This window comes from Zootoca vivipara, chromosome 6, assembly GCF_965207765.1.
Source record: "Zootoca vivipara chromosome 6, rZooViv2.hap1.1, whole genome shotgun sequence".
Classification (NCBI taxonomy): Eukaryota; Metazoa; Chordata; class Lepidosauria; order Squamata; family Lacertidae; genus Zootoca; species Zootoca vivipara.
This window is the reverse complement of record NC_142589.1, coordinates 88283789-88341696: the sequence shown is the minus strand read 5'-3', so window position 1 is coordinate 88341696 and position 57908 is coordinate 88283789. Positions and strand designations below refer to the sequence as shown.

Below are 57908 nucleotides of genomic sequence, written 5' to 3'. Positions count from 1 at the left end.
AAATTCATCTTGTTTGCTTTGGGCCCAGTTGTCTAATCTGTTAAGGTCATTGTGAAGTGTGATCCTGTCCTCTGGGGTATTAGCCACCCCTCCCAATTTGGTGTCATCTGCAAACTTGCTCAGGATGCCCTCAAGCCAATCCAAGTCACTGATAAAGATGTTGAATAAGACTGGGCCCAAGACTGAACCCTGTGGCACCCCACTAGTCACTTCTCTCCAGGATGAGGAGGAGCCATTGATGAACACCCTTTGGGTTCGGTCAGCCAGCCAGTTACAAATCCACTGAATGGTAGCATTGTCTAGCCCTGTGTTTTCCAACCTTGGGTCTCCAGCTGTTTTCGGACTACAATTCCCACCATCCCTGACCACTGGTCTAGCTAGCAAGGGATGATGGGAGTTGTAGTCCGGAAATAGCTGAAGACCCAACATTGGGAAACATTGGTCTAGCCCGCATTTTACCAGCCTCTTTACTGTACCACACCCTACTGAATGCTGGTCTACTACCGTAATAAAGATTTGATTGATTGAAATGAAATATCCTATAGTAATGCAGTGATTGGACACCAATATAATATAATACAGGGCGATTCATAATGAAATATACAGTTTCCAGGCAAACTAAGGCCCAGGGGCTGAATCAGCCCAATCGCCTTCTAAATCCGGCCCGCGGACGGTCCGGGAGTCAGCGTTTTTACATGAGTAGAATGTGTCCTTTTATTTAAAATGCATCTCTGGGTTATTTGTGGGGCATAGGAATTCGTTCACCCCCCCCCCCATATAGTCTGCCCCCCCCAAGGTCTGAGGGACAGTGGACCGGCCCCCCTGCTGAAAAAGTTTGCTGACCCCTGCTTTAATCTATTTTAAGATGGAGCCTCAGACATAGGTGGTGTTCTACATTGCTGGAATGAGGGCAAAGAGCAAGCGACCAGCAAGGCGAGATTGTCTCTGGCTACACCCTGCCCGTCACAGCGCAAAGGAAGTGGCTCCGAGTTCCCTCTAGCAAATGAGCTTCAGCTCCTATTTCTGCCTATCAAGCAAACATGCACTGTTGGTTCGAGCACATTGCAAATATCCTGCAGACCCTTCCACTGTCCAATAGCTCTTACCTCCAGCAGGGTTCCTCCTAAGATTTTGTTACAATCTCCGTTCTTGCGATTTGAAACCTTTGGATTCGGTTTAACCCCTTGCCCACCCCAGAACAGCAGCAGCAAACCAGTTTGCGCCATCTTCCATGCGATAACCTTCAGATATTTGAAGGTGGCTCTCATGTCACTATTTGGTCTCTTCTCCAAGGCCCACAACTGTTCCTTGCAAGGCTTGGTTCTCACAACTCTGAAAGGAGCACCCAGACCCCATAATCAGAGGTTGGGAGAGGGATTTCAACATGCTGTGTTCTTGCCACCCCCATACGGAGGATATGTGGATAGGTACATCATGGTGAGACTCTGGTGGAGATGCTGGTGTAGGCAGGACCCAGAAACACCCCACTAAACCCGCCAGCCGTCCGACTCTGGGTCTAGCTAAGCCTAATATTATTGATTTCAATGTTGTGCATTTCCACCCTGTTGCCTTTGGGTGAATGATGGGCTAGAAATGTGGTAAGCCAATGCATGTGGCAAAACTCATTCCCTTCGAAGAAAAATACTGACAGTACTGGTGGCTAAAGATTGTTACAAGGACAGAAATCCAAGTTTTGAAGGCCAGCAACCATGCAGGGACCATTTAGGGGCTTGTTGGTTAGACTCAGCCTGACCCCTGTGTTTTCCTCCCTCATGGCTTGGATTTATGGACTACAGTCGTACCTCGGTTTACGCCCCGCTCAGGTTGCGAACAGTTTCGGTTACGAACTCCGCAACCCCGGAAGTGTTTTCGGCACGCGCGCGCTTTGCGCATGCGCAGAAATGACACTCGGTTTGTGACCTTTTCGGGTTACGAACCGCGATCGTGTTCGTAACCCGAGGTACTACTGTACTTGAAATGAGGCTGCACTTTAAATTTTAATACTGTATTTTAATTGTTTTTATGTTTTATTGTAATTCTGTTGGTGTGAGCCGCCCTGAGCCCGGTTTTTGACTGGGGAGGGCGGGGTATAAATAAATAATTAATTAAATTATTAATAATCTTTCATTGCTGCCAATTTTTCCTATATTTCTTGCTATTTGTAAAACGTGTTTTACAGATCTGTGTTTTGGTTTCCATTAAAAAAAAACCTCATGCTATTTTGTCTGCTACCGGTACTAGTTTATATGAATATATTTTTATTGCAATTATTATTATTACTAATAATAATAATACCCCACCCATCTGGCTGGGTTGCCCCAACCACTTTAGGCAGCTTCCAACACATATAAAAACAAGTTTGTACTTGAAATGGGAATGAAGAACGTTAACAAGGCTTGCCAATTACTTAAATTAGGATAACAACTGTGGTGCTTTTAGAAATCCTAGATATTGTCACTGCTTCCATCCTTTGGTGATGAAGGAAATGCTTTGTAATGTGTGGGGTTCTTCTTTTCTTTTCTTTTTTAAAGGAAAAGGTAAGGGAGCAAAAGATGTTTGGGTAAGGGACAGAGCTCAGGGACAGAGCATCTGCCGTGCAAGGAGAAGGTCCCACGTTCAAATCCTGACAGCATTTCCAGGTAGGTTTGGGAATGTCTCCTGCCTGAACTGTCGTAGAGCTGCTGCCAGTCAGTGCAGACACCACTGAGCTAGATGGACCAATGGTCTGGCTTCGCATAGGGCGGCTTGCAAAGTTCCTATGCCCCAGAGAAAGGCATGCAGTGTTCAAAAGCCAGAAATGGTACTGGCAAGCTGGCATGCCCTTCTAAACGTACGCCCCTTTGCCTGCAGCCAACAGGGGGGAAAACAAAACCACACCAGGCCAGGAGAGAAGCGCTGTGCCAATTTCCAATATTTTAATGAGTCACTACATGTTACACCTCATAATTATAAAAGAATAAGAATCCATAAAAATATTTTCTTTTCATAATACGCACTTAAAGATACTTGGGGAGCAAGTCGTTTGTGGTTCGTGGGTTTTCGTTTCGTTTTAGGCAAGTTTCTCCTCCCTTGAAATTCTGCCCCACCCCTGAGAGGCAAGAATGCGTGTTTGGGGGGGGGCGGGAGAGAGCCCAGAGGGTGTGAGCAAGCAGGCGAGGGGGGGGGGTTCTCCCATGAGGCGTAAGTTGCGGCGAACCCTGGCACACGGGTGCCCCCGCCTTTCTTTATAAACCACCCCAAATTGCGGTTCAATTTGTGTTGCGGGGATGCCCTAAGACCAGCGGAGGTGGGTTATGGGGCGGGGGGAGAAGTGGAACCAATGGGCAAGAGGTTTTGCTAGAAGAGGGGATGATGGGTGGAGGGATCCAGTCGCTGACCCGCAGAGAACTGAGCACGCCTGTGGGGTTGGAGGCTGGAAGCTCAGGGCTTAGGATGCGGAGAAGATGGGTTGGCGAGACAGGGGAGCAGTGCCTAAGCCGGAGGGAATGGACACAGAGGGAGCCGTATTTGCATAAATAAATCTGGCAATGCAAAAACAAAACAAAACACCCCTAACCCACCCACCCACCCCACCTTTTCCACCCAGAAGTGACTGCAGTTTCTGGACACGGTTGCCTTAGGGGAAAGAAGAGTTTTGTTTGAGATGGGGAAATGATGCGGGGGTTACGTAGAGAAGTCAAAACAGCAAAGCCTTCTAAGTGGGGAGCCCAAACACACACCTGCCCAATCCTTCCGAGAGCCTGAATTTGCCACAAAACACAGCCAGGAAGCCACAGCACCAAGGATAGAGGCATCGTCAGAACCAGTCTCTCCCCCTGGTCCATTAGTTCTCTTCCTCACCCCCCCCCAGCCTCACCCTCACCCCGCTTGGCAGCACAGCACCAAGCGCTCGTCTGTTTCCGAGCCCCAGAAAATCTCTGCTGCGGGAGTCAGTGGAGAGAGGAAAGGAGAGAAGAGGGGGGAGTTTAAGAGGAACACAGACAGTACTGGAGATGTCGGAGGGGGGCACGAGGACAGGGGAGTGCTTGACTTTTCTGCCCGGCCCAAAAAGTAGCAGCAAAACAGAGAAGGGGTCCTGGGGAGGGGAGAGAGAGAGAGGGAGAGAGAGGGAAGGAAAACGTTAAAAGAGAATCTGGAGGAACAAGGCAGAGCAGTGCCAATCCAGTTGGGCAGGGGGTGAGGGGTCTCAGCTCCCCTCGTGAGTTCAGGGCCCAGGGAGGGAAACACGGATGGGTGCTCTGGGTCTCGGGAGGCTGCTGGGGGCGGGGAGAGGTTGGGGCAAAAAGGAGGCCAGAGGAGGAGCGAGTCTTCAGCATCTACGTCGATTTGCGGGTGGGCAGGGAGGCAGCAGCCCCTGTCCACGCCCCACACCGTGCCGTTCCCCACCCCCCAGCCCTGTCCTCAGAGGTATTCTTGAAGAAAGTGCAGCAACGTGATTTCGTAGTGCTCCCCAGACTCAGGGCAGCGAATACTGTGTCGCTCGTTGGGGTAGATCTGCACACAAGAAAGGGGGGGGAGGAGAGACAGGAAGAGATGAGAAGCTTCTGGACCTCCTTAGGGAAAATGTAGGTTGAGTGGTCACTTTGAGCTGTACACATTCACTGGGCCTCACGGAAAAAGCACATATAATCACAGCATTGTAGGGGTGCAAGCGTTCACACGACGAGCCCACAATTTCCACCGATTCCCATGGGAACGTTTCTAACCTGCAATTTGTCCGGTTGCTCCTGCCCTCTGATCTGTCCAATCACTGCTCCCCCCTCCCTCTATGGATTCTGCCTGAAAATGGCTGCCGCCAACCAGCAAAGCAGAAAGAAGCAAGGAAGTAAGGAAGTGGGCAAACTCTAGCTGTTCCCGATATCTAAATCCATATTCCCATGTGAACAGACCTGGACGCTGCGTTCATCATCTGAGGCCCTTCTCCATGTGCCTCATTCACAACAGGGCCTTTTCTGCAGTGGCTCCGTTTGTGGAATGCTCTCTCCAGGGAGGCTCGCCTGGCGCCTTTGTTACATATATTTATCCGCCAAGCAAAAACAAACAATCTATGGCCTTTGAAACTAAGGGGGCATTGTTTTTGTTTATTATGGTATGAATTTTGTGTTTTTTAAGTTGTAATCCACCTTGTGGATGAAGGTGTTATATATATATATATATATATATATATATATATATATATATATATATATATATATATATATATATATATATCTTAAAAATAATAATATGGCAAGGTATGGGCATAATTTTTTATGTTTGGATAACCGAATGAGTGGGTAGCTGGATTCATGCTGTTGTAATTTTGGCTTGTTTATCTTGAGACAGAATCATTCGGTTTCTTGGTCCAGTTAATATGATTTTGGGTATTAATTTCCCCCTTATTTATTTTTATCAGTCTGTCCCCCACTCTGGGGTTGAAAATGGACTGCACATCATAAACTGATTTCCCCATGAATACGCATAAACTCTGACAGGCCTCAGGGGAATATGCATGTATCAGCTGAAATCTGCACATTCCATGTAATAATAATAATAATAATAATAATAATAATAATAATAATAATAAATTATTTATACCCCGCCCATGTATCCAATACTGTAAATAAATTTCCCAGAGCAGAATCAGAAAAACAGTGGAACCTCGGTTTTTGAATGTAATCCGTTCCAGAAGACAGTTCGACTTCTGAAACGTTCGAAAGCTGAACTGAAAGCGGAAGCCTCAATACAATAGGGAAACTCAAAACGGAAGCCGCGTAGCATGTTCGGCTTCCGAAAATCGTTCCAAAACCAGAGCAGTTACTTCCGGGTTTTCAGCGTTCAGCTTCTGAATCGTTCAGCAGTTCGAAAACTAAGGTTCCACTGTACCATTTAGTGAATTTAGACCCCGCCTTTCCTCTAAGGAGCTCAAGGGGGCAAAGAGTGCCCTGCCCTGCCCACGTCTCCACCCTCCTCCCACATTTTATTCAAAACAACCCTGCAAGGTAGGCCAGGCCAGGAGAGAATGACCCCACCTCAAGCCCAGCCCAAGAGGAAAGGGATGGGCTGGATGGTTTGTCAGCTCGACCCACCTGTAGTTGATAAGGTTTCCCAGCTCGGATCAGCTGGGAGATCAGGAAATTGGTGTGGAAAAAGTGCACGTTTTCATCCAGAAATCCATGGAGGATCAGCAGGCGATTGGGCCTAGAAGGAAGGCAAGGAAAATACTGGACGTGAGAGCCATCCTGGGCATGAGTGTTTGCGGCTGTTCAAGGCAGAGAGGAGTTTGGACCACTTGAGCGTTCTATGACCAGGCTGATGGACACAAAGTGACCAGCAAGCAAAAATCATGCCGTGATTTTTTGAACCTTTGCCCCACTTTAGACAATCCACCCCACCCCACCCACCACTATTTGTTTTTTAAAAACAACCCCCCAAACTCTCCAGCTTTCCCAAAAATTTCCAAACAAGCAGTTGACATGGCAGCCCAGAAGAAGAAAGTCTGGAATTCTGTTCCATACAGTCCAATATTCCTCAGATGAAAATAAGGACACTCTATTACAGGGGGGTCCAACTGTGATCTACTCACAGCAGGGGTCCCCAAACTAAAGTCCGGGGGCCGGATGTGGCCCAATCGCCTTCTAAATCCGGCCCGCAGACAGTCCGGGAATCAGCATGTTTTTACATGAGCTCTTTTATTTAAAATGCATCTCTGGGTTATTTGTGGGGCATAGAAGAGAAGAAGAGAAGCGTTTGGATTTGATATCCCGCTTCATCACTACCCGAAGGAGTCTCAAAGCGGCTAACAATCTCCTTTCCCTTCCTCCCCCACAACAAACACTCTGTGAGGTGAGTGGGGCTGAGAGACTTCAAAGAAGTGTGATGAGCCCAAGGTCACCCAGCAGCTGCATGTGGAAGAGCGGAGACATGAACCCGGTTCCCCAGATTACAAATCTACCGCTCTTAGCCACTACACCACACTGGCTCTCCCTGGCCATAGGAGAGGGGGAATGTCAAAATGGAGTAAAGGGAAAGTGGAAAAGTCGCTCACCAAAAGATCACTAGAAAAACAATCTGCCTCACAGCGAAAACTCGCGTCTTCTGTTCCAGCGATTATGCTAAAATGGAGGGCGGGGCAAGGGGCCGGATGCTCTTATGCCACCACAAAGGAAACGGAGCCCGCCTCCCAATCGACCTGCTGGACACCCCTGCTCTATTCTATTGCTTATGTAGAATATAATGTCCCTATTTTCACCTGAGGAATGTCAAGAGAGCATGCATTTGAGGCCCCCTAAGTTGCCTCGCTGACCTTAGTGACCCCCCCCCCCGGATCCCTCCAGAACATACGAAAATGCATGGCCGACTGCTGCTGCCCCTCTCAGCCCGGGAGGGTCTGTGCTAGCTGGGACCAGGCTGATGGACAACACACTCTCTGCTCTGCCCCCGCCGCCCACCAGCACCGCTGCCCCACAACCCTTACTCATTGGGGAGCTTCTCTACATGCAGCGCCACAGAGCCTGCTTCGTAGCCTTGCTGGTTGTTCTCTGGGACATCCATGTACCGTTCGGTGTATCCAGTATCGTACGCCATCCAGACCGTGACGGGGGCCCCTGCGATAGCAACCTGGAGGGATATTGAAGGCTGCCGTTACGCTCAGGGCTGACAGGCAATCCAACGCTTCTCTCTCCCCCCCTCCTGCCATTAAGCTGCCTGAGGAAGCCAGATTCTGCAATCTGCAAAATTCATTCCGCAACTTGCAAAATTCATTCCGCGACTTGCAAAATTTATTGATTTTATATAAAGATCCAATAATCTTAGGGTGGTTTATATTATGAAATCATAGAATATGTAACGTAGTAACAAAACGAAACAATACCACCACCAGCAGCAGCCCGGATTAAAAGGCCACAGATCCCTGAATCAGCCAAAGGCCTGGGAGAAATGTTTTCAGCTGGTGCCTAAAGATTTGTTCGCTTTTATAATTTTTTATTTGCATTTTCAAAAACAGGTAGAAAATTTAACCCTCCTCTCCTTCCGCTCTTACAACTTCATACCAAATGAGTTCCCTTCCACCCTTTTCCTGGTTCCTTTGCTTTTCTACTACTCCACGTAATCCACATCTTTTTAATCATCCAATTTGCTATCTATTAAAAACTCTACTTCAACTCTGCTGGATTTGCAAGAGACATGCTAAGTTATGTACCTGTCTATACCGGTTCCTGAAATAGTCCATAGACACTATCCATTCCCCCTTATATTCCTTATCTTCGTTTTCTCTTATCCTGTTCGTCAGACCAGTCAGTTCAGCATATTCAAACATGTTAATCTTCCTTAGTAGGTACTAGACTTGATCTCCACCTTTGTGCCAATAAGGTTCTAGCTGCGGCAGTGGCATGTAGTAGTCAACTCTTTTGTTTTTTTTGGGGGGGACCTCTGTTGTTACCAACCCCAAGAGGAAAATCTCAGGTGATTTGCGAAAAGCTTTCTTAAGCATCTTCTTCGATTCATTATATATAGTTCCCCAATATTCCTTAATTACACCAAGTGCCTAAAGATTTGTAATGAAGGCGCCAGGCGAGTCTCCTTGGGGAGAGCAAATCTCTGCATACATACAGCTGCATTTCACAAGAAGACAAGTCCTGTGTAGACTCCTGGGTTTGTTTTTTTTTTTTTGTTGGCAGGCTTTCTGTGATCTCGTGGAATCACACAAGGTTGGCTTCTTTATTTTTAAAAGCTTAGGGCAAAAGGAGTTGATCGTACAGTGAGATCTACTCCCCTGCAGAACTGGGAGCAGATCATTTGGGTCTGAGTCTTCACTCTACCTTCAGCACAGAGAGGGAACCAGTGGCTCTCCGGATGTTGATAGGACTACACACTTTCATGCTCCCTGATGGCAGCAGGGATTCCAAAGGACACAGGCTTCCCCGCACGCCACCTAGGACTGGCACGGAGCGCAACGTATTGGCTGCCCACCCTAACCACCCTGGCACAGGCGGCAGCAAACTCCAAACTTGCCTTGAAGATGTGAGGTTTGCAGATGAGCCCCATGAGGGAGAGGAAGCCCCCGTAAGACCAGCCATGGATGGCGACGCGGCTGAGGTCGATGAACCCGTATTTCTCTGCTACGTAATGCAAGCCTTCCACCTGGTCCTCGATCTCCACCTGGCCCTAGAAGCGGGTGGCAAAGGAGGGAAGTGAGAGCTACCTGCTCATTTGGGGATAGCTGGCTCATTTACACGCTCTGTAAATTCATTCATTCATTCAGTTTGCTGACTTACACTTAGGTACATTGTAAGGTAACATCAATAACATAAAGCAGGGATGTTCAACAGGTCTATTGCGATCTACCGGTAGATGCCCGTGAGGTTTTGGTGGATCGCAGTCAATCTCTGGCTCCCTTTCCTTAGCACCGCTAAAACTGACTCCTACCCCACCCTCCATTGTTGTATGATCTGGAAGGGAAGACGGAGCTTTCTGTGCTGCTGTTTTGATCCATAGTGATCTTTTCATGAGTAAGTTTACCCCTCCTCTGTCCCTTGCCTTTAACCCCCCCAAAAACTGAACTCCCCCCTAAAAAAGGCTCAATAACTTTGAGCTGACCCCCCCCCCCAAATGGGGCTTTCCTTCCCAAGAAAAGGAGGTAGATCACTGCCATTTTTAAATTCTGAAAGTAGATCGCAGTCTCTTGAGAGCTGGCCACCCCTGACATAAAGCAGTGGTTCCAAAAGTGGGGGGCAATGGGATTACTTGGGGGGGGGCAAAGAGGCACAGAAGGTGATAATGACCTTCAGACTGTGAAAATCTGTTATCACTGAATCAGGTTCTTCAGTTTTGCTGAATTAAACTAAAGGCTTCTAATTGGATTCTGAATAAACGTGCAATAAATCGTTACTGTTTTGAGTGTTATTGTGTTATTACCTTCCTTAGTGGGTTCTACAAACCACAGTTCTGAATAATGCTTTTTTATAGGGTGGGGAGCATATGAGTTTATATGAATTTATGGATCTAAGGGGGCAAAGGACTGAAAAAGTTTGGGAAGCACTGACAGAAGAACCAGGAAGGGAAAAAAATCTGATTAAACCTCTAAGTTGCCAAAACAATTCGCAGCAGTATTTTCCCTAACTCTCCCTTCACTAATCTTTTTCACGGCAAGTGCAAAGAGGGCCACTTTATGTGCCACAAAGGCCATCAGTGTCGCTCAGAAGAAACACAACCATTTCTACCAGGGCATTCCTGTTTCCATATGTCAGCAAGCCTTGTTAGAAATGTCTCTCTTCCCTCAGATCACTGTATAAAGGGCAGATTGACAGGAAGTGAATCGTGTCTTTCACATATCGGCCACAAGCACAGAATTTTGCCTTCACATGCGAAATTAATATATGAAATGAATGATTTGTAGCGTGCGGTCTTTCCTATGCAGAAACACAACAGTGGACTTTCATAGCTTAAGCAGCAATTATTTTTTTTCCTGTTTCCTAGCTTCTGCACATACCTCCACTATACATATAGACAACCCCCCCAAAACCCCCTCCCATCTCCTTTTGGCACATCCAACAGCTTTTTGAGTAATCCCTATTAATTTTTAGGTATCTGAAGCGGTGTGTCACCCCCCCCCCCAAAAAAAGCTGTTTATTGCTTCGTAATGGTTTTCTTACATATAGGTGAAACTCAGAAAATTAGAATATCGTCGAAAAGTGCATTTATTTCAGTAATGCAACTTAAAAGGTGAAACCAATATATGAGATAGATGCAGGACACGCAAAGCAAGATATTTGTTGTAATTGTAATTATTTGTTAGGCGGGTCAATTATAAATGGAATGGAATTAATGAAATGTAATAGCGATGTTTATTTTTGTATTAATTGTAACTATTTGTTTTATTACTGTGGAATTTCCGAAAGAAAGCATTTGTAAAAATTAAAAGAAAAATAACAAACAATAAGTTGCATTACTGAAATGAATGCACTTTTCGACGATATTCCAATTTCCCGAGTTTCACCTGTACAAGGCAAACTGAGGACTTACCATCTGGTTCTTCAGAGCCCCCTCAAATTTAAGGCCTCTCTGGCAGGACCCCCGGCCGTCTATCACCACCACGGCATAGCCAAGAGAAGCGAGCGTGTTGAGCCTCAGGTACTTGATGCCTTTGAAGGAGTTATTCACTAGCTGGACCTGGGAGGTGGGGAAAGTTAGGAAAGGGGTGGGGAAAATGCCTCTGCACACGACTCGCGCTCATCATTCCGCGGCTGCATTTGTGAGTGCCAGCGAGTGCCGCCCTGCTTTTCGTTCCACCCAAGAAAACCTGCCGTGTCCCACAATGCATCACTGAGAGCCTCGTTGCTTGATCTGGCTAAAGGCCTGCCTCGTCTGGGCATTCTGGTTGACGCAGTAGCCACAACTCGATGGCCCCAAGCAGGTCACGTAAAGAAAGCCACAGCGCACTTCCTGACAGTAAGAGCTGTTCGGCAGTGGAATTTGCTGCCAAGGAGTGTGGTGGAGTCTCCTTCTTTGGAGGTCTTTAAGCAGAGGCTTGACAACCATATGTCAAAAATACTTTGATGGTGTTTCCTGCTTGGCAGGGGGTTGGACTGGATGGCCCTTGTGGTCTCTTCCAACTCTATGATTCTATGACATCCCCACTTAAGCGTTCCCAGCTACTGGTCCCAAGGGGTAGCTGGATAGCTCAGTTGGTTAGAGCGTGGTTCTGACAATGCCATGGTTGCAGGTTCGATCCCTGAATGAAACAACTGCACTGCAGGAGGTTAAGAGTAGACCAGGCATGTCCAAAGTCCGTTTCGGGGGCCTAATCCGGTCCTCCAGTCGGTTTAATCCGGCCCCTGTGGCAGCTTATTTCCTGGGGAAAATCCTAAAAAAAACAACCTAAACAACCTCAACCCTAAAAAAAGCTCAAGAACTCCATTTAGCTCCTCCTCTTGGAAATGTCTGCATTCGAGCGATAACTTTGTCACTCCAAGGTACCGCTGTTGCTTGCTTTCCTCCTCCCCCTCCCCTTAAGACTGTAAGCCTGCCATCAGAGACTGCTATGTTTTAATCTGTACACAGCGCTTGGGAAACTTTAGGCACTTTATAAAAAATGGCCATTCTGCTTTTAAATGGGTTGTACGTAGAGATGAGAAGACCTGGAAAAAAACTGGAAAATTTTATTCCAAAGCCATTTTTTTTCCTGGGGAAATTGAAAAAAAAAGGTGTGTGGAAGATTCAAACTATATCAAACGGGTTTTTCTTCTTCTTAAATTTTTTTTTTTAAAAAAAGGCTTTGGAAAAAACCTGTTGTTTTTCAATTTTTCCAGGTTTTTTTCCCCAGGCCTTCCCATCTCTAGTTGTATGCCACTCTGGGCACCTTGGTCTGGAAAAAAAGCATATTATGGGAGCCAGAATTGGCCAGCGTCTCCAGGGACCCAGGTGGCGCTGTGGGTTAAACCACAGAGTCTAGGGCTTGCTGATCAGAAGGTCGGCGGTTCGAATCCCTGCAATGGGGTGAGCTCCCGTTGCTCGGTCCCAGCTCCTGCCAACCTAGCAGTTCGAAAGCATGTCAAAGTGCAAGTAGATAAATAGGAACCGCTCCGGCGGGAAGGTAAACGGCGTTTCCGTGCGCTGCTCTGGTTCGCCAGAAGCAGCTTTGTCATGCTGGCCACATGACCCGGAAGCTGTCTGTGGACAAACGCCGGCTCCCTCGGCCTATAGAGCGAGATGAGTGCCGCAACCCCAGAGTCGGACACGACTGTTCCTGATGGTCAGGGGGCCCTTTACCTTTACCTCTGAAGTGTGAGTACAATCAGCGGCAAAGCTCTGTGTGCAAACAGTGCTCAACCCCCAAGCCCCTCTAAGCCTTACTTTGCTCTATGTCACAACATGCCACCTTGCAACTCAAAACAGGCTGACTCTGGGGAAGCTGTAGCTCAGTGAATATAGAGCATCTATCTGCTGCTATGCAAGCAGGCGGTCCCAGATTCAATCCCTGGTAACCCTAGATGGGCTGGGAGAGAAAAGCCAGTTTGAAACCCTGGAGCCGGTGTGGACAACACTCCGCTCGACGGCTCAGAGGCGGCTTCTGATGACGCCCCCACCCGTGCTCCTTGGCTCCAGCTCAGCAGCCAGCCTACCTGAGGCCCTCCGTAGACAAAAAGCACAGTGGGATGCTTCTTCCCAGGCTGGAGGTCGTGAGGTTTGTACACCATCCCATACAACTCGACGTCCGACTGTGTGCGGAAGTGGAAGATCTCCGGGGGGATGTAATCAGTGGGGCAGCCTGCATAAAAGCCAAGGGCAGGTAAGAGTCACCCAATATATGGGTGGTGCACTGTCATGGAATCTTGCCAAACACCCATTTGACTGCATAAAGGCATATACAGTGGTGCCTCGCAAGACGAAAGTAATTCGTTCCGCGAGTCGCTTCATCTTGCGGTAATTGCGAAGCGCGGTTTGCCGTAGCAAAACAAAACAAAAACCGCCGAAAAACATCCGTCTTGCGAAGCGCCGAAAACATCGCAAAACGCTTTCGTCTTGCGAGTTTTTTGTTGCGTGAGGCATTCGTCTTGCAAGGTACCACTGTACTGTATATATATTCTGTATATATATTTTTTAAAAGTAATGACAATACTAATAACTGAAAAATCAGATTTTGTGTTCTGCAGTGGAGAAAAAACAAACCACCCAGGGTACCCCATGAGAGTGATTTTACTGGGTCTCCAAGTCAAAGGGGGGGCAATTGTTCTCTGTTATTACACACAAACGGCCACTCAAAAGTGAAATGGGAAGGGTAGGCTTGGGAGGGGTCCAGCTTTGGGCCAAGCTCCAACTCCATGCTGTGTCCCAAAGAGCTTAACACAGCTTCACTGTGAGACAATGGAGTGCACCTCCAGGGGTGAAGTCAAACCGCCGTGTGAGCAGCACTGAAGTGACCTCCCCACAAGTCTGGGCAGTGTGTCTGGAGGTCCTGGGCTGCCCAGGCGACAAGAACCATCACCACACCCTTGCTGAAGTGGCCCAAAGGGAAGCAGAGCAAAACGTTTCGGCACCAGCTTGGCTGCAGGAGTTGCCGGAAGGAGGAGGACAAGGCGCCGCCCAGATTTGTGCAGTTTCCTCTTTGGCCTTTTCTTCTCCCAAAGAAATCCCGCGAGGCAGTGGGTAGGTTTTTCCTCCAAATTTACTCCCAAAGCCTTTCTCACAAATGATTACAGAGGCAAGTGCAGCGGAGGTTTAGGACCAGAGTTTTCCTTCTCCTTGATGGGCTCCCTTCCCAGGTTCACAAGCCCTACCTGCCGCTCGCTTCCTTCTACGGCACAAGCAGAAACTGCCTTCTTGACCGCTGGACTCACTCCTGGTCTCGTCCGCTCCATCCGCTGGAGCCTATCTTCACACACAGAAGTCTCTAACTCAGCGAGGGTTTGAGACCCATCAGCTCTCCTTGCCTGGTTCAGTTAGCCAGTCAAAGCCATTCCAGGATTGTGGCCGCTGTCGCCTGCTTATAGCTTCCAGGAGCCACAAGTGAGAGCTGAGTGCAGGGTGGGGATCAAAGTTGAGCAAACTGCCCCAGAAGTAACAGGACAGGTCCCCCATACTCCATGTATACCAGGGGTTGGCAAAGTTTTTGTGGCTTGGGTTGGTTCACAGTCCCGCAGACGCCATGGTGGGCTGGAGTGTGTGTTTGTGTGTGTGTGTGCGTGCATGCGTAAACGCTATTTCCGGCGCTCCTTCCGGCACAGAGGCGTGCGCAGCTTCCCACTGGCTGCGGCGCTCGGGAGCCGACCGAGCGGGTGGCAGGGGTCCATGGGCTGGTTAAATGACCCCCATGGACCACTTGTGGCCCAAGGGCCTTAGATTGCCGACCCCTGATGTATAAACACACTTATACATACATACTTTTCAATAAAAGGCTATACAGTGGAACCTTGGTTTTTGAGCATCTCGGAAGCCGAACAATTCAGAACCCAAATGCTGAAAACCCGGAAGTGAATGCTTCCATTTCCGAACGCGCCTCGGAAGTCAAATGGCTTCCGGGGCGCGTTCCTCCACTGAGATTGCTGACCGGCAATTGCGCCTCGGTTGTCAAACGTTTCGGAAGTTGAACACTCTTCCGGAACAGATTACGTTCAACAACCGAGGCTCCGCTGTACAAGATTCTGCAAAATGTGGTATCTTGAATACCCTGGGCTTTTCGACAGGTTTGCTGGTTGTTGTTTTTTCCCACTTTTAAGATTTATCGTTCCAACAACGAACCCCAACGTAAAATGTGGAACGACGCAGAAAAAGCCCTTAGTGCAACTGCAATAGATAAAATCGAAACCAGGCTTGAACTACACCTTGAACGAGACAGGAAGCCAAGAGAAATCTACTCACTGGCCGCTTCCATCATGCTGGCCCAGAATTTCGGCTGCTTGTGGAGGGGGTCTTCCTCTTGGCCACTGAGCTTGTAAACGTGGACACAGGGAGGGGTGCTGACACTGCTGTAGTGACTAATGAACATGTCGAAATTCTGCAGGGAGGCAAGGAAGAGTGGCAAGGTGGGTCGGGAGACACTCCAACCAGCCCTACAGTTTACCCAACATATTATTATTCTTGTTGTTGTTGTCGTCGTCATCTCGGCGAGGAGAATTACGGACCCCACTGCCCTCACAGCTGCCTCCTCCTAATAAGAGATTTGCTACAGCTAACCACAAAGGAACAACCAGATCCTAGGCCAACCCCAGCATCTCTCACCAACAAAGGAAAACAAGCGAACAGAGAACCTATGCAAACGTTGCTGACAAGAAAAAGCCCACCCCACAAAACCCACCCTCCCTCCACCTACTATCCTTCCCCTCCCCTCACCAATGTCTCAACAAACGAAACTGAGTTGTAAAAATCTTAAGAGAGACATTGCTCTTATCTTTGTAAACAAAGAAAATCCTTAATAAAAATGATTTTTTTAAAAAAAATAGAGATTTGCTTCCCTTTTTCAAAAAAAGGAAACCAACCAGGCACACAGGAATTCTGCGACCTAGAGAGACAGACCTGGCTCATGGAACAGCTGTGGGAGAAGCCCAGGGTGGTGAGCCGCACGACCTCCCCGGGCGACTCGTAACTGACCACGTAGAGGTGATGCTCTAGAGGGGTATCCTTCGTGCCCTGGAAGTAGACGAGTTTGGTTTCTTCATTCACCCAAATCTGTAGGGGGAGAGAGGGGGAGACTACAATGGAAAATTGCTTTAAGATCTGGATACAACTGGCCAGTTTGTTTGTTTTAAATTTATATTCCCGCTTCCTCTAAGGCGGTCAAGGTGGCGCTCACAACAGTTCTCCCGGGTTATCCGCACAACAAACCTGTGAGGTGGTTTGGGCTGAAAGTGAGCAGCTTGCCCAAGGTCACCCAGTGAGTTTCACACCCAAATGGGGACTTGGATCTAGGTCTCCCAGGACTTAGTCCAACCCTCTACCCACTACACCGCACTACTTCCTGTTATGCATAGGATCACTCACTCATTCAACCAGCCTTTATTGGCATAATTTAAACAATAAAATCACAGAGAGAGAGAGAGAGAGAAATCCACAAAACATTGGCAATCCAGACATATTAAGCACATGAAACATATAAAAGACTCAGTAAGCATCTTAAGTAGTTTTTTTTTAATTGACTTTTAAAATTTCAGCTAAATCTCCTGAAACAATCTCAGTAGTTTTCAGGTATATCATCCCTCAAAGGATATTGGATTAAAAATTCTTCGCAAGTAGATACTTTAAGCTTCAAAGGAGCCACCAGTAGGGGTCTCTCCAAACAATGTCGAAGACAGGGAAGTCCAAAATAATATTGTATATCATATCTGGTGTATTCATACCAGAAGACAAATACTCTAGAAGGGTATTTGTACTTCCAGACAGTACAAATGAGGGGAATTCATTCAAGTGGGCTAACATAAAAACTCTACGACACAAAAAGCTATCTAAATTATGAAAATAGTTGTGTGTCATTTCATGATGAGGCTGCAAACCTAAGTAAGCAGATGAGCATACAGGATAAATGTTTTGAAATTTATGATGAGCTTCTGCTTAATGAGAGAGAAAATATGCAACTCATCCAGGAAGAGGAGAGAATCTATTGCAATTCCTATTCGTCTGAGTTTGCTTTGCAGAAAACCATGTAAAATTACGCAAATCTCTCAGTAAACAAGTTAGTAGGCTTTCCGAGTCTGTACTAAAATGAATTTTTAACCAGTACAGTCGTACCCTGGATCCCAAATGCCTTGTGAGTCGAATGTTTTGGTTCCTGAACGCCACAAACTTGAAAGTGAGTGTTCCTGTTTGCGAACGTTCTTTCGGAAGCCGAACGCCCGACGGGTCCTGCAGCCAATCGGAAGCCGCGCCTTGGCTTCTGAACGTTTTGGAAGTCGAATGGACTTTCGGAACGGATTCTGTTCGACTTCTGAGGTACCACTGTGTTTAAAAGTCATGATCCAACCCCTAGATTCTAAGAGGTGCTGACCTAGCTCGGCATATATCGCCGAATAAGAGAACACTTTTAGGAACTCCTAAGACCAGTCGAAAAAAAGGACATCTGAATGCCCTTGGGTCCTAGAATCTTCTAACCTTCTTCCCAAAGGCCAATTCCCAGCTTTGGGGACGGGGTGGGAAGGCACTTGGACCCCACCAGAGCCTCACGCCTCCTTCTCAAAGCTTGACGCCTCACTAAGCTGGCTTTGCAAAGGCATCTTCAAATTTTGGCCTCGCTCCACCCCCACGCGACAAGCCAGTGCAGCAGCCTGGGGGTTCCATGTTGCGACACACTTGGTATGAAAAGTTGGCCTGTCCTGCCCTAGACAAAGGCGTGGGGGGAACACTTTCCCAGTGCTCTGTTGTTCTGCTTTGGGGAGCGGGGCAGGAAAACCCACTTCTAAAGATGTGCTGTCCTATAAAATGAACTCCTGGCCTAGGACCGCTCTGACTGGGCCGTTCCAAAATTTCCAAAGTTTGTTCAATTATCCTTCATAAAAGTTATTGCATTACATTCTTCATTAAATTATCTTTCCATTGATATACAGTGGTACCTCGGGTTACGTTACCGGGTTTTGCCATGCACGCATGCGCCTCCAGATATGCACTTTTCAGGGTAAGTACGGACCCCCGGAATGAATTAAGTTTGTATCCGGAGTGTCCACTGTAGAATTTTATGGTATTACTCCAAAAAAAGTGTTGTTGAGCCATCATTGCCAAAACAAAATGACACCTGATTGGCTCTCTAAACACTCCTTTTTCTGGTTATTTGGCTATAACTTTCGATAGAATACAGATAACCGAATAAACCTGTTGCATTACATTCTTCATTAAATTATCTTTCCACTGACATATAATTTTTTAGGGTATTACTCCAAAAAAAGGTGGTGTTATGAGCCACCAAACCTCGGAAGTACACTTTTTCCAAAAGGTTTCCACAATTTTGGCCACTGCTGTATGCAGAGGCCGACAGCTGCATGTGGGCATCCTGATCCCGGGGAGGCCATCACCAGAGAGAGAGACTCGCCTGGCGACTCCTTTGCCACCCCTTTATTTTGAGGACGAAGACGGAAATCAAAACGCGAGGCAGGCTGCGGATTTCGAAGTTTCAATTCTGTGCTGCCGAATCCAAGGGGGCTCCTTGTACCTTGTATCCATGCCTGGCCAGGACTTCCCATTCACCGCTGGTGAGCGCCACCTCCTTCCTGAGAGGGCATTTGAAGTCCTCTGGGGCAAAAAAAAGAGAGACAGAGAACGTGTCTGTCCAATGCAGAATGCTGCGGTCGCCTTTATTTATTTAACCAACTTGTTAAGTAAACCTGAAACTATGCACATGTAGGTAACACCGTAGGTGAGGCCACCTGCCTGCTCACTGTGCTGAAATCCACTTATCCGCACGTGAAGAATTATGCCCAAACCTTGCTGCAAACAACCACAGATTCAGCCTGGAGTTTGCTCACTTCCTTATTTCCTTGTTTGTTTCTGCTTTGCCAGTCAGAAGTACCTGTTTTCGGGCATAAAACACACAGGGACGGCAGGGAGGGGGAGTCCCTGGTCCTGGATGGGGTAACTGTGTCCCTAAAGGGCCAGGTGTGCAGCCTTGAGGTTGTTTTGGACTCATAGCTGTCCATGAAGGTGCAGGTTAATTCTGTGCCCAGGGCGGCTGTCTACTATCTGGTACAATGGATGAGACCCTGCCTTCCTGCTCACTGTCTCTCCAGAGTGGTACAGGTTTTACCTCTTTTTGCAGTTGTCCCGGACTACTGCTCCTGCCGTGCTGTTGAGGGTGGGGCAGAAACCTGCCCAAAGACCATCACCACTTGTAGATTTGCTAGTGGGCCAAGTTCAAGGTGTTACTATTAGTATGTAGAGCCCTGAACAACTTGGGACAAGTTTGCCTTGCCCCGTACACAGCCAGTCGCCCGCTTCAATTTGCGAACTGGCGCAGTTGCCGGTGCCATGTAATACTCGTTCCACACTTGCACAGAACCAGTCTTTTAGTGTGGCAGCATGCACACTTTGGAACTCCCTGCCTCTTGATATCAGGCAGAGACCTTCGCTATACCCTTCTGACTAAACATCAGGAAGAACTTTCCGACAGTAAGAGCTGTTTGACAGTGGAATGTGTGCCCCTGGCAGTTTGCGGACTCTCCTTCCTTGGAGGTTCCTAAGCTAAAGTTGGGTGGCCATCTGTCATGGATGCTATAGTTGAGATTCCTGTGTTGCAGGGGGTTGGACTGGATGACCCTCGGGGTCCCTTCCAACTCTACAATTCCAAGATTCTTTTCAGCCCCTGCTAAAAACTTGTTTGTTCAGCCTAGCCAGGCATGTTGAATGTCAATATGTGTTTTAATCTGGTTTTTAGATTACTTTTGATTTCAATTATTTTCTGAATGTGTCAAAAAGTTGCTTGTAACTGTTTTTATTTATCATTCTCTTATTCTGTTTGTAAACTTCTTCTGAGGTTCCTTTGAACTATCAATCCGTACATGAATTTTTATGAAATATATAAATCAATACTAGATTAGAGACCAAAGATCTGGCAAATTAAACAAAAGTCCAGAGAACAACCAGGATTGGAGCAAAGCCCAATGAGGAATGGCTGAAAAAGTGGGTGAAGCCCATGAAAAGCTTTTTAACTGGTGTGTGTGTGTGTGTGTGTGTTGGGAGGGCATTTGAACCCCTAGGACGGCAATCTTTGTGCCATTACTCAATGGACAGGTCTGTGTTAAAATGCACAAGACTGCACTACAAATGCATTCTCACTTTGCCAACCGAGCACAATTCAAAGCGTTGGTGCTGACCTTTAAAGCCCTAAACAGCCTCAGTCCTGTTTACCTGAAGGAGCATCTCCACCTCCATCATTCAGCCCGGACACCGAGGTCCAGCTCCAAGGGCCTTCTGGCGGTTCCCTCACTGTGAGAAGTGAAGCTATGGGGAACCAGGCAGAGGACCTTCTCAGTGGTGGCGCCCATCAGATATCAAGGAAATAAACAACTATCTGACTTTTAGAAGACATCTGAAGGGAGCCCTGTTCAGGGAAGTTTTTTAAAGCTTGATGTTCTATCTTGTTTTTAATGTTCTGTTGGGAACCAGCCAGATGCGTGGGGTATAAATAAATTATTATTGTTATTATTAACCAGATTTGCCCCTCCAACTGCTCTTGGCTACTGGAAAAACATTCAAGGCGCAGAGTGGAAGAATGTTTTCCTGGAAAACTCGCACTGCAGGCAGGCAGGCAGGGGGCAGGCAGGCAGCTCTTGGGATCTCACCTTGGCTAGGGACGTACGGCTGCATCCAGTCAAAGCTGCCCCGCTGGAGGACGACTGTGACTTTGTACAGGTGGCAGAAGCCCGTCTTGCACTCGTTGGCTCGGATAAAGCAAAGCTCCTCCTCTTCCCCCTCTGGCTGGACAAAAGGGTAAAAGATGTCGTGGACCTGCCCGGAAGAGAGGGGAGGTACGCTAGCAACATCATGGGAGAGGCATTTCCAGCTAAACCTACCCTCCATGTTTGAAAGCCTTGCAAGTTTTGGCAAAAGAAGGACCGCGAGTAACACCATGGCAAGCATCTTTCCCAGACAAAGGTGGAAGTATCAAGCTCCCTTGTTATTTTGGCTACTGCCAGGAGGTGTAACATGGTTGGGTGTAATCTTGCTAAATTTATAGTACAGTAGTACCTCGGTTGGGGACCCAGGTGGCGCTGTGGTCAAACCACTGAGCCTAGGGCTTGCTGACCAGAAGGTCGGCGGTTCGAATCCCTGTGACGGGGTGAGTTCCCGTTGCTTGGTCCCAGCTCCTGCCAACCTAGCAGTTCGAAAGCACGTCAAAATGCAAGTAGATAAATAGGAAGTACAGCGGGAAGGTAAACAGAGTTTCCATGTGCTGCTCTGGTTTGCCAGAAGCGGCTTTGTCATGCTGGCCACATGACCTGGAAGCTATACGCTGGCTTCCTCGGCAAATAATGTGAGATGAGCGCGCAACCCCAGAGTCGGTCACGACCCTTTACCTTTACCTAGTACCTCGGTTTAAGAACATTCCAGTTTAAAAACGATTCGGTTTACAAACGCTGCAAAACCGGAAATAGTGTTTCGGTTTGAGAACTTTACCTCGGTCTAAAGAACAGAATCCAAACAGTGGAAGGGCACCGGTGACGGGAGGCCTCATTAGGGAAAGCGTGCCTCAGTTTAAGAACAGTTTCGGTTTAAGAACGGACTTCCGGAACAGATTAAGTTCGTAAACTGAGGTACCACTGTACTGAAAAGTTTGGGGTGTGTTGTACGTTATTTTAAATTTTTTCTGTTGCATTATGATGGAAGTGTTCCTGTGATAGCTGATTTTGAGATGCATTCCTGTTTTGTGTACTATAGACTGCTCTGAACAGGATTCTCTCTTTTTCTGGCGGAAAAAAGAGTGCAAATAAAATTATGAATGGATTATTATTAAAGCGCATCAAAAACAGAGGGGGTGACTTAGGCTCCCAGCTAAGAGCACAGGGCCATAACACAAACCATCATCTGATATAAACTCTCCACACAGGCCAAACTAGCCTCCTGCTGTGTGGCCATTGTCTCGAAAGCTATGCCTCACCTAAATGACTATGGATTCCAGACATTCACAGGGCAAACTAGCTTCTAGGCCAGGGGAAGCCAGACCAAAGCTCCACAAACTTCATTCACGTGGCCCGTGGCATGTCTGTGGATTTGCGATTTATTTTATTTTAATTAACTGAATTCATTGAAAATGGGAGACAGTACACCGACTGCAAGAAAAAGTCACGCTATACTGGTTTTTCATTGCTTCTCTTACTTCCGACACTGTATTCTATTGCGCTACAATCTGAATTCTATGAAACAACAGTACGCAATAAATAAAGGAAGCAATCAAAAGGCAACTGAAAAGCACACGGCCTCTAGCACAGCGCAGTGCAATTGCTAGAGAAGGCAGAAAAACCATTAAGTGGTCCTGCCAAGACCACTCCAGCAATTTCCAAGTGGTCTGTTGGGGTGGGGAGCTTGGGCTCTAGAAACATTTTTACTATTCTTAATTACATTCCTATCTCACCATTTTCTCCAAGGAGTTCAACGTGGTAAACAAGGTTCCCCCCCTTTCATTTGGTCCCCATAACAACCCTGTGAGGTAGGTCAGGCTGAGAGAGACAGTGGCTGGCCCACAAGGTCACACACACCCAGTCCAACACTCTAACCACTACACCGTGCTGCCTCTCCTGCGGCCCCAGGCCTCTTGACATCATTTTCAGAGCCCTCAGAAGTGAAGGGAAGCTACACTCAGTGACTCGAGCAGCTGCCTTGTGTGAAGAAAAAAAAGTACCCCCCAACTGTCTCATTTTAAGCGGGATAGCCAGAATAACAAAAGCCAATCCTGACTTCTGTTTGCATCCCAAAATGTCCCGGTTTTTGCTCCAGACGAAAGGCTCTCACTCTGGCACTTGCCAGGTGGTTTGTGCTGGAGCATCTTCCCACCCAGCGCTCTGATGTGACGCTGCTGACGAGCGTCAGAGCATCTTCTGGACCTTTCTGATTCAGGCCAGAGCAGCCAGATTGGAAGGCACTCTGGTGCAACCTTGCAGACACCCTGATTTTTTTTTGGGGGGTGCAAGTTTTGGGAGGGGGATGCAAAAATAAACCCCTCTGCTTCACCGCTGCAACCCCAGTTAGAGGAGCGCATAAACCCATCTCTCACGGGAGCGCCCGCACTGATTGGCAGCTTCAGACGGGAGCCTTGTCCGCACCATAGCTGGAGATGTTGGGCACTGAATGGTGGACCTTTGGAATGCAAAGCCTGGTGTTTCGCCCCTCTGGGCAGGGATCCAGGTCGGCGGGGCGTCTGTGTGTGTGTGTGTTCAATAAAAGTGTAGGGGAGGAATCTTTACTTTCCCAAAACAGCAGCAGTGAAAGGCAGGGGGAAGAGGCAGGGGTGCTAGGCCCTTCCCACCCACCTCCAGTCATTCCAGCCCACGCCGCTCCCTTACGTTTATCCAGACGTCAGTGACTTCCTCGTAAATGATGAAGGGGTGGACGTTCCCCGGCACAGCTTTGGCAAACTCCTGGCGCTGCTCCTCGCTCTCCGGAACCGGGATGAAGAGGGCAGGGGGGAACAGGACGAGCTGGAGCTGATGCTGAGGCCGGTCGAGGAACATGGCCCAAGCACTGAGCAGAGAGAGAGACACAGAGAGAAAGAGAACGAGGGAGTGGGAGAATCAATATTCCGTAACTGGGAGACCCCCAAAATGGACAGCCTCACAAGGTGGTAGCCTCTCCTCCCAGGTGAATTTGATTTAAATCAAATCGATTTAAATCACGATTTAAACCACTAGTCAGTAAGACTTGATTTAAATCACTAGTCAGACTTGATTTAAATCATATTTTTTTTACAGAAAGACTCATTCTTGCTGGTATAATCTTAATATTTACAACCAGATGAAGGTTTCACTTTTGGAATAATACATTTTCAGAGTAGTATTTACAGTGATATCAAACATTACTGATTTGAAATAAAAAAATTCCTTCAGTAGCACCTTAAAGACCAACTAAGTTTTTATTTTGGTATGAGCTTTCGTGTGCATGCTGATGAAGTGTGCATGCACACGAAAGCTCATACCAAAATAAAAACTTAGTTGGTCTTTAAGGTGCTACTGAAGGAATTTTTTAATTTTGTTTCGACTCAGACCAACACGGCTACCTACCTGTAACTATTACTGATTTGGTTATACTATTAGAAATCTGATTGTCTTCCAAAGCAACTACTCTATTCCGAACTTAAAAATGGAAAGTGTAATGCTGGTGGACAACAAAAGAGGTTTAAAGACTGTCCCAAGGCAAATCCTTAAAAAATGTAGTATAAACACTGACAACTGGGAAACACTAGCCTGTGAGTGCTCCAGTTGGAGAACAGCCTTTACCAAAGGTGTCATGGGCTTTGAAGAAACTCGATCTCAGGACGCAAGGGAGAAACGTGCTAAGAGGAAGGCATGCTTGGCAAAGCCACACCGTGATCAACTCCCGTCTGGAAACCAATGTCCCCACTGTGGAAGGACGTGTGGATCCATGACATGCTTCTGACTATGTCAGGGGCCAGCAAACTTTTTCAGCAGGGAGCCGGTCCACTGTCCCTCAGACCTTGTGGGGGGGGCTGGACCTTTTTTGAGGGGGGGGGGAGAACAAATTTCTATGCCCCACAAATAACCCAGAGATGCATTTTAAATAAAAGCACAAATTCTACTCATGTAAAAACACCAGGCAGGCCCCACAAATAACACAGAAATCCATTTTAAATAAAAGGAAACATTCTACTCATGTAAAAACACACTGATTCCCAGACCGTCTGCGGGCCAGGTTTAGAAGGCGATTGGGCAGGATCCAGGCCCCGAGCCTTAGTTTGCCCACCCATGGAATATGTCTTCATTATGTTTTTATCACTGTTGTTTTGTAACGTGTTTCTAATGCTGAAATCTTTTGAAAAAGGTCAGTATGTAAATTGAATTAACAACAACAATGTATTAAATTTGTATACTTCCCCTCATTCGCAGATCTCAGGGCGGTTCCCAACATAAAATCACCATATAAAACCACAAATTAACATAGCAAAAAATAAGAACAACAACAAACCAAGAATCCCCCCTCGTGATTCAGTTTTGTTCGGATTGAATGGAAAGGCAATGGAAGTGTGGATGAGCCCTAAATCTGTGACAACTTCTCAGGCAGGGGGCTGGACACAGACACACAAGGAGAGGAACCACAGTGGGAAGCTGCAAGACATCCACTTTGCATGCAGAAAGGCCCCAGGCTCAATCCCCCGTTAAAGAAGAACAGAGGGGCCCAGCGGCAAGGAACACCTCTTTCTTTCTCTGCTGAGGCCTTGGAGAGACACTGCCACTAAGGGCAAGCGACACTGGGCCAGATGGACAAACGGTCTGGCCAGGGGTAAGGAGCTCCCTGCTTTCCCCACTGCATCACAAAGTCCACTTACTATTTACCATCCTGGGTCCACCCGGCCCGTGCGATGTACTCCACCCGCGGGAACATCGTTGCAAAGGGGTGCACCAGCTCCTTGTCCTGGGAAGATACTATCTGCAAACAGGAAAGGGGAGAGGGGGAAAGTCACCACTCATTTTACCCACCACTGACAGCACCCGCTCCATCAGGCCACGGGAAAAACAGCTAGGGTACTTCAGCTGGTAGAGCACGAGACTCTTAATTTCAGGGGTGGTGGGTTCAAGCCCCACATGGGGCAAAAGGTTCCTGCATGGCAGGGACTTCAGACAAGACGGCCCCTGGGGGTCCCTTCCATCTCTATGATGCCAGTGCTGTAGAGCGGCCTTCGTATCTATGCGCCCAGGGGATTTCTGGAACCTGTAACTGTTGGGAATGTCCAAGTGTGGCTGAATGCATGCAGGTGTCAGTGGTCGAGGGAGAGGTGTGAATGCTGAGCGAGCGGAATTCTATGTTATGGGCTTTGGTGCTTTATAGATTTCACTGTTTATATGAATTTTTATTTATTTCACAGGCAGCTCCATGTTTACGCAGGGGTTGCGTTTTGAGGCACCACATTCATCTGTGAAATCGTGCATAATCGAAAGCCGTTTGAAAAGCCTGCAAGCACCCTTTTAGTGACATCTTTGCGATGTTTCCAGGTCACTTCTGGGTTTGATGCAATGTACATATATACTGAACATGAGGAAACAGAAAGCTTGCCTGCATTTATTTATTACATTTAGGAGCGCCAACTTTTTCTTCCAGGGAGCCCAAGGTGGTGCCCAAGGTTTTCCTCCTTCCTCATTTTATCCTCACAACAACTCTGGGCGGTAGGTTAGGCTAAGAGACGGCGACTGGTTGCTGACACGAGCCTCGTTGGCACAAAACGCCTGGGCTCAGAGATCTGCACCGGCTGCCAATTTACTACTGGGCCAAGTTCAAGGCACCACTACAGTGGTACCTCTGGTTACGGATTTAATTCATTTCAGGGTGCCATGCGCACCCCGAAAAATCCGTAACTAGAGGCACTGCTTCTGCGCACATGCGCAGTGTGATAGAGTGCTTCTGCACGAGTGGCGAAACCCGGAAGTATACACTTCCGGGTTTGCCACGGCCGTAACCCGAGGTAACGCAACACAAGGTACCACTGTATTAGCATGTAAAGCCATTAGTGACTTGGGACCAGTTTGATTGCGAGATTGCCTTACCCCACTCGACTGCTGCAACTGGCGGAACTGGCACAGTTACAGGTGCCACATAATACACCTTCTACCCTTGTAAGAGCTCCATCGTTTAGTGTCGCAGCACCTGCACTTCGGACCCCTTGCTTGTTGAGTTCAGGCCGCTGCCTGTGCTCTCTAAAAACATTCCTGTTTAGATAAGCCCAGCCAGATGCTCAGAAAGCTGATGTGGGTTTTAACACGTTTTTAGTAATTTAACTTTTGAGCGTTTGGGGTTTCCCCACCCCCACAATCAAGCAGTGCCTAAATCTTATGAAATAAAACAACAGCAAATATCTTATGCAGGCCACCAAGGATACATCTTTCCTCAATGGTTAACAGATGTCTGGTTTCTATTGAAATATATTATGTTTTTTATTGCTGAAAAATGCTTTGGTATATTTTTAAGACATAGCAGCGTATATTTTTACAAGTAAATAACAGTGTTATATAAATATTTGAAATTAATAATAAATAGATATCAGGAAATAGAAATGTTCACATGTTGTGGGGGGTGTCTAAATACAGTGGTACCTCGACTTACGAAGACGATCCGTTCCGCGGCGCTGTTCGTAAGGCGAGGTTTTCGGACGTCGAAGCGCCCGATTCTGCGCTTCTGCGCATGCGAAGACCATGCACGCCACTTCTGCGCAGATGCAGAACGCACGCGGCGAAAAGACTTCCAGGGTTGTCGACTTTGCAAGTCGAAACCTTCGGAAGTCAAAGCATTCGTATGTCGAGGTACCACTGTATGTACAATTTTTTTGGCTGAGGATTTTTAAGGAGATAACTGAAATCACTGGGTTAAAGCTGACCGAAAGTTCTGAGGCAGCATTATTATCAAGGTTCACAGGCTATGACACACGTGCTCAACAAAAATTTTCACAGCAGCATGAATTATAGCAAAGAAGTGGAAGGGGGCGAGCAGAATATAAAATGGAATAATGGTATAAAGAGGTGTCGGATATAGCCATTAATGATAAATTAACATGTGCCATTAAGGTTAGACGGGGAATATGCAGGAGAAATTATTTTGAGGAGATATGGAGAGTGTTTGTAGAATTTGTACTGTTAAAATGGAAAGGCTGTTAAAACCATCGCAAGAGGTGCTGACATTTTGGGAGGTTGGATAGTTACAATGGGGGTGGGGTGCACAGTTTTATTCTTATGTATTTATGATTATTACTTTGTCAAAATAATTTTTTTTAATAAAGTAACCGTTTAAACTCAGAAAAAGGAAAAAAATTAGTAATAAATAGGCCAACAGCACAGCACACATAATTCAACTTCAACAGAGATGCCAACTTCTGCAAAAACTGTTTTTGGCTACAAAAGCTCTGGAGAACTCCCAGCAGGTTCAATTTGGCAGCGCTGTATTTTAGGGCTGTACGGGCAGTTCCCTGCACAGGACGCCAAGCTGAGGAGGACGCAAAATTGAGATTTTGGAGATCTTATTACGAAAGATTACCAAAATCCGCTCCCTGGATTTGGGATTGGTTCTGGGCACTGCAGAACGACTGTTAATACCTTGAGCTGCTTTTGAGTTTGCTTTGTGAAGGAAAGCCCAAGAGGAAAGAAGTCAAAGACAATTAACAAACGGCAAGCCAGCTCCCTTACCTTCCCTTGGCTATCCACTTGAACCTCAGCAAGCTTTAGCGAGATTTTGGGGTTCTTGCTGCCTGGAATGGAGGGGAAGGACATGAGGAGGCAGCTGAGCTGAATGCTTTTAATACTCGCCCCCCCGCCCCCGCCGATTTCCCTTCATGTAGGTTGTAGAAGGGCAAGCCCAGTTCTTGGCTGGTCAGTAGCACAGGATTGCCATTTCTACCACTATTACAACACCAAAACCTACTATTAGACTGCCTTGCATTTTTTTCTTGTGAGTAACAACTGCAACGGCCACTGGGCTACAAAAGATTAAATGATCTGGCTCTCCTGGAAGAAAATCAGAATCCATGGAAAGTGGAGGCGCCTCCTAAGGTATTCTGCGAGTCCCGGGTTCAACTCCGGCCACCTCTGGTTAAAAGGATTAGGGCAGAAGGCGATGTCGTCTGCCGGGTGGGGTTTTCCAAGCTCCCTCCATCCTCACCCCACAGCTCCCCCACTGACCTGTCCTGGGGTAGCGGTACGAGTCCGTCTTTCTTTCTTCCAGGGCGGGAGAAGGAACGTGGATGATCTCCACCTCCGACTCGTCCACCTCCTCATAGAGGATTCGTAATGTTTTCCAGCCCTCGGGACCTAGATAGAGGAGGCAAGATGGGGAGGTAATTCTGAGGCAGCTCCTCCCAGCAGTCTCTTCTTGCATACACTGACCTTGGAGCGTGGCCCATTCAACAAGAAGAGGACTGTACAACACAGACTTCTTCTGGATGAAGCAATGCGGGGCAGGAAAATGCTGCTGTATTTCTCCAAGGAAAACACTCCTGCTCACATGTCTAGAAGCTTGTGGTCCAAGGGTGCATTTGCAGAGCAGTTTATCCCATTTTCCCAAGGTTTTCCCCCTAACTGTTAATTTCTGCATTGTGTTTTGAGCTTTCACACGACACAAAAGCCACTTCCAGAAATGCAGCAGAACATGGTGCAAGCTTTGAGGTCATTTCCATGTTGTTTGCTTGGGGGAGGGGATTTTCATTTGCAAAATATCACAAAAATAAGTGCTAAACCTGTGCTCTATTCTGCTATATTTCTGGAAGCGGCTTCTATGCCATGTGAAAGCCTATTGTGGAAACTGATGAGAGGGAAAAGTAATTATTCACGCAGCACACAGTTCGCCTACGGAACTCGCTCGCCTCAAAAAGGATATTGTAGAACTGCAAAAGGTTCAGAAAAATGGGCAATACCTCAAGGACTGCCCTTCTCCATATAAACCAACCCAGACACTGTGCCCAAAACCCTCCCTTTAAAAATAAAGTTGAGACTGCAGCCCTCGTTGCTCTGAAAAGGCTGGAATGAACACAAACACAGGGAGCTGTCAAATAGCCAGGCCCTTCTTTGTGTGCCTCCTCCACGAGAGGTCCAGAGAGTGGCAACACAAGAACCAGCCTTTTCTGTGGTGGCTCCCCATTTGTGGAATGCTCTCCCAAAGGTTTGTCTGGTGCCTTCATTATACATCTTTAAATGAAATTGTTCCTCTTCCACCAGGCCTTTGGCCAATTAATATTCTACAACCTTTTAAATGTGTTGGGGGTGTATTGTTTCGCTTTGTTATTGTTTTAACTATTTATTTTGTGATGTCATCCTGTATTTTTATATTGTGAACAGTCCTGAGATTTTCAGATGAAGGGCGGTACAGTGGTACCTCTACTTACGAATTTAATGCGTTCCAAACACCCATTTGTAAGTCGAAAAAAATCGTAAGTCGAATGCCATAGGAATGCATTGGGAGAAAAAATTCGTAAGTAGAAGCAACCCTATCTAAAAATTCGTAAGTAGAAAAAATCCTATCTGAACCGCATCCAAGATGGTGGACAGAGCTCCGTTCGTAAGTAGAAACATTCGTAAGTAGAGTTACCACTGTATATGAATAAATAATAATAATAATAATAATAATAATAATAATAATAATAATAAGGTAAAGGACCCCTGGATGGTTAAGTCCAGTCAGGTGACTATGAGGTTGTGGCACTCATCTCGCTTTCAGGCCGAGGGAGCCGGCGTTTGTCTGCAGGCAGCTTTCCGGGTCATGCGGCCAGCAGGACTAAACCGCTTCTGGCGCAACGGGACACCGTGATGGAAACCAGAGCGCACGGAAATGCTGTTTACCTTCCCGCCACAGCAATACCTTTTTATCTACTTGCCCTGGTGTGCTTTTGAACTGCTAGGTTGGCAGGAGATGGGAGAAGGCTGATCTAAGGGCTGGTAGGATTGTTGCGTGGCCTAGGTGCCCAGAGCACTCACCTTCTTGGCAAGATGTGGGACACCACCAGTACCCTGTAAACCGGTCAAACTCCTCCTGAATGACGAACGTGGCTACGCCTGCAGATTTGGGGTCATCTAGCACGCTGGATAAGCCTGCAGTGGGGAGAAAGGAGGCAGAGTTTGGGCCAGGGAATTGAATCTACCACAGCTGCCTTACAGCAACACTGGCTCTGATCACCTAGCCCTGAGTGGTTTTCTCCGATGGGCAGCAACTCCCCTAAGAAGAAAGGAAGCTGCCTTGCTCATAGTCAACAATGAATCAAAAACAAACCCCTGTGCTGCAATAAGAACCAATCACAAGAATACAAACACAACACGTACGCTAATAGTTACCGTGTTTCTCCAAAAATAAGAACCGTCTTATATTTATTTTTCCTCAAAAAAAAACCACTGTGGCTTATTTTCAGGGGATGTCTTATTTTTTATTAAGTATGGTACAGTTTACCCTACAAGGTTAAACTGCCTATCACTATGGCTTATTTTCGGGGTATGGCATATTTTCGTGGTATGGCATATTTTCGTGGTATGGCATATTTTCAGGGTATGGCTTATTTTCGGAGAAACTCAGTAGTAGCGAATAAATAATAGAATAAATTTAGGAATAAGCCAATCAGAGTTCATATGTACAAAATAACAGAGTGGTAGCGAGGACCGTCAAGCCATGTGTTCAAAACAGATATCTAAGGACAGTCTCGCTATTGTCTTTCAAAAGTTTCAATGGAAGACGTCTCAAAAACCTCAAAAGGAGCGTCTCCGGAATGATACTACTGTTTCGTAATAGTCTTCATTAGCCGATATTTTTCAACAGAATATGTAAGTAAGATTCATGCTAAGGATCAGTGCTCACTGATGCTACTGTTACAAAATAGTAGTATCATTCCGGAGACTCTTGAGGCTTTTGAGATGTGTTCCGTTGAAACTTTTGAAACACTATTGTGAGACTGTCCTTAAGACATCTGTTTTGAACACACGGCTATCACTCTGTTATTTTGTACATATGAACTTTGATTGGCTTATTCCTATAATTTGAATATCATTATTCTATTATATATTCTCTACTATTAGCCTACGTGCTGTGTTTTTATTGTTGTGACTGCTCATAGCCAAGGCCATTTTATGAAATGACCGAGCCAGGTCCTCTCTTCCATGTCCTTCTGCAGACAAGGCACACGTGCGTAGAGGTGTGCGAGTCAAGATGACTGTGTTCCCTTCTCTCCAGAGCAAGTCATCCTCTGCTTTTGGGGTCGCAGGGAGCTGCAGGAGGGCTTTTTACATTCCTCGTTTCATGTCACCTGCCCTGCCCTGGCAGAGGACCCCAGTGGTCATACAGGAAGTCCCTAGCATGCCATCCAAAGAATGATTTGTGTCCCCCAACAGCATCATCTCACTGCCCCTGAGGAATTATCGTAAGAAGGGAAGGATCAGAGGTGGCTCTGCTTTTGGGGTGGCCACTAACTTAAAAGTCAACTCACCTTGTCTTCAAATTATTCACCTGACTAGCCTACAGGGTTCTGAACAAACCTGAACAAATGTTTACCACCCTCCAAAAAGCTCTAAGGATTGTAATTCTGATTTACAGGATACATTGGAATCGGTTACACAAGAATTCCCTCTCTCTTCAGCTATCATATTGGATTATTTGAATGCAAGGGACAGAAAGACTAGGCTTGGGCCCCGAGGTCATTGTACACCTCCCATTTAGGAAATCTATGGACAAGACCATTAACCATGCTGGTATTTGCAAAGAATACATGAAGGATTAGCAGTATCAACCCTGCCATGTGGGAATCCCTTTGCAAATGACCACAGTGCCTGGAAACAGAAAGTCAGGTCATGTATCCACAGCAGTGATCAGAGGAGGAATGGTTGCTGGGAGGAGCACAGGGGAAAAAAGCCACGGTGCCTCTGCAGCAGCCCAACAGGACACCATCCTCTGTCCCAACTGCAACAAAACATGTCTCTCCTACACCGGTGTCTACAGCCAAAGCAGGCGCTACAGCCTTCCAACAGTTTGACTTCATCTTTAAATTCCTGCATTGTCTCCTGAGACAGATGCGAACAAAAATTGCCTTAACTTACCAGCTAAGTTAATTTATTAATTTAGAGGCTGATCTGGCACCAGGCAGAAAAAATACCACAGGGATGTTTATTTCCCCCTCAACACAAGACGGGAATGTTATAGACTGCGCTCACCTTTCTGGCAATACGTCAGCCTCCGCTCCTCCCCCGTCTCGATGCTGGCAACCCAAAGGTCGTTGTTGTTAATGAACGAGAAGAAAGATGGATTGGCGGAGCAGATCTTGGGATCCATTCTGGGGCCTGAGCACTGTGTCTTGATTTCCAACGGCTTCATCGGAGACACCTGCGGGCAAGCAGCGCACACACCTGTGAACTATCCACGTGGGGAGAGAAAAAATTTTCTCCCTTTTTTGCAAGTACTAGAACTCGTGTGCAACCCATGAAGTTGAACGTTCAGAGGTTCAAGGTAGACAAAATAGAAAGGTTCAGAAAGGGGAAACCCAAAGAAAAGCTTCTGGTTGTTGTTGGTTTTTTTAACAAAGGTTATTTTAAACCATGGGTTGGCAAAATAAGGCCCACGGGCCAGATCGGGCCCAATTGCCTTCTGGATACGGCTTGCAGATGGTTTGGGAATCTCCGTGTGGATCGCCAGCGCACACATTCTTTCATTCTCTCTCCCTTTCCCTCACATGGCAGCGGCGGCACCTCCTCCCTCCACCTGGCTTCTCCCTGCCCTGCCTAGAGGAGGAAGGGGGCTGGGCTTTGTTGGTGCCAGCAGCAGCAGCTACCATTTTAAGCCAGCGTTTCTCAACCGCTGTTCCACGGCACACTAGTGTGCCGCGAGTTGCTGGCTGGTGTGCCGCGACGTGCGGCGACGAGAAGGGCGATTTGCATTGTCACATGCCTGGCGGCCGCCAATAGACAGCGCTGACCCGCCGGAAAGCAATATTTCTCCTCCTCTTTCCCAAAGCTCAGTGCAAACGACTGGAGGGTGGTTTTAGACAAACTTAAAGAAGCTGGCTGGATGAGCTCAACCTGAAACTTGCTGAGCAAAGGATTGTGCTGGCAGAGAAATCAGCGGCTTGTGAAGCCTTATTACAGGAGATTGCAACCAACACAGCAATTGGCAAGTGTTTCTTACAGTCATAATTATATAGTCAATATAGGGCGGCACAGAGTTAAAAATTTTAACTTTTTAAATGGTGGTGTGCCTCGTGATTTTTTTCATGGAACAAGTGTGCCGTGGCCCAAAAAAGCTTGAGAAACACTGTTTTAAGCAACCCCTCTCCAGAGCCCTTTCGAGTGCCGCTCATCATCCCTCTGCTGCTGCCGCCGCCAGCCCCTGCCGCTCGCAAGACACAGGTAAGCAGCCACTGGGGCTCGTCCGGCCCACCACAAGGTCTGAGGGACAGTGGACCGGCCCCCTGCTGAAAAAATTTGCTGACCCGTTTTAACCATCCTTTTCACTTCATTATATACCATATTATGATGTATTATTATAGGACAGGCACCCCCAAACTTCGGCCCTCCAGATGTTTTGGACTACAATTCCCAGCTTCCCCCACCACTGGTCCTATTAACTAGGGATCATGGGAGTTGTAGGCCAAAACATCTTTAGAGCCACAGTTTGGGGATGCCTGTTATAGGGACAGAACTACCTACTGTACCTACTTGTCAGGGTTGAGACAGAGGACGAGGAAGAGTGGTGGCTAGCCCCCCCTGACGAGCCCCCACAGAGGCAAGCCCCCACAGAGGAATCTGAGGAATTCACACCTGGGGAAGACTGGTGGAGGCACTCCTCGGAAGAAGAGCAATCTGACAGGGAGGAGGGAAGATCAGAACTGCAGCAACAAGTCGATCCAGAACCAGGCCCCAGTCAGGCAGGTTATCAGATGGCCCCTTTCCCCCCCCCCTCTCTGCAAAGGAACGTAGAGCTGAAAAACGCCAGCTGCAATTGGAAACAGCTGCAGCTCATAAAAAGAGGGGGAGGGAACCTGCTACTTAAGAGAGAGGCGGGCTGGCCACTCCTCAGCGTCTGCAACGTCGTACTGAAGTGCCTAGTTGCCTAGCTCATCTTGTCTTTGGTTCCTGTGATCTTGATCTGGCTTCCCTGACCTCGGCTTTTGGACTTCTGGCTTGACTCCAAGTAAGACTTCTACTCTTGACTCCAAGTAAGACTTCTGGCTTGAACTGACCTTCTCTACTCTTGACTCCTATGTAACTGCCTGACTTCAACTGACTCTGACCAGTCTATTGACCTTGGCTTTTCCGACCCCGTCTGCTGCTCTTCAGTGTGCCTACTTGCTGGCACCTTAACACTACTGTACAGAAATTTATTCATGTATGCGACTACAGCAGCAAGAATGTTACTTGCCCCAAAATGGAAAGAAGCAGCAAGTTTCAGCAAAGGAAAAAATGGATGCAAAAACTTATGGAATATGCAGAAATGGTGAAACTTACTGGAAGAATAAGAAATCAAGGTAACGTTTATATATATATATATATATAAAAGAATGGAAATTGTTGAATATTTACAGATAAATTGTAAATAGATAAGAACATTGGCAGGATTATTGTAATAACCTGCAGTTTCGTAAGAGTATATATTTAAAGAAGATGAAAAAAACGAACATATTAAGGTAATTTGGATATGCAGAAGTTATTAAATATAAATTTAAGGAACCGCAGAAAGAGGGGGAAGGAAGCCGAGTTTTGAAACGTCAAAATGATTGTAAAATTAGTGAAATGTATAAACCTGAAAAGTGTATTTTTTTTAAAAAAAGGGAGGGCAACCAAAGTTATCAGAGATTGAGCAATTTCCCCTATAAGGAAAGGTTACAACATTTGGGTTTGTTTGCTTTTTAGTTTAGAGAAAAGGCAAGTAAGAGAAGATGTGTTAAGAGATGCATGGTGTGGAGACAGTGGATAAAATCATAGAATTGTGGAGTTGGAAGGGACCCTGACAGTCATCTAGTAGTCCAACCCCCTGCATTGCAGGAATTTCTTCTCAAGGTGGGGCTTGAACCCACGACCCTGAGATGAATGGTCTTCAGGGAGAAGTGTTTCTCCCTCTCTAGAACACAGGGCCATCCATGGTGGGAGCAGAACGCTGGGCGATTCAAGACAGGCGAAAATGACAGACTTACTCAAGCAGGGAGAAGTCAGAACTATGGAAATCGCAAGAGGTAATGACCGACAGCCACCAATTTGGATGGCTGGATGATTCAAAGAGGGTGAGGCTATCAATGGCTGCTCTTCACTATGCTATCAGGATCAGTAGGCTTCTAAATAAAAGCCTCTAGGGAACAGCAGCGGGAGAATGTGGCTCACAACCTTCCTGGCTGTGGGCTTCCTAGAATAAGCCGCTGTTTGGCTACTGCTAGAACAGATGCCTGACTAGCTGGGCTTTTTACCCGACACAAATCATCTTCATCATCATGTTTCTAGGTTCCCAGGAGGTGTCCTAGCTGGCCATAGTAGGAAGCAGGACTGGACAGGCCTTTAGCCTGACCCGGCAAGGCTCTTGTTTCACTCTTATGGGTAGAGCGTCTTTTGATGGCTACTAATCAGGAGAGCAAGGAGAACCTCCATATCCAAGGGCAGTACAGTGGTACCTCTGGTTGCGAACGGGATCTGATCTGGAGGTCTGGTCACATGCCGAGGAATTCGCAACCAGAGGACCGCGATTTAGTGCTTCTGCGCATGCGCGCACTGCGTAAAGCACTTCTGCGCATGCGGCAAAACCCGGAAAAATACTTCCGGGTTTGCCACGTTCGCAAAGTTGACGTATCCAGAGGGATACGTAAGCGGAGGTACGACTGTATACCGACCATTACCAAGCACTGTAGATAAGCACAGGAGAGCAAAGAGAATTTCCATATCCAAGGGCAGTTTGTGAGGATTAGCAAGTAACCACTAAGGGGTTAAACTGTGCTGTGAGTCACCTGATCACTGGGAGGTCCCTACATATGGGAATGTTCTTTGTTCTGTGTGTTGTAAATCAGTTTCGTTTTTGCTCGGAAGAGAGAAGCAATGTCCGCTGTCTCTCCCGGTTTAGTTGTAAAAAAAGCTTTTTAGTTTAGTATTAAGCTGTTCTTCATGAGTTTTATTAGTGAGCTACTTCTAGAAAAGCCACACAAGCTTTCGACTGTGCAACAGGTACTCTGCATTTTGCCAAGAAACACGCTGAGCTGGGAGCGTGCCGGACCTTTGTGAACTTTGGCAAAGCCCTAATTGAGCCATAAAATACTCATTAGGGCAATAAAACTTCACACAGTTTACTAACAATGACCAAGCGCTGTGGATCAGCGCAGCGTGTGATGGCTGCTGCCTTTCACGCACGCTCACCATAAAGCCGTTCTTGCCTCCGTCCCGGCAGTGGAAAAGGCTGTTGCTGGCCTGGAACAGGAAGAGGCCGCTCTCGCTGTGGAAGTCGTAGGAAGTGATCCCGAAGACCCCTAGCCGCTTGCGTTCCCTCAGCAGCTCTTCCTCCCTGGAATACATCCCGTGGTGGGGGGTGGCCTGGTGGAAAGCAGGGGAGGGCCCCCCCAAAAAAGGTCATGAAGAAAAGGTACACGCAGAGAAAACACAAGAAAGCTCCCGCCACCAACCTACTGTGCAAATCTTATTTGTTTACCCAGGGGGATTTGTACCCCCAAGAGCGGCTTCTGTTAGAAGAAGACAGTCCATGCCTGCAGGCTTAGAATCTAAAAATGCACAACACACAAGGGAAGTGCTAGTTCTGACCTACAAAGCCTTAAAACGGCTCAGGACTGCAATACCTCAAGGACCGCCTCTTTCCATATGAACCCACCTGGACCCTGAGATCATCCTCTGAGGCCCTCCTTCGTGTGCCTCTTCCGCGAGAGGTCCGGAGGGTGGCAACATGAGAACAGGGCCTTTTCTGCGGTGGCTCCCCTTCTGTGGAATGCTCTCCCCAGGGAAGGTCACCTGGCACCTTCATTATACATCTTTAAGCGCCAGGCAAAAAGGTTCCTTCTCAACCAGGCCTATGCTCTTTTAAAATGTAGTGGTTTTTTTGGGGGGGGAGCTATTGGGTTGTTGTTTTCCTTTTTGTTATGTATTTTGCGTTTTTATAGCTTGATTTTATTCTGTGAACCGCCCTGAGAGTCCCTAGTATAGGGCGGTATATAAAATTCAATAAATAAATAAATAAATAAGAGAAATGGGAAGGTGGGGGGGATCAAACTCAGGCACTGGTTTTGAAACAGCTGTTCTTATGATCAGCTTGCATAGTTTTAGGGACAGGAGGTGCCTGATGGGAGCTGGTCTTTCAACAAAGCTGATGGAGCGAGTCTTCTGCTTCCTATCTCTCTCACTTAGGCAACCTGATGGAATAGGAGCTGAGGCCAAGCAGAGTGAAGCCACAGCCCACCCTCCAACGCGCCTCACCTGGAAATGGTCCAGCATCTGCTTCCACGACAACAGGAGCAAGGCTTCCTTCCGTACCTTTTTGGGAATCTCGGAGTAGAGGAGGGAGTTCTCCCTGCTTCCGTATGGCATTCCTGTTGAAATGGGAACGGATTCAAGCGCGTGCTTTTACACTATTGTGCCACAAGTTCTCTAGAATTCTCTCCTCGTAGAAGTGAAGCAAAAACCCCATAATCGCCATTCCAATATTTGTTGAAAACGCCACTCTTCACCTCCTCAAATTAGTCTACACACAGCTCCCGCTGTCCGAACGCAATACATTCTCAGGAAATCAATTGTTAGTTGAACGTTCGCATAACAAGCCAACAATTTCCACTGATTCCCATGGGGAATTTTCTAATGCACAAAACTTGATCCCAAAGTAACAGGGAAATCCAGGGAAACCCTCTGAATCCTTACAAAAAGCAAACAATAAAGGGGGAAATGCTCTCTTATTTGTGCGATCTCTCCCCGTCCCTCTCTCCCACCACGGTTTCTGGCAAAATGACTGCCGCAGACCAGCAAAAGACAAAAAAGGCTTGTTTAAGACCCACTTATTTGTTTACAGTACAACACACAGGTTTGGATATCTGAATCTGTGGTGTCCATAGCGAGGTTTGGGTACTAACTCACCGTGTTTGGATAAGTGAATTTTCATATACTGAGAATTTGGATAGCAGGACATTCTTATTTCTGAACTTTCTTTCTTTTAAAGCTTTATTAGTTTTTAAAACACAACAAACACAAAACAAGACACTACACAGCAATCAGCAAATGGCAATCCAAAATTAACACTCCGTACACACAAAAAAGAAAAAATTGAGTTCATCTGTCACTAATTCTAACATGACTTCCAATGCCCCTCATTGTGCTTCCCACGTTTCACCACAGCTATGCACTTAACTTTATCTCTCCTAAGTTATTCCGTTATGTTAATTCTGTGGCGATCTCTTATTTCATGCAGAAATCAATCCAGACTTGCCAAAGAATTTATGTTGTTACAATGTTTTTTTAAATATTCTCTGTAAATATTCCATCTGTATGGTCTCAGAATCTTATTTATTTATTTATTTATTAAAACTAAATTTGAATTACAAATCAATCCAATACAAATCATAAATTTCCGAAATGAAAGATATATCCGAACAATGTACTCATGTAAAAACACCAGGCAGGCCCCACAAATAACCCAGAAATGCATTTTAAATGAAAGGACACATTTTACTCATGTAAAAACACACTGATTCCCGGACCATCCGCGGGCTGGATTCAGAAGGCGATTGGGCCAGATCCGGACCCTGGGCCTTAGTTTGCCTGCCCATGCCTTAGATCCACCCTCTAGCAAGAGAGTTGGGGGGGGGGAGAGGGGGAGAGAGAGAGAGAGAGAGAGAATCCGCAGAACTCCTAGAACCCACATTTGTCAGATGGAGTTGGATTTTGTTTCATTTTTAAGATTGTAAGCTGCTTCATGGAAGAAGCTCCTCAAAAAGGAGCGATGCTCATAGATAGATAGATAGATAGATAGACAGACAGACAGATATGTAGGCAGCCCTCCATTTACACGCGTTCAATATGTGCATGTGTATACGCATATAGCACCGAACCCGGAAGTAACCTGGAAACATCATAAAGGCGTAACTGAAACGTCACTAAAAGGGTGGAACCCGGGGGGTGGGGGCAGAACAGGGCGTTTGCAGGTTTTTTCCAATGGGTTTCAATTATATGCAATTCCACTGAGACACACGGTGCCTTGGAACGTAACCCCCCCCCATAAACCGGGGGGGGGGGGCGGCTGTCTCCGACCCTTTGGTTCCCAGCTCAATCCAATCTTACCCAGGTAATACAGCCGATGGGAGTGAGGGCTTGACGCTTCGGTCTTCCGCACGAACTGGAAGTCATGGGGCGCCTTGTTCACGATCATCCCCGTGTACTTCCGGCTGCTGTGGATGATGTCACGCAGCCCCTCCCACGAATGCTTCTCCACCTGGAAGTGGGAAGCGGACGTGTCCTCCATCTCCACGGCGTCTGAGCTGTCGGACAGGGCGTCCACCGCTGTCATCTTCAGCCTTCCTCCTGAATTGGTTAGGCAGCTGGTGGGGTGGGGAGAGAAAATTGGTGGATTGGGGAAACGGATAGAGAAAGGGAGAACGAAAGGGGAGGAGGGTGCGTCAATTCCACCCAGAGTCAGGGTTCATTCATTCAGTTTATCTCAGGCTTCCTCAACCTCGGCCCTCCAGATGTTTTGAGACTACAATACCCAGCATTCTTGACCACTGGTCCTGCTAGCTAGGGATCATGGGAGTTGTAGGCCAAAAACATCTGGAGGGGTGAGGTTGAGGGAGCCTGGTTTATCTGATAGTAAAGGTTCTCCTGAACTGTTATCAGTCCAAGCAAAATAAAAAAATTCCTTCAGTAGCACCTTAAAGACCAACTAAGTTTATATTTTGGTATGAGCTTTCGTGTGCATGCACACTTCTTCAGATTTCGTGCATGCACACGAAAGCTCATACCAAAATATAAACTTAGTTGGTCTTTAAGGTGCTACTGAAGGAATTTTTTTATTTTGCTTCGACTCAGACCAACACGGCTACCTACCTGTTATCAGTCCAGTCTGAGACCACACAGCTAAAGAACAACACACTCAGATAAGTGCTGGAGATGCAAAGAGGTAGAGGGAACATTCTTTCATATGAGGTGGACTTGTAAAATGGTAAAAGAATATTGGGAAATGATCCATAATGAACTGAAAAAAAATGCTTAAAAGTACTCTCCCCCCCCCAAAAAAAACAACAACCCCAGAGTCCTTTCTGTTGGGGATAACTCAGACTGAAATCCCCAGGTGTCAAAAAAGCTTATTTATGTATGCTACTACTGCGGCCTGTCTTTTGTTAGCCCCAAAATGGAAAATGCGCGAGGTCCAAAGAAAAATTGCAACTTAAGTTGACGGAATATGCGCAGCTTGCAGATTTAACATATAGAATAAGGGAACAAGAAGAACATACGTTTAGAGAAGATTGGAAAACGTTTCCTGAATACATGGGAAATAACTGTGTAAGGCTGAAAACGCTGGCAGCATTAAGAAAAAAATCAACAGTATAAATAAATGATGGTTGTAATAATGGAATACTGAATGGTATAGTTTTTGTAAAATATGCAGGGATCAAAGGTAAAGGGAAAGGACCCCTGACAATTCAGTCACGAATGACTCTGGGGTTGAGGCGCTCATCTTGCTTTACAGGCCAAGGAAGCTGACGTTTGTCCGCAGACAGTTTTTCCGGGTCATGTGACTAAGCCGCCTCTGGCGAACCAGAGCAGTGCACAGAAACGCCGTTTACCTTCCCACCGCAGCTGAACCTATTTATTTACTTGCACTTTGACGTGCTTTCGAACGGCTAGGTTGGCAGGAGCTGGGACCGAGAAACGGGAGCTCACCCCGTTGCGGGGATTTGAACCGCCGACCTTCCGATCGGCAAGCTCTGTGGTTTAGACCACAGTGCCACCCGCAGGGATTAATGATATGTAAAATGAACCATGGAAAAAGAAGAGAAGTCATCCATATTTTAAGGATGTAGAAATGAATACTTTAGACTGTAAAACAGAAAATTTAATAATATATATGACTCCCTCCTTCCTATCAGAAAAAAATATTTATACAAACTCCAAAAAGTACTGCCTGTGCTGGTTTGTCTTTCCTCCTCTCCACCAACCCCTTTTCCTTTCGTGCATTGTCTTTTGGACTGTAAGCCTGTGGGGCAGGTAACTCTTATTACTGATCGGTGCAAACCGATCTGGGAACTGTAATTTTGGTTTTTAGCTGCTTGCGAGCATGGTTATAAACATGGTCCGTAAAACAAAGGCTCCCCACGTGCCTTCAAAATAGCTCCCTGCATTAAAAAAAAAACCTAGCACATCAGACGGAAGGGTTCAAGCTTAGCCTTCTCAAAGATATTTTGCTTTGCTGGGTTCAGGGAGGCCTTTTACAAGGGGAAGGTTAAATGTGAAATACTCCACCTGCTGCCCAAAACAACACAGGACCAAAAACTGGGGCCACATCCACACCATACATTTAAAGCAGATGACTTACCCCCAAACAGAATCCTGGGAACTGTAGTTTACCCCTCCCACAGCTGCCATTCCCAGCACCCGGAACAAACTACAGTTCGCAGGATTTTTTTGGGGGGGGGGGGAAGAAGCCCATCTGCTTTAAATGCGGATGGAGTGGATGTGGCCTAGTTCGGAAGAAGCTGCTTTGTTCATCTAGCTCAGCCACTCTCCGGGGCTTCAGAACAGGGGACCTGAACAGCCTTGCCTGGAGACAGACTTCTTGCCCTCTACCCACTTCTTTATCATGCTTTCTCTCTCTAAAAAGAGAGAGCAGTATTCCAATCCTCATAGTTCTGGTTTAGACAGGATCATAGACAGCTGCCTCACACAAAGGCCACATCCACACCACGGAGCTACAATTCCCAGAGCTCCCTGTGGAGAGGAATCGGGGCCTCCTAACAACTCTCAGTGTCCTTAACAAACTACAGCTCCCAGAATTTGTTTTTGGTGCGGGGTGGGGTGGAAGCCACAAGCTGCTACAGCAGCACTCTAAATGTGTGGGTGCGAATGTGGCCAGAGGCCTCAGTCTAGCTATCTCCGTTGTTTCCGCACTGAGGACGGCAGCATCCCTACAGGGGTTAAAAAAACTAGTGTCGTTCCCCCAATCCTACCTGGAGATGGCGGGGTTTGAACCCGGGACCTTCTGCATGCAAAGCAGATGCTCTGCTACTGAGCAACAGCTCCTCCTGTAGGAAAGGAAGGGAAACTTTTCCTGAAAACACACGATGGTCCCAGCGTCTTTCGTAACATTGCGGGGGCAGCTATAAAACACATCATTTGGGTTGCCCCTGTATGAGCACTGATAAGGCTAAAGAACTGCCCAACCCTCAACCCCAGTTCCTCTTTGATCCTGGGACTCAACGATTTATGTACGCAAAATACATTATAGGCAACTCCCCATTTACGGGTGCTCGAGGCACACACGACAGCACAGGTGCGCATCGCCGCAAACCTGGAAGCGGCATGGAAAAGCCCTAAGAGAGCGTGAAAACTGCAAACATGGTGCAAAAACAGCCCCCGGCAATCCCACAAGCCTTTGCAAGTGCAATCCCACTGAACTTGCACTGAACTTTTGAGGCCTGTGGAGAGGTGGGAGTTGCAAGCTTTTTTCCAATGGTGTTCCCAATACCGTATTTACTCAACTCTAATGCGCCAACCTAGCAGTTCAAAAACACATCAAAGTGCAAGTAGATAAATAGGTACCACTCCGGCGGGAAGGTAAACGGCATTCCCGTGCGCTGCTCTGATTTGCCAGAAGCGGCTTTGTCATGCTGGCCACATGACCCGGAAGCTATACACCAGCTCCCTCAGCCAATAACACAAGATGAGCACCGCAACCCCAGAGTCGGTCACGACTGGACCTAATGGTCAGGGGTCCCTTTACCCTTTACCTTTAATGCGCCACCTTAACTAACGCGCACCTCAATTTTCAGAACCTTGAAACCAAAGAAGTATTTCCTGGCAAATGCCACCTTTTAGGCCAAATTATGTTGCAAAAAGTAAGGTGTGCCTAAAAGGTGAGCATTAGATTTGAGTAAATGCGGTATATGAGATTTTTAGAGATGCAGTGCTTTGGAAAGTAGCCCCCCCCCCCATGTAAATGTGGAGTAGCCTGTATAGATTTCGTGGCACTCTGCTTGAGAATCAGATTTGTCTATATGGGAGCAGAGTGTACGGAACCGCACTCCAAGTGGTACACTAGAGTAATTTTAATAGAGGGAGGGGAAAACCAGACTATTTGTCTCTGGCCACCAGGGTGGATTTGATTTAAATCAAACTGATTTAAATCACGATTTAAATCACGATTTAAATCACTAGTCAGTAAGGCTTGATTTAAATCATAGTTTTCTACATAAAGACTAATTCTTGCTGGTATAACTTTAATATGCAAGTAGATGAAGATTTTTAGAATAACAACTTTTCATATTAGTTTTTTATCCCCAGTTTAATGGGTTATTCATATTTGGACAACTTTACTGTTGTACTTAGGAAGGAGAAAAATAATCATTAACTTAATAATAACAATTTAAATAGATTTATTCAACTGAAACAATAACATTACAGCATATGTTATTTGCTTAAACAAACATCCATGTTTGTTAAGTAATTTGGCTAAACAAAAACAATATATATATATTTTAAGAAACTTAGACTGTCAGCCCAGCCTACACATGAAAAACTTAAATGCTGTCCACTCCAAACAATCAGAAAAATATTGTTTCTATTCTATTCACTGAACTTCTTGGAACTTAGCACTGAAGGGGTTGTTGCTGTATTCATAGGTTTGTAGAACAATAGGATTAAGGTATTTTTCTCAACTCTGTTCATGTTATAACATTTTTGCTGTGAAGAAGAGGCATGTGATCTCTGTTGAGTCAAATTCAGTTTTGAGAACTGCAAAAGTAAACCAAGCACCTGTGATAATATCTTGTAGGCAGAGAAACTGCCCAATAATCTTACAAAAACCTCTGGAAGAGCATGACATTGTGAATGGATTAATGGAATTTATTTACCCCCAAAATTAAACATATACAACCTTATTCTACATAATTTAAAAACTAATCTATATTTCATGATGGAATAACCTTTGGATGGTAATATATTTTCCTCAAAAAGCATTTTATTTTTAAAAAAATCCAATTTAAATCAAAAAAATCGATTTAAATCAAAAAAATCCGATTTAAATCAAAAAAATTCGATTTTTTTGATTTTTTAAAAAAAATCATTGATTTTTATCCACCCTGCTGGCCACATCCGCATTGTACATCTGAAGCGCTAATGTACCACTTCAAACACCCATGGCTCCAAAGAATCCTGGGAACTGTAGTCCTGGGAATTGTAGCCACAGCTACAATTCCCAGAGTTTCCCTTTGAAGAGGGATTGACTCTTAAACCACTCTGGGAATTGTAGTTATGAGAGGAATAGGGGTCAATGGGCCACATAAAGTGAGACTGCGGGCCAGTTTCCCACCTGTATCATACAATACACAAATGTTTGTGACCATCAGCCAAAATATAGGGGTGGGTGATCTCTGGTATTTAGCAAGAATTTTTGACTCACAGCTATTTAATAACAGCAATTAGCACTGGTAAGATATTTCAGGTCACCCAAGCCATATACAGTCATACCTCGGTTTACAACTGCCTCGGTTTACAACCACCTCGGTTTACAAACACCACGGACCCATCTGGAATGGATTAATTCACTTTCCATTACTTTCAATGGGAAAGTTCGCTTCAGGTTAAGTACGCTTCAGATTAAGTATGGACTTCCAGAACCAATTACACTCATACTTCGGGTTAAGTACGCTTCAGGTTGAGTACTCCACGGACCCGTCTGGAACGGATTAATCCACTTTCCATTACTTTCAATGGGAAAGTTCACTTCAGGTTAAGTACGCTTCAGGTTAAGTACAGACTTCCGGAACCAATTGTGGTTGTAAACTGAGGTACCACTGTAATTTTCCTACTTCCCTGTACAAAGCTACCCAGGTGTGAAAGTCCTCAGGTGAACACCTTGTCTCGGCCTCACCAACATCAGAGGCACGGTTGGTGGTGACAGGAAAGAGTTTTTTCTGTATCTGCTCCCATATTGTGGAATTCCCTTTCAGAAGAAGTTAGACTGGTTCCCTCCTCTAGGAAGGCAGGTTAGGGACCTTCCTGTTCAGACAGGCCTTTGGAAACTAAGGGGCAGATGATGCTGACCACTGGGGCTGCTGTCCGGGCAAACTGGATTTTAATTTCCGGCTCTAAATGTGTTACAACAGGGAAGTAGAAACATGTCATACTCAATATGATCCTGAGACTGCAACTCTCAGCAGGTTCAGCCAGCACAGCTAACAGACAGAGATGGTAGGAATCTGATAGGAGTTGCCATTCAGAAAACAAACCCCTTGTTTTTAATCTCCTGAGTCCCCAACACTTCCTGCTTCTCCAAAAGCTACTCAAGTCAACTTCGGAAAGTTACCTTCTCCAACTTCCTGCACTTTCGTTTTCCAGCCGAGCCCTCTTTACTTTCTGCATCAACTGCTAAGCGAGCCTTGGACGAAGTAAGAAACTAGAGGGGGGGAAGGAAAGAAACAGAGGTCATGTGATCACTTGGAAGCAAACTGGCAGAGATACACACATGCTTTGGGGGTGAGGGATAATAATAATAGTAGTAATAATAATAATAATAATTTATTATTTATACCCCGCCCATCTGGCTGGGTTTCCCCAGCCACTCTGGGCAGCTTCCAACCAAATATTAAAATACAATGGTCTGTTAAACATTAAAAGCTTCCCTAAACAGGGCTGCCTTCAGATGTCTTCTAAAAGTCTGGTAGATGTTTTTCTCTTTGACATCTGATGGGAGGGCATTCCACAGGGCGGATGCCACTACTAAGAAGGCCCTCTGACTGGTTCCCTGTAACTTGGCTTCTCGCAGCGAAGGAACCGCCAGAAGACCCTCGGCGTTGGACCTCAGTGTCCGGGCAGAATGATGGGGGTGGAGACGCTCCTTCAGGTACAGTGGTGTCTCGCTTAACAAACGCCCCGTAAGACAAAAATTTCGCTTAAAGAAATGATTTTTCTAGCGGAGGTTGCCTCGCTAGACAAATTCGTTTTACGAAAAATTCGTCTAGCGAATCGCAGTTTCCCATAGGAATGCATTGAAATTCAATTAATGCGTTCCTATGGGCAATTTTTTTAAAAAAAAAATTCAATGCATTCCTATGGGATTCGCTAGACAAATTTTTCGTTATAAGAATAGACCCACGGAACGAATTAAATTCGTCTAGTGAGGCACCACTGTATACAGGACCGAGGCCGTTTAGGCCTTTAAAGGTCAGCACCAAGAATTGTGCTCGGAAACATACTGGGAGCCAATGTAGATCTTTCAAGACTAGCATTATGTGGTCTCAGCAGCCGCTCCCAGTCACCAGTCTAGCTGCCGCATTCTGGATTAGTTGTAGTTTCCGGGTCACCTTCAAAGATAGCCCCATATAGAGCGCATTGCAATAATCCAAGCGAGAGATAACTAGAGCATGCACCACTCTGGCGAGACAGTTAGTGGGCAGATAGGGTCTCAGCCTGCATACCAGATGGAGCTGGTAAACAGCTGCCCTAGACCTGCACCTCCATGGACAGCTGTGAGTCCAAAATGACTCCCAGGCTGCACACCTGGTCCTTCAGGGGCACAGTTACCCCATTCAGGACCAGGGAGTTCTCCACACCTGCCTGCCTCCTGTTCCCCAAAACAGTACTTCTGTCTTGTCAGGATTCAACCTCAATCTGTTAGCCGCCTCCAACCACCTCCAGACACTCACACAGGACCTTCACTGGTTCTGATTTGAAAGAGAGGTAGAGCTGGGTATCATCCACATACTGATGAACACCCAGCCCAAACCCCCTGATTATCTCTCCCAGCGGCTGCATGTAGATGTTGAAAAGCATGGGGGAGAGGACAGAACCCGAAAGTGAGAGCCCAGGGGCCTGAACAATCATCCCCTACCCTACCACCACTTTCTGAACACGGCCCAGGAGGAAGGAGTGGAACCACTGTGTAACAGTGCCCCAAGCTCCCAGCCCCTCTAGACGGTCCAGACGGATATGGTCAATGGTATCAAAAGCTGCTGAGAGATCCAGCAGAAGTAGGAAACAGTTCTCACCTCTGTCCCTAGCCCGCCGGAGATCATTGACCAGTGCGACCAAGGCAGTTTCAGTCCCATGATGAGGCCTGAATCCCGAATGGAAGGGATCCAAATGGTCCGCTTCTTCCAGGCGTGCCTGGAGTTGTTCAGCAACTAGTCGCTCAATTACCTTGCCCAAGAATGGAAGATTTGAGACTGGGCGATAGTTGGCCATATTGGCTACATCTAAAGATGGTTTTTTAAGAAGCGGTTTAATGACCGCCTCTTTCAGCCTTCAGGGTCTGGGAAGGCTCCCTCACAGAGAGAAGCATTCACCACCCCGCGAAGCCCATCACCCAGCCCTTCCCAGCTAGCTTTTATAAGTCAGAATGGGCAAGGGTCAAGGAGACAGGATAGAAAGATCTTTTGCCAAACCACAAAAACACCCAGCTGCAATGTTGCAGTCTTTGGAACTACATCTTCACACTGTGCTTTTAGAGCTCGTGACATTTCCCAGAGAATCCTGGGAACTGTAGGCTGTTAAAAGTTGTGGGAATTATAGCTCTGGGAAGTGGGAACTACATTTCCCAGGATGCTTTGGGGGAAGTCACGTGCTTTGGATGTACAGCAGCTTTAAATATAGGGTGTGGATCTGCCCCCACTTTCACTATTACGGGGGGAATCTAAAGACCCCCCCCCTTAGGATCCTCAGCACAGAATAATAATAAAGGGTACCACCAGTTGTCTGACCTCTTCTCTATCACTTGTGCAATGAGTTGTACATGGCACGGCGCCAGAGACATCTTATTCTGCAGCCTCCAGGAACATCAGGTGAAAGCTGCCTTATACGTACTGAGTCAGCCCACCAATCAATTTAGATCCCTTGACTGCAGCTTCAGATAAAGCTCTTCCTAGACCCACCTGGAAAAGCTGGGGGGGGGGTCATACTTGGACCTTCTGCATTCAAAGTGAGGTACATTCATTTCCCCAAATTCTCCCCTTTTAACATTCAGCTTTTAATAAGGATATGGGGAAAGTTGAAGAAAGGAGGAAAAAATGAAGGTTGCAGCAATGTCAGGAATGGGGCTGACATTCAAGATAGAATTCTGTGGAAATCCTCATTCTCAAGTCCACAGCCATGAATGAAAGTGTCTAATATCCACATTCCACCCCCAAAGAGGAACCAGAGTTTAATCCCAGTTTCAAGAGGAGTCGTAGAATTATGTGGACGAAATCAAAGCTTACAAGCCTTTACTCCTGGGACCCTTCTAAATTGCTATGTTTCTTAAAACATTATATTCTTATTACAAAATAAAGCACCTACAATATATAAAAGACATATTAACGTATAGACTATGACTTTTATTTTTTTGAGCCCTTGCTCAATCAGTCTTTGCCAATGATCAAAATAACCCTGTGAAGTAAGTTAGGCTGAGAGACAGCAACTGGGCCAAGGCCAGAAGAATGTAACAAGGCATGTTGGAAGTTCCCCAGGTGCCAGATGCGTTTTGTGACTTGGGAAGGTCCAATTGCGGCCACGTTGGAGATCTCTGGATGCCTAGGCTGGCGACTGACATCTCCACCTGGCTGGCCCCTCCAGCTTTCTTAAGCAGGTCAGCAGAAAAGCTTATTTATTACATTTATCTCCCACCTTTTTCTCCAAGGAGTCCATGGTTCACACCCATCTCAGTTAATCTGTACTACACCCCTGTGAGGTTAAGAGGCTGTGGCTGACTCCAAGATCAGTCAGTGAGCTTCCTGACTGAGTGGGGATTTGAACCCTGATCTCTCAGGTCCTAATCCAACACTAACCACTACACCACACTACCTTCCTGGAGTCCTTTTGCTAGGGGGCAGTTCTATAAATTAAGTAGGTAAATAAATATGGGGAAAGCCAAATGGCACTTAGGGAAGCATCAGAAATATTTTACTTGATGCTTGAACTTGTTTTATTCTGGATTGTTTTATTTGGTGTTTTAATGTGTTGTAAACCACTTTTGAGATTTTTATCTTTAAAATACAAAACAGTACAGTATATAAATGAAATCTATATCTATAAAAATGTAAACTGGGCATGTGGGTTAGTCTCTACTTTTCTCCAAAACCGCTTGACTGACAGCGTTCAAATTTGGACACAATGTCCCAAGCAAATATGCAAGCGACCATATACAGGTTGCGTAGATAGATGTCACACCTATGGCAGGTAAAATCCACTGTTCCCGAACACAAAACTCAGACAGTCGGGGATGCTGGGAGCACAGGAGAGGTTGCCAAACAGCGCCCTCTAGCGACAACTACACTGGTACTGCACCTAGGAAACCTTCCCTCTCCACAGCATCTCGGCTCGGCTTTGCAGACTGGGCCGAGGGGCCAGGATAGCTCATGGGCCGGAACACGGTGGGGGCAGTCACAGGGATGAGCCGCAGCAACACGTGGCCGGGCCAGCTAGATAATATTAAAAAAAAAAAACATCCCTCCTTTGGGGGGGGGGAGAATGGAGTCTAGCCATTCTGTTGTGGCAACCGTAACCTAGGTTTAAGGTGCTATTTGGCAATTAGCTTATATACCAGTTTCTAACACTGGTAACAAGAGCCTGGCTGCTGAATCAGGCCAAGGGAGGGCCCATCTAGTCCACTCTCCTATTCTCACTGTGGCTGACCAGGTGCCCTCATGGGAGGCCAGCGAACAGGACCTAAGCACAACAACAACTCTCCCAACTAGTGATATGCAGAGACATACTGGCTCCGACAGTGGAGGTAGAGTATCACCTGAAGATTCATTTTGGTGCAAGTGCACCAGGGAGATTTGTAAGCTTTCTTATTATCATACCACCTTGTTCGATCTTAAATATTTGGCAGTATCCTGCTCCAGCCATAATAGCCCACAGAATCCAAGGAGGCACAGGCTGCCTACACAATGACGGGTAAGTCATAGTAACACACAAAAAACCTGCTGGATCAAGACAATGGCCCTTCTAGCCCAGCATCCTGTCCTCACAGTGACTGACCAGATGCCTTTAAGAAACCCTCGAGCAGGATCTGAGCACAAGAGCAGCACTCCATCCCTTTCCTGCAGCTTCCAGCTAAAAGGGTTCAGAATAGGGCTGGGTGATAGGTTGCTATATCATCCAAAACCAATTTGAAGTCCATATTGCGATATTGGTTTCATAATTTTTTACCTGGCAATATATCATAAATCATTATGTGTACGTGTGTTATGGCATAAATCACAATGTGGGGGAAACCACGAGGCCAGTTGATGCCTCTACATAGCTCCATCCTTATTTCAGACATCGTGATGTATCAGCATATTCCAATTTTGAAAACCAGATATTGCCCAGCCCTGGATCAAGAAACATACCGGTAGCTGCCTCTGATCGTGGGGGGGCAGAACACAGCCACTGTGTTCTAGTAGCCACTGAGAACCCCCATGAATCTGCCTAATGCTTTTTTTAAAGCCATCCAAGTTGGCGGCCGTTGCTGCCTCTTCACCAGCATGCTCTGTGGTCACGGCTGAAGTGGGATTTGAACCCAGGCCACTGAAACTCACCACACAAAACTAGCCCCACCACCCCGTGGAGGCAAACAGTCCAAAACACTTTCTTTATTCTATAGGGATGGGGGTCCCCAAAGTTCTGAAGCTGGGAAGGGAGGGGGCAGGACTGAAGAAGCACCCATTCCAAAAGGGGCTCTCATGGGGAGCGGTGACTGCAGGGGAGGGCATGAGGGCCAGCAACCCCCTTTCTTCCTACCTCTCCCACTCCAAGGAGGCAAGACCAAAACACCCTCCCATTGATGATCCACAGCAAGGGCGTTCCCTCCATCCAGGAGCATGGGCATTCAGCTGGAGCGTGGTACATGGGAACCCTATTTGGGGTGTGGTCCGAAGAAATCTCGGCCCCACCACCCACAAAGTGGAAGAGGGCGTGGCCAGCAGCCCCCTTCCGAGGGGGCTTTGCAAAACACCCTTCCTGTTTTAACTCTCAGGAGCCAAGGCGTGGCCTTGCGCACTAGAGGCGTGGCCTAAGAGGGGTGGGGTCACCAGGACCCTCTCCAGGGGGCGTGGCCACAGGAAAACCTATTCGAAGCGTGACCTGGACACCCCCTCCTCGGAAAGGGGGCGGGGCCTCTTCCGGTCGGCCCCTCCCCCCGTCCCGTCAGAGGGCCCGCCTGCCAGCCAGCCGGCTGATCACTCACTCTGTGGCTCCTCGGCCTCCCCCAGGCCGGGCTTCGTCCGCTGCGGGGTGAGGGGGGTAGGGGAGGGTTGGGTTCCGCGGAGGCTTCACTCCTGCTCCATTTCCTTTCTTGGAGACGCAGGAGCTCCGGGGAGGGGGGAAGGGACACCGCCGGTCTCCGCGAGCCTCCCGCCGCGACCTTTCGCCCGGAAGCGGAAGCCCGCTCTCCTGCCATCTCCGAACTCTCGTTCTCTACGATCTCGCGATAGTTAAACGCGGCCCGGAACGAGATCTCGAGATAGCGAGTGCGGAAAAGGGGGCGGGGTCTCGAACTGACTTATTTTCCGCTGCTCTTGTCCATCTCCATGGGTCGGTTGTTCTCGCGGGAGTAAGCGAAAGAAGGGCGGGGCCCCTCATCTTGCGAACACAGAAGGAACCATAGAGCATAAAACGGGAGGTTTCCTCTGACGGTTGGGAGGGACCACCCAGGAAATTTTGGAGGGGTGGGGAGGAATGTTCGTGAGGATAATTTTTTTGTAAGGATTTGAGATGGCGGCGAACTTGGTGGAACTGTTGTAAGCCAATTTGGCTTACAACAGAACCATTCAATAGGAGCACGATGGAAGATTTTTTGGGGTGAAAAAATAAATAAAATAAAAACAACCCATGCCTATATCTTTAATTATATCTAATGTTTTATTAAAATAATAATACATAGCTACGAACATGAGTCTGACCAAACTGCGGGAGGCAGTGCAAGACAGGAGTGCCTGGCGTGCTATGGTCCATGGGGTCACGAAGAGTCGGACACGACTAAACGACTAAACAACAACAAATAATACATAATAAAATTTAATAAACGTTTGCAAAATAAAAAATCATTTCAATATGCACATATATTTTTTGTATATGCGCGACTGTGTTCACATATATTGTATAAATGGACATAAATGATCAAATAAAATAAAGAGCACAAATTAAACGGTCTCTTACGTAATTTTTAAAAATAGTTTGGAAGGAACCATTAGCATTAAAAAGGGGAGGGAGGGGTTGCTATGGGAACGGGTATTGACGACTTTCGCATAGTAGTGAGACCGGGGAGGGGTTGGGATTTTCCACGTTCGGACGGAAACCGTTTTCTGAAACGGAGAGGTGGGAGAATCAATTACATTGAGGGAGGGAGTAGGGGTCAGCGAAAGAAGCAGGCCTAATAATTTTTTTCGGTAGGCAGGCAGTTTCACATACGCGGTTAGGAGGTATTTTTGAAACAACCGTTCTCTAAGTCTAACCCGTTTAAATCGTGTATAGGCTAAGAAAATTCAAACAAGCGCATCTGCCGCGTTGGTGGTATAGTGGTTAGCATAGCTGCCTTCCAAGCAGTTGACCCGGGTTCGATTCCCGGCCAACGCAGTATTTTCCCTCCCTCTCTTTTCATTCTTATGTAACTTGCAATGATTTAAACAGTGCCTTGCAAGTAAGACCGAACGCTACGTCTCATAAGTTAAACAAAGTTTCTCAGTTACTTACCTGAGAATTTTATCATTCTTTACATGTGTGCATTCATTAATTCCCCCTCCTAATTTAGCGAGAAATTATATTTATACAGTATATATGATTACAGTACAGTATGTGTGTGGGGGGGAGGGGAATATTCTAAAAAAGAAAGGAAATAAAAACCAGATTGCCATGCAATTAGTTTTATTCAGCTTTGTAAAAGAATTTTTTTTTTGCAAACTATCATACTAGGTTTATTTGAGGTTTTCAAATAATATTGTTAAACTAAAAAAAGCCTGCTCACAGGTTTGCAATTTTAAAAAAGACAAAAAAGGAAAGGTGGAGTGGGAGGGAGGAGGAAATAAGCCACCTTAGGTTGCAGATTCCAAAGGAACAAGTTCATCTAATGACCAGCTGAGCTGCATCATGGTAGCCTCTGGAAAGAGGTGGCTGCCCTGATTAAAAAATAAATACAAGAATAAAAATCCCAGAAATTAAATGCATTTAATTTTAATCAGCTATGCTGGGGAACTCATCATTCTAAAGTAAAACATTGACAAAAACACAGAAATTAAATAAATGCATTTAATTTTAATCAGCTAAACTGGTAGGGTCATAATTATAAATTAAAATAAAAACTGGAAGGGGTTTTTCAAGAAAAAGGCAATAATGTTTCCGCCCGGGATCGAACCGGGGACCTTTCGCGTGTGAGGCGAACGTGATAACCGCTACACTACGGAAACCGACGTGGAAACCTTCATCATGCTGCTTGATATTAACTCAAGTGCTTCCACTTTATAGTCTATCCGCCCGTGCTAGTTATTGATGCTTTTTGAAATATCCTGCCCTGTGCTGAATGTTCCGGTTTTGCACCTGCGAGGCGAAGGCCCCCCACCTCGAACCAAGGATCACCCTTTGCAATCGGGTGGCCCTGTTCAACACTCCCTGATTGCAATGCATTTTGCTAAAAAAGAAAAGAAAAAAAAGGGATCCCACTGTCGCCATTAGAGGTCAGGAGAGACTCATCTTTTATCATCAGCAGCCAAACTCGAGCTGCTAACGCTCTTGGACAATTCGAAGTTCCCCCGTTTGAATGAACAGCAGAAAGGAATGCAAGTCACAGGTTGCTTGGGGTGGGGAAATCAGTCACTGGTTTCAATGGGAAGGTTGCCAGATTGCAACCTGGAAATTGCGGGGGGGGGGAGGGAACCAGCCACTGATTTCAATGAGAAAGGTAGATTGCAACCTGGAAAATGCTGGGGTGGGGTGGGGGAATTTGATGGAACGAGCCACTGATTTCAAGAGGGAACCAGCCCTTGATTTTAATGAGAAAGGTAGATTGTAACCTGGAGATTGCCTGAAAATAAAATCAGCTGATTTCACCGATCGAATGGCATGACTAGATTCGCCTGCCCCATTTTCCCCATTCTGTCACGAATTTTGCTTCCTGTTTGTGTTCCCTTGCTTGGTTTTAAAAGGATACTTGTTATTTTGTATTTAACCGCGTTGTTCTCCTGCCTGTGAGGTCCTGGAAGAGGGTTTCCTGGAAGAGGCATCTGGTCAGCAACTTTGAGAAAAGGATGTTGGGATTGGATGGGGCATGGGCCTGACCCAGCATACTAGGCTTTTCTAATGCCAAGGTCAGGATGACTTTGCAAGTTCCTAGTCCTTCGGTTGTCACCCTCCCTCCCTCCCACACTGCTCCCTTGTGCTATTTAATGAAATAATAAGGCATCAAGTCCCTCAGAAGTCTCTTTTGGGCTTTAGGGATCAATGGTATCGACACAGCAGGAATAGCAAGGGCTCTTTTTTGGCAGGTAGGTATCCCTGGGGAAGAGGCTGCCTCGGCATCCGTGCCCACAACCTGCCAACTAATATTAGCAGCCCTGAAAATCTCACAAGGGCTGGAGACGGAATCATGGAAAAAGCACAAGCAGTCCAGCATTCAAGTCCACCCACCTGGCCTCATCTTTTGAGGGCCAGGTAAAAACTTCCCTTTCTTCCAGGGCAATTGCCAGATTGGGATGGTTCCAATAGATTAGGTCAGTGGTTCTCAAAGGCCACACCTTCAGAATGAAAGATTGCTCGCAGCAGGACACGGAATGTTTTATCGATAATCAGAAAACAAAAAGAAGCAATTCCTGACAGTGCTTGATTTGCAACACAGAACACAGCTACAGGTACTTTACAATACAACAAGGCAGCTGCATAGGAACATGAACCATTCCAAAAAAATCTATAATCATAAACGAACCTCTTACATACTTTAAGTATAGTAGAGTATCAAAATACTTAAGGTACGTATGTAAGAGGCTCGAATCCTATATAATAAAGTGCAAGTGTCTCTGCGTCCAGTCCCTGTGTCCCTGTGTCCGCGCTAATGCGCATGTGCCCCACGGACACAGGGACTGGACGAAGAGGCGTGTGTACACACACGCGCGCTCTCCCCCCCAACCCTCTGCCTCCCGTTCCCCTGCGGCGGCGGACCAAGATGGCGGCACCGGGCTCCGGGGCCGCGGTGGCGGGAGCCCGGTCCTGGTCCCCCCGCCGCCACGGGCCGCGGCCCCAGAGTCTGATGCCGCCATCTTGGTCCGCCGCCTCCTCCTCCTGACAACCCTACCTGGCCCGTGGGAGGAGCGGCGGGGCCGCGGCCTTCCCTCCCTCTCTCCGTGGCCCCGTCGCACCTCTAGCGCCCGTTTTCTTAACGGGTTGAATGAGACTAGTATAATTATATTCATGTATTGGGAAGTTTTTAATGTTTGACATTTTGCTGTGTTTTTGTTACATTTGAGGCCGCCCAGAGTGGCTGGGGCAACCAGTCAGATGGGCAGGGAACAGAATAGGTCATGGGGAGTGTAAGGGGAAGAGAGTATAGAGAACCTCCCCCTATCATCAGGAGCGGCTCCTCCCCAAGCAGCCATGGAAGCGCAGGGTCTAAAGGAGCTAGTCAGGAAGCAGAGAGAGAGAGCCAGGGCTCCGGCAGGGTGGAAGAGCTCCTGCTCCACAGGCGGGAAGAGAGAGAGACGGAAAGGGGGGAGAGGGAAAAGACGGAGGGTAGACCTTTCCCCCCGGCACTGGAATTGAGGAGGAGAAGAGGGAGGAGATTCGCTGTCCCCAGGCTCTTATGTTGGTCTAAGGGGCGAAAAGGGGCAGTGCCGGATTCTGACACTGAATAAGCGGACATGAAACCGACAGCTCATCATACTGTAAATAACGTGCACCAATAAAGACTCTGAAAGACAAGTATGTGGAGAGTCGTTACTCAGGAGTAGCCGTAATAACCTCTGACAGGTAGGGACAGGGTGTGGCCAGTCACAGGGATGACCCGGGGGTGGGGGGGAGGGGGCAGAATAGGTCATAGGTCGGGACAGGGTGGGGGCAGTCACAGGGATGAGCCACAGCAATGCATGGCCGGACCAGCTAGTTAATGATAAACTAACATGTGCCATTAAGGTTAAGACGGGGAATATGGAGGAGAAATCATTTTGGTGGTGTTTGTAGAATTTGTACTGTTAAAACAGAAAGGAGTCAAACCATCGCAAGGGGTGTTAAAATTTTGGGAGGTTGGATAGTTACAATGGAATGGTCTCGATATGGGGTGCACATTTTTATTCTTATTTATTTATTCTTATTATTACTTTGAAATAATAAATAAATAAAATAAATGGGGGAGTTACGACTAAACTCACATCTCTCTGCCTCATTTCTCCGTCTCCAGAGCTTAGTGGGCTGGGCTCAAGAGGAAGACAGGGTTTTGGGTGTCTACTGCAGGGTGACATTGTCAGGTAAAAGATAAAGGGACCCCTGACTGTTGGGTCCAGTCGTGAATGACTCTGGGGTTGCAGCGCTCATCTCCCTTTACTGGCCGAGGGAGCCGGCATACATCTTCCAGGTCATGTGGCCAGCATGACTAAGCTGCTTCTGGCGAACCAGAGCAGCACATGGAAATGCCGTTTACCTTCCCGCCAGAGCGGTACCTATTTATCTACTTGCACTTTGTGCTTTCGAACTGCTAAGTGGGCAGAAGCTGGGACCGAACAACAGGAGCTCACCCCATCACAGGGATTCAAACCACCGACCTAATCGGCAAGCCCTAGGCTCTGTGGTTTAGATCACAGCGCCACCCGTGTCCCCTGACATCGTCAGGGGTCCCCCCCTAAATCTCAGCTCCGCACCCTGAAATCTCAGGGTCCAGGATACTCCTGACCTGGCAGCCCTAGTCAGCTGTTGGTTAGGGGGCACAAGTGATACACCCAAATCCCAGGGAAAACTTCATTTCCCCCTTTGCTCTCTCCACTCCACAACATTGTGACTGCAGCTGAACCCACGTCCGTTCCAGTGGACGAAAGCTAACTGCCTGCCTGGCCTTCTCTCCTGTTAGAATCCATTTGTTTCACTTTATTCTCTCCTCCAGACCCCCCCACCCCATCTCTCTGCATTTCTGCAGCACCGCCAGATCAAATGAATGTCTAATTGAGGGTTATT

General features: G+C 46.8%; 1 protein-coding gene and 2 non-coding genes across 4 annotated transcripts; 1 reads left to right on the top strand and 2 right to left on the bottom strand.

Moving 5' to 3' along the window:
* Nucleotides 1–2893: 2893 nt before the first annotated feature.
* DPP9 (dipeptidyl peptidase 9) lies at nucleotides 2894–52165 on the bottom strand. 2 transcript variants are annotated; one of them, XM_035118412.3, is made up of 22 exons: nucleotides 51952–52165; nucleotides 46114–46203; nucleotides 42758–42832; nucleotides 39876–40132; nucleotides 38025–38137; nucleotides 36960–37133; nucleotides 32787–32955; nucleotides 30573–30686; nucleotides 28785–28913; nucleotides 28293–28354; nucleotides 25451–25551; nucleotides 23454–23631; nucleotides 20736–20901; nucleotides 18611–18690; nucleotides 15991–16143; nucleotides 15337–15472; nucleotides 13101–13246; nucleotides 11002–11148; nucleotides 8992–9144; nucleotides 7457–7599; nucleotides 6069–6180; nucleotides 2894–4494 (listed from the first exon to the last, which is right to left on the bottom strand). In XM_035118412.3, exons 2-22 carry the CDS (start codon nucleotides 46167–46169, stop codon nucleotides 4402–4404), a joined length of 2757 nt encoding a protein of 918 aa, XP_034974303.1. In that variant the 5' UTR covers nucleotides 46170–46203; nucleotides 51952–52165; the 3' UTR covers nucleotides 2894–4401. The 2 variants fall into 2 exon arrangements, with proteins under 2 accessions (XP_034974303.1, XP_034974305.1); XM_035118414.3 differs by lacking the exon at nucleotides 42758–42832 and having other exon boundaries at nucleotides 51952–52141.
* A 1102-nt stretch (nucleotides 52166–53267) lies between these two features.
* Nucleotides 53268–53339, top strand: TRNAG-UCC (transfer RNA glycine (anticodon UCC)). The gene has a single exon. It is a non-coding gene; the product is annotated as a tRNA-Gly (tRNA).
* A 754-nt stretch (nucleotides 53340–54093) lies between these two features.
* TRNAV-CAC (transfer RNA valine (anticodon CAC)) lies at nucleotides 54094–54166 on the bottom strand. Its single transcript has one exon. It is a non-coding gene; the product is annotated as a tRNA-Val (tRNA).
* Nucleotides 54167–57908: the final 3742 nt, after the last annotated feature.

Coding starts and splice junctions, on each gene's coding strand:
- DPP9 (XM_035118412.3), bottom strand. CDS start 46,169: ATGCAGAAAGTAAAGAGGGCTCGGCTGGAAAACGAAAGTGCAGGAAGT. Junction 25,552..28,292: donor AAGTGGATAGCCAAGGGAAG/GTAAGGGAGCTG, acceptor TCCTGTTTGCAG/ATAGTATCTTCCCAGGACAA. Junction 7,600..8,991: donor GCAAACCTCACATCTTCAAG/GCAAGTTTGGAG, acceptor ATATCCCTCCAG/GTTGCTATCGCAGGGGCCCC.